The following is a 72,089-nucleotide window of genomic DNA, read 5'->3' on the forward strand; positions in this document are numbered from 1 at the left end:
ACTTTGCTACCTTCTTTGTTGCCATTTTAGGTGGTATCAAATAGAAGAAAGGTAAGTTTGGGCACTGATACATACACAAAATTTGAAAAGGAAGAAAAAAACAAAAGCATCTCAGAAGACATTAAAGAATATTTAGCTTTTAATAATAAAGCTATTAGTAGAGGGCACTTGCTAAGAAATAATCTCCTCAGAGGTTAATGGTCCAGGATGCAGCTGTGGTCCATTAACTCCACCCAACTGGTCATTAATTGGCAAAAGAACAATAATCCAGTTGTGATTAAGAGCTATTCATTTAGCTCTTTGGATAGTAAGCCAATTTCTTCACACACAAACATTAAAACACAAAGATTTTAACTTGTCTGCTTCTTCAATTAAAAACAGAGTAGAAAGAAAGGAGAATCACCATGTGCAAAGAATCACTATCGTTAAGTCATCAACAGTTGTATTTCACCAAAATAAATGTTCTGCTTTATCTAAGGCACAGATGCCCACCCACCCCCAAAAATCCAACAAGGATACCTTAACAATGAAAAAGGGAATTTAAGGGAAAAAAAAAATTCTAAAGGTAAAAATTGGATCATATACTAAAGAAAGATTAAAAAAAAAAAAAAAAAAAAATAGACTGCATAGAGACGACCTCCCATTGAATTGTGAAGGACCACAGCCCCTTTTACCACAACCACAATTTGTAACCTTGCAGATGTTACTTAGTGGTAGTATCATAGGATCATAGATTGGAAGGGACTTTTAGAAATCATCTAGTCAAACCTCCTGCTCAAAACAGGACTAACTTGAAAACTAGACCAAGTTTATTCAGTCCACGTCCAGTAAAGTTCTGAAAGTCTTCAAGGATTCACTGCCCTTATGGGCAATCTGTTTACAGTCATTTCCTACTTTCATTACAAAGATTTTTTTTTCCATATGATATATCCCCCCCTTATAGAAAAGCAACTAACTTTTTCCCTCTTCTATTCCTGTTTGATTAGGGGGAGGGGGGTTAAATGTAGATAAACAGATTAAATAAGATTAAACAATGTTAAATAGATGAGTAAGATGACATTTTGACACAGATCAGATAAGAGCAACTTCAGTCTACTGTCGTTAGAGCCAGCTTTAACTCCACCAACTACCATCAGGAGGAGATCACCCCTCCATGCTCCTTCCTCACTGCCCTTCCCAGCACCTTTTCCTGCCCTTGCACTGTCCGCTTCTTTTTGGCAGCATAGTCAGAGGATCAAATCAGAGAAATGGCCACTGAAAACTGATTTTTGGGAATAGGGTAACTTTCGGGCAACGTGGCAATGGCAGCTTCAAGTAACTGCAAAGCCACAACCTTGGACTATATGTCCTGCGGGGACTGGATTGAAGCTCTCTCCACACAGAAGGTGCTCTAACCTCATTCGGGGTCTCTGCTACACTGTAATGTGGGATTTCTGAAGGCCAGTGGTCATGCTGTGAGCAAGCCAGATCTAGGTGAAAGGGCAGAAGAGCGCCAGATCTAGGTGAAAGGGCAGAAGGACCACTGATTAAGGGATAAGGAATTCGGCCGAGAGTCAGATAAGGAGTCAAAGAGTTGAGACAAACAGGAAGAGGGGGACGGTCATTAAACGTAAAGACGCGTGGACACTGCTAGTTAGCCTATCACACTGTATAGTTAGATGCGTAGACGCGGGGTCTTAACCAATCATTGTAAAGAAGCGCTCGCGTGTTCGGGGAAGCCTTGCATATAAGCGCGCTTGGAACCCTGAATAAACTGGCGCTGCTTGATCACATTGATTGTGTCCGTGGTGTCTGAGACCCCCGCGTCGACACTGTAATAAATATAATATTGTATAACATTTTAAAAGTATCATGCAGATGTACCCTAAATTTAACAACCATCACCATCCTTCTAAATATGCTCATTACTTGCAAGCACTGCTTGGAAGAAGCTGCAGATCTACATACTCTGGGATTTGGTCTGTTCTCTACAACACAGAGAAAATTTCAGATTAATTTTGGACAGGGACAGACAGAACCAAAGATAGGATGAACTTTGAAGTTTTAGGTGTGAAAGAAGGTTCTTGCATACTGCCTCCAAACAAGTGTATTTTGTTTACAGTTCTGATAGAATGATTTTTAAAAAGACACCTTGTCATTTGCATGTATATTCTTTTCTGCTGAGATGCATCTGTTTACTTTAGTGTCCAAATCAAGTTTATGGTAATATATCCCATCAATGTTTTAGAGCCAAAATAACTGAGGAAAAGAAAGATGTTTAATTTGTGAAATGCATCAACAGGATTGCCAGTGAAATTCTGACTCCAGACTGTTTATATCAGTGAAGATGTAGGAAGTGGAATGAACACAGCTTGAACTTCAGGCTGAGCAGGCTGTGTGGGCTGCTAGAAAATCTTGCTTTGACTTATTAACTGAGCACATCCGATCTGGAGTCATCAATAGAAAAATAAATATGGGACTCCAAGATGCCATCTTCACGGAACTACTTTTCCAACCCTGCCATACGTGGTTGCTTTATAGAACTGTTGTTTCTTCTTTTGATGTTATATATACACATATACTTGCATTTTCTCCAAAAAGTAAAGATGGTATTCCCCATCCAAAAAATAAGGAAGAAAAAATAGGCTAATTTGCATATTCAGTCCTTCCTGTTCAGCATGTCCCTTTTGCATGGACCCATTCAATATTTGTAGCTCAGAGATCAGAGGGTCAAGATTGTAGACACATTAAATGCTCAGCATGAGCTGGCCACGCAGCCAGCATCTGAGCATGGTGCTGAGCCTGAACGACAAGGTCTTGTCTTCAGCACAACTTATTAGCTGCAGTTTAGCACAACATTAATTACAGTCATGTGTCTTTGGGTGAAAAGAGAACAGGAGCAGAACTAGCTCCCAGCTGCTTGCAAAACACCATGACAATACATTCATTAAAAACTTGGTTAGGACAATTAGGAGTAGGAGATGTGCATTTCAGCTCCAATTAGCACTGAAATATAATTAGTTCAAATACAATTAATTGGACATACCCAATACATCTTTAAGCATCTGGAGAACTCTGTTGGCTGTAACTGAGGTACTTTTAGACTTCATGCAGTTCTTGGGCCAGATAGCAACAAACTGTGTCTCTCAAGAAGCTAAAATTAGGACTTATGTCCTAAGCAACTTTCTTCCTGCAGGTCCGACCCCCAACTCAGTGGTCTCAGCCCTGCCCAGCATCACTGTGCTGGGCAACTATGCAATTGGAAGTCCAGGAAATACTGCCACATGAAGAGTGTGAAACAGCAGAGTGAGTTGTGTGGAAGGGATGGATTCCCAAATCAAAAAACACACTTCTCTAACCTTGTCTTGTGATATGGAAGCCCAATTATCTACCATAAAACATTGATACTAGGAATTGTTTTGCATTCAAAGCTCTAAACTTATATACTTACGACTGTGCTACAGTCATCTAATGCCTGACCCTCAGTACTAAACAGAAGAAAAAAATTACTAGATGTGGGTATTTTTTCATCTCAAAGCTAAGGCACTCAGTTGCCTTCAAGACATATGTAGCCTTAAATTCTTTAAAAATAAAGAAAAAGCTTTAAAATACCTATCAGCTTTTTTTTTTAATTAAAAAAATAAAAACATAGCCATTCACTGAGTTACAGCTTCAGTATTCAAAACTTCCAATATACTTCAGCTGAACAACTCAGGAGGCAAGAAAACAAGGAATCCTATTGTGCGGAAAATCTCGCTGTCAAGAACTGAATGTCCAAAAGGAGACAGAGGAGTCCTAAAACTTTATTCGAATAAAGGGAGAGTCCACCGGGCATATCCCTGTGGGGTCTCTCAAAATGCTGGGGGACGCAGCCCCGCTTTTATCCTAATTTCCCGACCGAGGGACGCCCTCTCCTTTTCCCCATTGGCCAAGGTACTCAGAAGTTACAGCCTTCCCGGCCCGCCTACACCGAACTCCGGCCTCCCGCCATCTGTTCTCACCTGAGCTCACCAACTCCTTTGTCCCCCTTGCTGAAGAATGTGGGGCAATTACCCTGTTTCCCTCCTTTGTAAAGGCCCCATCTCCTTGCAGATGGCTCTTTTTGTCCTTCTGGGCTCATGGCTCCACTCAGTCTCTCCCCTCCCTTTGTCCTGCTCTTCAGCCAAACTGTGGAGAAACCCCCTTATTGATGAATACAGAAACTTGAGCATTCCGCTCAATCCCTCCTCTTTTTCTTTTTTTTTTTTTCTTTTTTTTTTTTCCTTTGGACAATATTTGTTTTTACAAACTAGCTTATTAACTAACAACCTGCGTTCAGTATGTCTAGTACCCATCAGTAGTCTTCATATCCTCCTGAACTCCCACAGACCCAGCAACCCAGAGTTTATTTTCCAGACCCACTCCCCCTCAGCGGTACAGATCAACTGAGAAGTCCAGGCTTCTGGAGTCTTGGAAATCTTAACTCTGGTGTGATGAGTCCATCCATGCTCAGCTGTCTTGATTGATGTACCAAGACCCAATCCCCTGGTTGGATATCATGGACTGCAAAATCCAAGGGGAGGATCTGTGTGAGCTGGGCTTCCTGTCGGAGAGACTTCACAAGAAAAAGTATTCTGGCTACATATTGCTTTAAATATAATACAGTCATGGATTTCCTTTGGTTCTTCTCCCTCAGGACCAGTTAGACAAGAAGCTGGGTTAAACCCTCCCTCGCTTCAGAAGCCCCTTCAGATAGCAAGGCCCTGACAAGGTATGGGACCTTGACATCATGGGATCCCTCTGTGGTCAGTTTTCGGACCTCAGTTACTATTAGGACCGTACCTGCGCAATTCTGCAGACAATAAGGCCACCCCTTAGCCACTGGGTCTAACATATAAGCTATTGGTATTCGCATGCCTCCATGCTTTTGTACTAAAATTTCCTTGCCACGGCTCTGTTTGACATTCACATATAATTCAAATTCTTTCTCTGTGTCCAGAAGAGCTAAGGCTGGAGCCTGGGTCAATTTATCTTTTAATTTTCTAAAGCTCTGTTCTCCTTCTCATGTCCATACCACAACATTGGGGCTGTTTTGGGTTAAACCTCCAGCCAAAATACGCCCCAAATATATATATAATATACATATATATATATTTCCCCGACACCCTAAACCCTTTTTGGGCCAAGAAATTGAGTAACTTCACAGCAGTTTCCTTCACCACCCTTTCTTGTTCACCTGATAGGGGCAAGTCATACTGCAATAACCTGGCTCCTGGGGTTGGGATAAATTCCTTCAGTATTTTCTGCAAGGCTTGTCCAAATAGGACCGGTGCCTTGGTGTATCCTTGCAGGAGGACTGTCCATGTCAATTGGTGTTTTATCATTTTCTTGGAACTGCCCACACTTCTGAGTTCACTTCAGCCTAGCTTTATCAGACCCTTTGCACAAAGTTACAGTAGTGCTAACTTCTTTATCATCCCCCACAATATCAATTGACATTCCCAATCCAGCCATCAACTCCAACCCCTCAGCAGATTGCCTCTCTTTTTTTTTTGTTACATAGATTCCTCTAGATGTTGCCCTTAACCGTATTGACACACATTCTTTCTCGATGAGACCCTTCTCAGTATCACTGAGATACTGGCACAAAACCTGACAAAGACTAGGATCATCGTCCGACCCTACAGGGGGCCACCTAAATCCCCCTGGTAACTTATATTCTGGCCAAACAAAACAACAATATTTTATCATTAGTTCCTTAATTATTTCTGGGGGAATGCACAAGTTATCCCAAACCCTCAAAAGTCTCCCCAAGGGACTATATAGGTATAAGTCAAGGTGGTCATACCTTTTTCCCAGCACCCTCTTTTGGTTTCCCTTTGCTGCCTTCCCTGGCTGTCCATATCGGGGTCGTCACCCCTTTTGTTCCCCAGTCCCATAGTACTCACCAGTGAGATTTCAATGGTCCTTTCCGTCAAACCTGGTCCTTTCCGTCGGACTTAGCGCTACCCGGAGGTCCTTTCCGTCAGACCTAGCCCTTTCTGTCGGGCTTAGCGCTACCCGGAGGTCCTTTCCGTCAGACCTAGCCCTTTCCGTCGGGCTTAGCGCTACCGGGAGGTCCTTTCCGTCAGACCTAGCCCTTTCCGTCGGGCTTAGCGCTACCCGGAGGTCCTTTCCGTCAGACCTAGCCCTTTCCGTCGGGCTTAGCGCTACCGGGAGGTCCTTTCCGTCAGACCTAGCCCTTTCCGTCGGGCTTAGCGCTACCCGGAGGTCCTTTCCGTCAGACCTAACCCTTTCCGTCGGGCTTAGCGCTACCGGGAGGTCCTTTCCGTCAGACCTAGCCCTTTCCGTCGGGCTTAGCGCTACCGGGAGGTCCTTTCCGTCAGACCTAGTCCTGTCCCTTCCGTCAGACCTAGTCCCTTCTGTCAGACCTAGTCCGTTACGTCACACCCCTGGAGGACCCCCTCCTGGTCCTACCTGCGGATCCCCCGATCCGCTTCTCGTCTGTCTCCGGACAGTCTCGGGAACCCAATCAGTCGTCCGGTGCAGGCTGCCGTCGAAGGGAGTCGATCACCAAAAGCTATGGTGAGGCGCGCCGTCGACTCCAATCGCCGTCTGCCGTTCCCGGAAGGTGGAAGGATCCCGGACGAGCCCCCAGTTGTGCGGAAAATCTCGCTGTCAAGAACTGAATGTCCAAAAGGAGACAGAGGAGTCCTAAAACTTTATTCGAATAAAGGGAGAGTCCACCGGGCATATCCCTGTGGGGTCTCTCAAAATGCTGGGGGACGCAGCCCCGCTTTTATCCTAATTTCCCGACCGAGGGACGCCCTCTCCTTTTCCCCATTGGCCAAGGTACTCAGAAGTTACAGCCTTCCCGGCCCGCCTACACCGAACTCCGGCCTCCCGCCATCTGTTCTCACCTGAGCTCACCAACTCCTTTGTCCCCCTTGCTGAAGAATGTGGGGCAATTACCCTGTTTCCCTCCTTTGTAAAGGCCCCATCTCCTTGCAGATGGCTCTTTTTGTCCTTCTGGGCTCATGGCTCCACTCAGTCTCCCCTCCCTTTGTCCTGCTCTTCAGCCAAACTGTGGAGAAACCCCCTTATTGATGAATACAGAAACTTGAGCATTCCGCTCACTATTTGTAGCATAACAAGTTAGAGAGTCAAACTTCAAAGGGCTCAGGTATACTTTGCATAACAGCTCAAGTACTAGAGGAAACAAATGCCCCACCAGGTCTATCTGCAAGTCTTGCCAATCCAACAGATGCAGGCAGATAAATGAATTGCCACTTTCCATATTGGAGCCACGATTCTCCTTCACTGAAATGAAAGCTTCATTTTCAATTTCATCTCTTGCAGTAAGTCTCTCCAAAAGACTCACTTTTTTACTGAGAAGCTAAGTTTTTAACATGTAATTGTTTTTGTGATTCTTTTTTTAGTAGCTTCACCTTCCCTTTGGGTTCCATGCTTTTAAGGAGTGCAAGAGTTTGTCTTGACTATAATGGGAAAACCTCTCCACACACAGACCCACTGCCTTGACCCAACCGCTCACAGGATTGCTTTCCTCCCTTCCCTTCGGAATATTTACGCATCTGTTCAATTTGAGGTCTAGAGATACCTTTTAAGAACTGCCTACATGACTGAAGTGCAATATTTGCACGTAGATTTGATCTAGGTTTGCTCCAACAGCATAGTCAGACACTAGGCAAGACCTTTTCCACTGTACTGAATAGGTGCATGAAAGAGTTCTTCAATAGAAAGCTGTAAGAGTGGTTATTTCAAGCTCAAAACAGAGGACCTCTGTCATCCAATTCCTGGGAAACCCTTCTGAAAGAAAAACATTCTTATTTACAGGATTCCTAAAACTCTTTGTGGGGAAAAAAATAGCAGAGTAAGACAAGACCAGAAGGGTAAATCATCACCCATGAAGTAAACAACTATGTCCAGGTCAAAGGAAACCAGAGGGTTTTACAAGCAGGAACAAGCTGACCCACAAGCAGAGGATGGATTCAGCTGGGTTTCCAATGGACTTTTCCTACGCCCCGAGCATTGCTCCAGTCTTCCCTGTGCTTCCATCACCCTTGCCCCGCTGGGTCGGATCCACACACCATTGCCCAGCTGCCCCCTGGCTCTGATAAAGAGTTTTAGGGCTAAGACTTTCTTCAGTGAATGGCAGCCAGCTGTCAGTTTTGATGAAACTTCTGAGAATTTCACCTATTTGTGCTTTCTGCCTCCGCCAAACTTGGTCCTGATTCACTCTCAGCCATGAAAATCTTCAAGGAAGATGAGGTGAAATTCTTAAGAAGGAAGGAAACTGACAGAGCAAGTCATTTATCTTATTTTCTCAAGAAGAAAAAAAAAAAACAAAACCTAAAGAGATACTTGATTGCATTGTTATCTCAAATGATAAAATAGTCCAAAAAAAGCTGATCCACGCTCAAAAGAAAATCCTAAGCAAACAAGTCCTGCTGAGAGAAAAAGAGACAGCAGCACATTTTTGGTAAGTAAAAAAAAAACACCTATGAAAAATACAGCCTTATAAGAAGATAAATGACTTCTTATACATTTATACATCACCAAAAAATGAGTTCATACATTGTGTCTTGTTTCATCTTGTTATCCTACCATAGCTTGCAATATGCACACAGCATCAAATTTGCTTCCAGGGCTTTGGCGGTTATGCCTCTATGCAATCAACCACTATGTTCCCTTAGGTACCAATAACTGACTGTTAGCATTTCAAATGAAAGTTGTTCACTTTCACTAGAATGCAACACAATGACAATGTAATTTTCTTAATCTCCCGTACGAATTTCCTTCCATGTGTTACATTTTCATCCCTCATTCCTTTTGTCTCATTTCACAACTCCTATTATAGCTGTTTTAACATGCTTACTCGCCAATATCTCACTGGAACTGCCTCAATTCACTTACCGTAGGCAATTAGCTCGGTGTTTCGGAGCCTCCTTTATCTGTAGCTCAGCCTGCCCTGTTCGCTTCAGCATTTTTTTTCCCCCCACTTTTTCTTTCCCCCTCCTTCATCCCAAGTTTCGGAGAGCCAGCACAGAAGCTGCTACTGGCTCGCCATTTGGAGGTAGAGCAACAGATACCCTAGTAAAACAATAAGATGGAGAAATAACTTTGCATTTAATGGGAGGAGGGAAATATTGAAAGCCTCCAATAAGGGCTGTCATATAGAGAAAAAGTGCAATACTGTGTTGTTCACATCAGGAACACCCAGCTCATGTTCACACCCAACATCCACGGGCACAATGGCAAAGATGCAGCTCCTCCACTCGCACCCTAATAGCTCATTCATTGCTCTGTTTTGGCTTTCTGGAACTACAAGGCTCACAAAACAGTCATCACATGGTAGCATCTAACCTAAAATAAAGAACATAGAATCATAGAATGCTTAAGGTTGGAAGGGACCTCTAGAGGTCATCTAGTCCAACCCCCCTGCACACGCAGGGTCACCTAGAGCACGTGGCACAGGACTGCATCCAAGCGGGTTTTGAAGATCTCCAGACAAGGAGACTCCACAACCTCTCTGGGCAGCCTGTTCCAGTGCTCTGTCACCCTCACTGTCAAGAAATTTTTCCTTAAGTTCCTGTGGAACTTTTGGTGTTTCAGTTTGTGGCTTTTTCCTCTACTTCTGTCGGTGGCCACCAGTGAAAAGAGGCCAGCACCATCCTCCTCACTGCCTCCCTTGAGGTATTTGTATACACTGATCAGGTCTCCTCTCAGCCTTCTCTTCTCCAGGCTGAACAGGCCCAGCTCCCTCAGCCTCTCCTCATAGGGCAGATGTTCCAGGCCCCTGATCATCCTCGTAGCCCTGCGCTGGACTCTCTCCAGCAGCTCCACATCCATCTTGTACTGTGGGGCCCAGAACTGGACACAATACTCCAGATGTGGCCTCACCAGGGCTGAGTAGAGGGGCAGGATCACCTTCCTCGACCTGCTGGAGACGCTCTTAATGCACCTCAGGATCCCATTGGCCTTCTTGGCCATGAGGGCACACTGCTGCCTCATGGTCAACTTGTCGTCCACCACTCTAAACAAGAGTTCATAGAGCACATACAAATCTGCTGTCAACTGCTGTTTATAAAAATTTTATCAAGAGTATGCTGCTAGTGTGAAAAGAACAGCTACCACTCACAGTGAGACACAAGCACGGTATTAAGTTGCTAAACACAGTTTAATGGAAGATAACGGCTGAGATAAAAGCCCCAGGAAAGGACACCGCAAGAGCAGACAGGTCTTCCCTGGCAAAAATTCAGGTAGAAATTACACAACATAGAATAGAGATCACACTGAGCAGTATCTATTGCTTTAGAGAATTAAATTTAATTTTGCTAATCACCTGCTAAAATAAGGGCCTGCTTCCCCATAAACGGATAAACTAATTTAGGACACAGTTGTCAAGAACCAAGACAAAACTGTAAATATTTGTGGTCCTTCCTAATCATGCTGCTGATGCCCCTAGGTTAGCAAGTGTAATCTTTAACGAGTCACAGGACAAAGAAGTTGCAACAGCCTTCAGCATTAACTGCTATTTCACACCATGGCACCACTTCCTTCCCTCTCTGCCCTGGTAACTGCTCCAGCCAAGAGCCCAGCCGCTTCCCCAGAAGAGGAAGCTGCTCTCCCTCTGCCCCACAAGTTTTGCAATGCCCAGTCATGCTGCCCAGCCAAGCCTGTAACCTATGAGCTCAGACCAAGTTACACCAAGAAGAGAAAGTTGAGTTTCTGCCTAAATTGCAGTAAAGATGCAATTTGCTATACCTCGTGAGCGGAATGCTCAAGTTTCTGTATTCATCAATAAGGGGGTTTCTCCACAGTTTGGCTGAAGAGCAGGAAAAAGGGAGGGGAGACTGAGTGGAGCCATGAGCCGAGCGGGACAAAAAGAGCCATCTGCAAGGAGATGGGGGCCTTTACAAAGGAGGGAAATAGGGGAATTGCCCCACATTCTTCAGCAAGGGGGACAAAGGAGTTGGTGAGCTCAGGTGAGAACAGATGGCAGGAGGCCGGAGTTCGGTGTAGGCGGGCCGGGAAGGCTGTAACTTCTGAGTACCTTGGCCAATGGGGAAAAGGAGAGGGCGTCCCTCGGTCAGGAAATTAGGATAAAAGGGGGGCTGCGTCCTCCAGCAATTTGAGAGACCCCACAGGGATATGCCCGGTGGACTCTCCCTTTATTCGAATAAAGTTTTAGGACTCCTCTGTCTCCTTTTGGACATTCAGTTCTTGACAGCGAGATTTTCCGCACAACTGGGGGCTCGTCCGGGATCCTTCCACCTTCCGGGAACGGCAGACGGCGATTGGAGTCGACGGCGCGCCTCACCATAGCTTTTGGTGATCGACTCCCTTCGACGGCAGCCTGCACCGGACGACTGATTGGGTTCCCGAGACTGTCCGGAGACAGACGAGAAGCGGATCGGGGGGATCCGCAGGTAGGACCGGGAGGGGGTCCTCAAGGGGTGTGACGGAAGGGACTAGGTCTGACGGAAAGGACCTCCGGGTAGCGCTAAGCCCGACGGAAAGGGCTAGGTCTGAAGGAAAGGACCTCTGGGTAGCGCTCAAGTCCGACGGAAAGGACCAGGTTTGACGGAAAGGACCATTGAAATCTCACTGGTGAGTACTATGGGACAGTGGGGAACAAAGGGGGTGGCGACCCCGACATGGGAGTCTAGGGAGAGCAGCGAAGGGAAGGCAAAAGAGGGTGCTGGGGAAAGGAATGATGACCTCAACTTATCCCCATATAGTCCCTTGGGAAGACTTTTGGGGGTTTGGGATAACTTGTGCATTCCCCCAGAAATAACCAAGGAACTAATGATAAAATATTGTTGTTTTGTTTGGCCAGAATATAAGTTACCAGGGGGATTTAGGTGGCCCCCTCTAGGGTCGGACGACGATCCTGGTCTTTGTCAGGTTTTGTGCCAGTATCTCAGTGATACTGAGAAGGGTCTCATCGAGAAAGAATGTGCGTCAATATGGTTAAGGGCAACATCTAGAGGAATCTATGTAACAAGAGAGGTGGGGGGGAAAGGGAAGCGGGAATCTGAAGAAAGGAAAAAAAAAAACAGATAGGGAGGTGTGGGATGTCCTCCAGTACCTTCCCCCACCTTATCACCAAAATTCATCAGGAGCCACAGCTCTTGTCCCCTCTGCACCTCCTGTTTCTAGTGACAGTGAAGAGGAGGAGGAACAGGACATTTTATCCCCTTCAAAAACAAGAAAAGGAACCCAGTACGAGGTGCCAAAAACTTCTAAAGTTCCGACAAAAATTTGGCAAATGCCCCTACGACAGGTTCCATTGGGAGGTCGGGATGGGGGATTTGGATTTGTAATCGTGCCACTGACCACCCAAGATATAAGGGGATTAAAGAAAGAACTACCTCCTTATTTAGATGATCCCATAGGAGTAGGGGAAAAGATAGATGAATATCTAGGAAATGCAGATTACACTTGGAAGGATTGGGATTTTCTTTTAGGAATCTTATTTGGATTCCAGGAAAAGAAAATGATCTTGCAAAAAGCTCGTCAATTATGGGAGGACGAACACCCGCAGGCAGGCCAAAATGCGATAGATGCACCCACTGTGGATGATATGATCCCATTGGGAGACCCCCATTGGGATCCAAATGATCGAGTCAGTTTGGCCCATCTTCGAGATTATCGAGCATACATAATCAGAGCCATTAAAATGGCAGTCCCCAGAACTAATAATATGTCAAAGGCTATGACCTTGGAACAGGGAAAAGATGAGAGCCCCTCTCATTGGCTAGAAAGAATTAGAGATGCTTTGAGGAAACAGGGAGGACTGGACCCTGAGGGACCAGCCTTTGACACATTACTAAAAGTACAGTTTGTCACTAAATCTTGGCCTGATATAAGAAGGAGGATGCAGAAGGATGAAGAGTGGCAGGATAAACCATTAGAGGAATTGGTAAAGAGAGCACAACAGGTGTATGTGAGAAGGGATGAGGAAAAGGCAAAGACAAAGGCAATGATTATGGCTCAGTATATAAGACAATCACAAGGATCTGTGAGGCCCCCTGAGGGACCCCCAAGGGCCAGAGGAAGGGGTCGATCTCAAGGGCGTAATCAAAGGCAGAGAAGGGGGATGGTCTCTTCAACAGAAGATATCCAACTAAAACAAAAATTGGGAAGAAATCAGTGTGCATTGTGTAATGAGGAAGGACGTTGGAGAAGGGAATGCCCACAGAGGCTAAGAGATCCTCAGGAAGAGGAAATTCACCGACTAATGGAAATGGATTGCTAGGGGTGTCAGGGGCTCCCATTATACCAGGGATCCACCACACGGGAGCCCTTGATAACATGTAGGGTGGGTCCAGACCGAGAGGAAGTGTGTTTCTTGATAGATACAGGAGCCTCTCGATCCACCTTGAATTTTATGCCAAAAGGAGGGCGATTGTCAAAAGGCTCCTTGGTTATCCAAGGGGTAAGTGGGAAAGACAAACGAGTGCGTATTATCCAGCCGCTGGTAGTGGATGTGGGAAATAAATTTGAGATGCATGATTTTCTCTTTGTCCCAAATTGCGATTGCAATCTGCTGGGGAGGGATTTGATGGCTAAATTGGGAATGCAAATCAGTATTGTAAGAGATGATAAAGAAGCTTGCACTACTGTAACTTTGTGCAAAATGTCTGACAAAGCTTATGCTGAAGTGAACCCAGAAGTGTGGGCAGTTCCAGGAAAATATGGAAAACTAGACATGGAACCTCTCCAAATTACTTTAAAGCAACCAGGGCAGATAGTCTCTAAAAAGCAGTATCCTATTTCACGAGAGGGAAGGAAAGGCTTACAACCTACTATTGAGTCCTTGCTGGAAGCAGGACTTTTGGAGCCATGTATGTCTCCATACAATACTCCCATCCTGCCAGTCAAGAAGCCAGATGGAACCTATAGAATGGTACAGGACTTAAGAGCAATAAATGAAATTATCAAACCAAGACATCCCACAGTTCCAGATCCATACACTATTCTAAACCAGATCCCCTCTTCACATCAGTACTATTCAGTACTTGATTTGAAAGATGCATTTTGGGGATGTCCTCTCACAGAGGATAGTAAGCAATATTTTGCCTTTGAATGGGAACAAGAGGAGGGAGGAAAAACAATAAAACAACAATTGACATGGACAGTTCTCCCGCAAGGATACACTGAGGCAACGGTCTTGTTTGGACAAGCCTTGCAGAAAATACTGAAGGAATTTACCCCACCTCCTGGAGTTAGGTTATTGCAGTATGTGGATGACTTGCTCCTATCAGGGGAAGAAGAGGGGGTAGTAGAGGAAGCCACTGTGAAATTACTTAATTTCTTGGCCCAAAAAGGGCTTAAGGTGTCCAAAAAGAAGGCACAAATGGTGGAAAGAAGGGTCAAATATTTGGGGCATATTTTGACCGGAGGTTTACGATGCCTTGACCCAGAAAGAATTCGGGGAATTTTAGAAGTACCATTACCCAGGACTAAGAGAGCGCTACGGCAGTTCCTAGGGCTAGTAGGATACTGCAGAGCCTGGGTTGAAGACTTTTCTGCATTAGCTAGACCACTGTATGACTTTTTAACCCAAAACAGCCCCAATGTTGTGGTATGGACACAAGAAGGAGAACAGAGCTTTAGAAAATTAAAAGATAAATTGAGCAAGGCTCCGGCCTTAGCTCTTCCGGATGCAGAGAAAGAATTTGAATTATATGTGGATGTCAAACAGGGCCACGCCAAGGGAATTTTAGTGCAAGAATACGGAGGCATGCCAAGACCAGTAGCTTATTTTTCTAAAATATTAGACCCAGTAGCTAAGGGGTGGCCTTACTGTCTGCAGAATTGTGCAGCTACGGCCCTAATGGTAACTGAGGCCCGAAAGCTGACCACAGGAGGATCCCTTGTTGTCAAGGTCCCACACCAAGTCAAGGCATTACTAACTGAAAGGGCTTCCAAATGGATGACCGGTGCCCGATTATTGCAGTATGAAACCTGTTTAATGGAGCAGGAAGATTTAAAATTAAGAAGTGGGGGAGGGTTTAACCCAGCTTCTTGTCTAACTGGTCCTGAGGGAGAAGAATCAAAGGAAATCCATGACTGTATTCAAGTACTAGATCTCCAAACTCGACCTAGGGAAGATTTGAGAGATATTCCTTGGCCAGATGGGGACAATGTGTTTATTGATGGATCTTCAAGAGTAATAGAAGGGAAATGGGCTACAGGATATGCTATCATTAAGGGAAGGGAGCTGCTAGAAAGAGGAAAGCTGCCATCTACCTGGTCAGCCCAAACCACAGAATTGTACTCTCTAATAAGACCCTGTGAATTAGATCAAGGCAAGCTAGTGAATATCTTTACAGATTCTAAATATGCATATGGGGTGGCACATATGTTTGGAAAACTGTGGGAAGAAAGAGGTTTAGTAACTTGCCGAGGAAAGGCATTGGTGCATAAGGATCTGATTGCTCGCCTGCTGGAGGTGGTGAACCTCCCCAAAAAGGTCTCAATAATTCATATCAGGGGACATCAGACAGGACACTCAGAGCAGGAGGTAGGCAATCGATTGGCTGATGAGGAAGCTCAAAAAGCAGCACTCCTACCAGAAGTATCTAAGATCCTCCCTCTCCTCCCGGTAGTCCAGCCATTACCAGAAAAGATGTCTTTTCCACCAGAAGAATTAGAAATAATTAAAAATAGTGGAGCAAAAGAAAAAGAACATGACTGGTTTACAAAGGAGGGCAAACAATGGGTGCCCAAAGCCCTAGCCCTACAAATACTGAAAGAGCTTCACGAAGGAAGCCGTTGGGGCTCTAGAGGGCTGGCGGAAGCCTTCCTTAAAACCTATGCTGCCCTTGGTCTTTTTGTTCTGGCAAAACGGGCCATTGAGGGCTGTCTGATTTGTGCTAAGGCCAACGGCCGAGCCGCAAGAGAAGTTGCAAGGGGAGGACGACCCTGGGCTGTACGCCCATTCCAACGATGCCAAGCAGACTTTACTGAGATGCCCCGTTTAGGGAGACTTAAGTATCTTCTGGTAATAGCATGTCAGTTGACAGGATGGCCCGAGGCATTTCCAACTGCCTCAGCAACAACTGGATCTGTAATTAAGGTGCTCTTAGAACAAATAATTCCAAGATATGGGTTGGTAGAGGCAATAGATTCAGACAGAGGCACTCATTTTACAGGAAAGGTCCTTCAAGGTGTCATGACTGCCCTAGGGATTCGATGGGACTTGCATACCCCTTGGCATCCTCAGAGTTCTGGTAGAGTGGAAGGGATGAACGGGAACATTAAAAAGCATCTTTTAAAATTGGTGTTAGAAACTAAGATGCCGTGGACACGACTTCTCCCATTAGCTTTAGCAAGAATAAGAGCAAAACCAAGGGGAGACATTCAGCTGTCCCCCTTTGAAATAATGTTTGGGATTCCCTATCCTGCTAACACCCAACCTGGCAAGGAGGTGGAGATAAGCGATATATATTTAAAGCAATATGTGGCCAGAATACATTCTCTTGTGAAGTCTCTCCGACAGGAAGCCCAGCTCGCACAGACCCTCCCCTTGGATTTTGCAGTCCATGATATCCAACCAGGGGATTGGGTCTTGGTCAAAGAATGGAAAGAAGCACCACTGCTAGCAAAGTGGCGTGGACCTTATCAGGTATTACTAACCACAGAAACATCAATCAAGACAGCTGAGCATAGATGGACTCATCATACCAGAGTTAAGATTTCCAAGACTCCAGAAGTCTGGACTTCTCAGTTGAATGAAGAGGATGGAAAGCCCCGGCTAACTCTCCGTAGATCTGTACCGCTGGCGGGGAGTGAGTCTGTAAAATAAACTCTGGGTTGCTGGGTCTGTGGGAGTCCAGGAGAATATGAAGACTACTCATAGAATCATAGAATCATAGAATGCTTAGGGTTGGAAGGGACCTCTAGAGATCATCTAGTCCAATCCCCCTGCATACGCAGGGACACCTAGAGCACGTGGCACAGGACTGCATCCAAGCGGGTTTTGAAGATCTCCAGAGAAGGGGACTCCACAACCTCTCTGGGCAGCCTGTTCCAGTGCTCTGTCACCCTCACTGTCAAGAAATTTTTCCTTAAGTTCCTATGGAATTTTTGGTGTTTCAGTTTCCGGCCATTTCCTCTAGTCCTATCAGTGGCCACCACTGAAAAGAGGCCAGAACCATCCTCCTCACTGCCTCCCTTGAGGTATTTATATACACTGATTAGATCCCCTCTCAGCCTTCTCTTCTCCAGGCTGAACAGGCCCAGCTCCCTCAGCCTCTCCTCATAGGGCAGATGTTCCAGGCCCCTGATCATCCTTGTGGCCCTGCGCTGGACTCTCTCCAGAAGCTCCACATCCCTCTTGTACTGTGGAGCCCAGAACTGGACACAATACTCCAGATGCGGCCTCACCAGGGCTCAGTAGAGGGGCAGGATCACCTCCCTCGACCTGCTGGAGATGCTCTTCTTAATGCAGCCCAGGATTCCATTGGCCTTCTTGGCCACGAGGGCACACTGCTGCCTCATGGTCAACTTGTCGTCCACCATGACACCCAGGTCTTTCTCCGCAGAGCTGCTCTCCAGAAGGTCGGTCCCCAGCCTGTACTGGTGTCTGGGGTTATTCCTCCCCAGGTGCAGGACCTTGCACTTGGCCTTGTTGAATTGCATGAGGTTTTTCACCGCCCAGTTGTCCAGTCTGTCCAGGTCCCTCTGAATGGCAGCGCAGCCCTCTGGGGTATCGGATACTCCTCCCAGTTTCGTGTCATCAGCAAACTTGCTGAGGGAGCACTCTGTGCCTTCATCCAGGTCATTGATGAATAAATTGAACAGGACTGGACCAAGGACTGACCCCTGGGGGACCCCGCTAGCTACAGGCCTCCAACTAGACTCTGCACCACTGATCACCACTCTCTGGGCCCTGCCATCCAGCCAGTTCCTAATCCACCTCACTGTCCACTCATCTATCCCACACTTCCGGAGCTTGCCCAGGAGGATGTTGTGAGGGACGGTGTCAAAAGCCTTGGTGAAGTCGAGATAGACGACATCCACCGCTCTCCCCTCGTCTATCCAGCCAGTCATTTCATCATAGAAGGCTATCAGGTTAGTCAGGCAAGATTTCCCCTTGGTGAATCCATGCTGACTACTCTTGAGCACCTTCTTGTCCTCCATGTGCTTGGAGACAACGGCCAGCATGAGCCGTTCCATCACTTTTCCGGGGACGGAGGTGTGGCTGACTGGCCTGTAGTTGCCTGGGTCCTCCTTCTTGCCTTTTTTGAAGACTGGCGTGACATTGGCCTTCTTCCAGTCTTCCGGCACCTCCCCCGTTCTCCAGGATCTTTCAAAGATGATGGAGAGCGGCTTAGCTATGGCATCTGCCAGCTCACGCAGCACTCTGGGGTGCATCCCATCAGGGCCCATGGATCTGTGGGTATCGAGGTTCCTTAGGTGCTCTCTGACCCAATCTTCCTCTACCCAGGGCAAGTCTTCCTCTCCACCCGCTTCTTCTCTTGTCTCTAGGGCCTGGGGCTCTAAAGGGCTGCCCTTGGTAAACACCAAAGCAAAGAAGGCATTCAGCAACTCTGCTTTTTCTGTGTTATTTGTAACCAGGGTGCCCATCCCGTCCGCCAGCGGACCCACGTTTTCCCTGATCTTCCTTTTGCTGTTAATGTATTTGAAGATTTTTTTTTTGTTATTTTTAACGTCCCTTGCCAGCTTGCCTTACAGACGTGCCTTAGCTTTCCTTCTCGCATCTCTGCATTCCCTGACTACGTTCCTGTATTTCTCCCATGGGACCTGTCCTTTTTTCCACATTCTGTATACCGCTGCCTTCTGCTTGAGCATTGCCACAAGCTCCCGGCTCATGCACGCAGGCCGCCTGACCCCTCTGCCTACCTTCCTACACAGAGCGATGCACTGCTGCTGGGCGTGGAGGAAGTGCTGCTTGAAAACTAACCAGCTCTCTTGGGCCCCCCTGCCTTCTAGAGCACTAGCCCATGGGATTCGACCGAGGAGGTCTCTGAAGAGGCTAAAGTTGGCCCTCCTGAAGTCCATCGTCGCAAGGCTACTTACAGCCCTGCCTCCTCCTCGTTGAATCCTGAACTCCACCAACTCATGGTCACTGCAGCCGAGGCTACCCCCCACCTTAACATCTCCTACTAGGCCCTCCCTATTTGATAGCACGAGGTCCAGTAGCCCACCTCTCCTCATCGGCTTCTCTACAACCTGCGTCAAAAAGTTATCGTTGACGCTCTGCAGGAACCTCCAGGACTGCTTATGCCTGGCTGTGTTGTCCTCCCAGTTGATGTCGGGGTAGTTGAAGTCCCCCATGAGAACCAGGGCCTGTGACTGTGAGGCAATATCCAGCTGCCTATAGAAGGCCTCATCAACCTCCTCGTCTTGGTCAGGTGGCCTGTAGCAGACACCCACCACAGTGTCTCCCACATTAGCCTGCCCTCTAATCCTTACCCACAAGCTCTCAACTCGCTCATCCTCCACTCCCAGGTTGACCTCCATGCATTCCAGTTGCTCTCTCACATAAAGAGCAACTCCACCACCTCGCCTTCCCAGCCTGTCCTTCCTAAAGAGCACATAGCCTTCCATGGCAGCGCTCCAGTCGTGCGAGCTATCCCACCACGTCTCTGTGATTCCAATGAGATCGTGACACTGGGACCGCACACAGATCTCCAGTTCATCCTGCTTATTCCCCATGCTTCGCGCATTGCTATACAGGCATTTCAGGGAAGCAACAGAGGCCACAGGTTTCCCAGGAGGGGTGAAAGCGGACCCTCCGTGATCATTTCCTATCCTCACTTCCCCACTAGCATACTCCCACTGGACGCCATCTGACCTGGGCTGTGCGGTACTGCTTGCCGTGTCAGTGTGCCACTCCCCTTCCCCCTTCTTGCCTAGTTTAAAGCCCTCCTAACCAGGTTGGCCAGCCTTTTGGCAAAGAGACGTGTGCCCCTCTTGCTAAGATGGGTCCCATCATTCCCCACTAGCTGGTGGTCATAAAACAGAGTCCCATGGTCATAGAAGCCAAAACCCTGTTGCCAAGCCCAGCGGCGCAGCCAGTTGTTAAGCTGCCATATCCGCCTTCTCCTCCTTGAGTCCATTCCCCTCATTGGCAGAATAGAGTAGAGGAGAAACTGTCATGGGTACTGTCATGGGTACTAGACATACTGAACGCAGGTTGTTAGTTAATAAGCTAGTTTGTAAAAACAAATATTGTCCAAAGGAGGGAGAAAAAAAAAAAAAAAAAAAAAAGGAAAGAAAAGAAAAAGAGGAGGGATTGAGCGGAATTCTCAAGTTTCTGTATTCATCAATAAGGGGGTTTCTCCACAGTTTGGCTGAAGAGCAGGACAAAGGGAGGGGAGACTGAGTGGAGCCATGAGCCGAGCGGGACAAAAAGAGCCATCTGCAAGGAGATGGGGGCCTTTACAAAGGAGGGAAATAGGGCAATTGCCCCACATTCTTCAGCAAGGGGGACAAAGGAGTTGGTGAGCTCAGGTGAGAACAGATGGCGGGAGGCCGGAGTTCGGTGTAGGCGGGCCGGGAAGGCTGTAACTTCTGAGTACCTTGGCCAATGGGGAAAAGGAGAGGGCGTCCCTCGGTCAGGAAATTAGGATAAAAGGGGGGCTGCGTCCCCCAGCAATTTGAGAGACCCCACAGGGATATGTCCTGTGGACTCTCCCTTTATTCGAATAAAGTTTTAGGACTCCTCTGTCTCCTTTTGGACATTCAGTTCTTGACAGCGAGATTTTCCGCACACTCGCAAACTGTTAGAGCCAGGAACTGAGCTCAGTTTTAAGCTCCATTCCCAGGTTTGATGGGAGGTCAGTATTTATTTTTTGTAGGGCAAGTTACCCATCTTGCCCTGGGCACATCTATCAGGAAATTGTTATCTTTAGACTTTGATCTAAACACAGAAAGCCAAAGCTGTTACAGCCCTTCCCCTCCTCTGCCTCAGCAGGCAAGAAGCTGCACACAGTGAGGACGTGTGGTTGGTTCTGCTTCTCGCCTGTTCGGAAGGTCCAACAAAAACTAAGTTGGCCTGTTGCTGGTGATTGCACACCTATTCCTTGCTTTTCCAGCATTTTGTTTGAGTGAAGAAGGCTGGAAGCTCAGCCACAACCTAGAAATAACCTAGCCTGCACAGAAGTTGTAAGAAAATAGCTTTTATTTTCAAATCTCATAGAAAAATGTTAACAATGCCTGAAGAAAAAAGCTTGACAGCAACTTGCTCTATACATCCCAGATAGAAAATAAGGTACTTTAATTAACAAGCATTTTATTGTTATAAGTCTGGCTGGTCTGTAATAACTATTTACATTTTTCTACAAATACTAAAAAGTGAACAGTTTGTGCCATTAAGATGGCATGTAAAAATATTTAACACATATCCATATTTGCACAGTCCCAAGTGTATCTACAGTCAAAATTTGCATCTCTGGTACTAGTCCAGATAATGTGCACATTAAAATCCTCACTGACAGTTCCCTTGGATGGATCCAGTTACACATTTTCTGCTACTAGTCTCACATATTACTTATAAGCAGCAGAAGCTTGCCTTGCAGTCAGTTCGGTTCAGCTCATCTTTCTTCCTTTCTAATCAGACTATTCCATCTTGTTTCACTTAAATTAGGTGTTTAAATTTGCAGTCAGCCACCCGGAAAATGCACCAGTTCTTTGAAAAGAACTAGTAGAACACCTAAAATCATGCTCGGAAATTAGTGAACACTACAAATTCACAAATATTTTAAATTGCTCAAGATTTATATATTGCTCTTTTATATGTGGGTAATATTGTACAGTAATTTTGGTGCAAATGTTTTAACAGAATTTATTCCTATGGGCTTTTTTTGAAAGTCCCACTTTGCTCAGGATTATGTGCACACAGCAGATAGCATTTCTGAATCCTGTGACAGGGCTGAACTTGCTGGTGGAGGCTTATACAAGCTGACTGTCATGATAACAAAGACGATCGTGATGATTTTACAAATAGCACCTGGAAGCAAAAGAAACAACAGGACAGCTCTTGCTGAAAATCACCTTCAACAGCAAAGAGTATTTGTTACTTGTAAAACTTCACATAGCAGGCTACACTGAAAGACTTTAATTGGATGTGATCAACTTCAGGGAACTTTGGATAAACTACAGAGAGTAGGTTTAAAAAAGTCTTACAGTTGCCTGCTGGTTCTTGCTTGCAGCAGCTATTTCCATTCCTTCAGCCTCTATTTCTGTCCCCCATGGCAGCCTGAAGTAAACAGCTCCCTTACTTCTTGTTTCATTACTATTATTTGCCTTTTCAACATTCTTGCCCCACACACTGCAGCTCCCCAAGTACAAACCTGTTAAGTATTCAGCCCTCAGCTACCTTAAAAAAAAGCCCTTTAGCACTTCACTGATACCAGGTGGTGTTTGTGCAAAGACAGATTAGGAGGGGTTGTCTTCAGTCACTGAAATATGCCTGAAAGATACTGAAACCTCAAGTTGTTTGCTCTGCTTTTTCGAGTTTGAATATTAGCTATTAGCAGTTCAGTTTAGGCAGTTTGAGTGCGATGACTATCACAAAACAGGACAACTGCAACTATCACACATGCAAACTTACTCCCAAAATACTCATGCACACACTACCCATGCACACACACCTAAAGGAAATTGCTACACAAGCTGAGAAGATTTTGACCAGCGTTTAGAGATATCTTCAAACCTTTATATTAAGATTAAAAAAAAAAAAAAGATGCGTGACAAGAGTGAGAAAAGGCCTCAGACCCTAAGTTGCTGACAAGCCAAGAGAAATTAGACTGAGATGTCTGCCAATTCTGTACAGTTCAGAGAATAATGTGAGGAGACTGAAGAGCAAAACTACTTCAAAATCTTATGTCACACAATAATCTTCCATTATCCATTTTTAATAACATCTTGGTGGGGTCTTTCTCCTTTTCCGATGTTTTGCTTTTTGATATTTTAAGACATCCCCATTGATATTTTTTTTTATTTTTACTTTAACACTGCTGTTAAGAAAGCTTATAAAAGTTTAAAGGTGCCATTCTAAAATAGCCTTGTTCCCATCTAACAGTCAAGAACATTATAATCTATTATCTTGCACACATAATTCATATGTAGAAGAGTCACTTACTTATACCCATCAGCAGATAGGCCATTCTTTCATTATCATAAACCCAACAGGCTCCTTTAGTTTTACATTCATTAATATCCCATAGAGAACAACTGTTGTCTATTGCCACACCAAACAATATTGGTCCAGGAATAGTACCTAAAAAAGAGAAAAAAAGAAAAAAAAAGTGACATGATAGAACATTTGAAGTCCCTGGAATTAGTCTTATTTATTTGATGTGAATGGAGACAGTGAAACTCCAAAGTGGTGGGGAATATGAGATCCATACCCTGTAAACATTTTAGCCAAAGTCATATGGTTCACATTGCATAGCAACTATGCCTCTTCCATTGATCTCAACTAATAGGTAGCATGCATACAGTAATTGACTTTTTTTTTTCTTTTTTTTAAGTAAAAGCTTTCTTCAGAAGGCTGAGCTTCTCGCAACTTCCTAAGCTTTCACAGGAAGATAAAAGTATGAGTAAAACCTTTGTTGGGTAGAGGCAGAAATAATCAAGGAAGTAGAATTCTAACCAAAGAAAAAGGCCCTTTCTTCAGATAAAATATACCAAACAGTTGCAAATGAAAAGGAAGATACTATATTCAGTTTTATATTATTTTTCCATCAAACATATACAAGCTTGGGGGGGGGGAGAATGTGGAACAAGTATTGAAGTTATTCCTTTTTAGAATTCAGTGGATTTACATGATCTCTCGCAATTCTTTAGATGCAAAACATCTGTGCTTTGCAAGTATAGCCCATGTTACTGCAAACACCCTAGGTACACACAGCATGTTTACCCACCCTACTTAAGGCTTAAGTTGATCTTACACTAACAAGCAGCTATATCTTCACTGCAGCTCTTCTACCTAGGATCCTGTGTGCTATCTAGATTCTGTGGAGAGGGAAGAAGTCAGGCTGGGCGTTGATAAAGCTTATCTGACTTGTTGGCAGCAATGCTGCTAGGCACTGCCTTCTTCAGGTGCAGTCACTGGGCACCAAGGCCTGCCCTCTGCTCCACAGTGGAGTCCAAGTACTAAACCAGAGATGGCACCTGCCTTTTAACGAGTCTTAAAGCATCACTTTTAAAGTTGGAAAAAACATCAGGAAAGTAGGTAAGAGACAGGTATTTCAAAAGGAAGTCATACCCAGCAGGCATAGAAATACTGACTGGACTCCAAGGGCAAATGAGCACTGTTTATCTGGCACATACCTGGAAAAGAGATTCAGAGTCTAAGGCCTTATTTACCAAGTTTGGGCTTGAGGAACTTGGAGGAGTTTTGATCCTAAATAAATATGCTTTCTCTTAATATATGCTTTTAACTTGTTGATTGAAGATCTTAGAAATCCAGAAATTAATCTTAGAAATTAAAATGGCATAAAATAGAAGCTTACTAAAAAGATATTAGAATGTGATACTTTCTTCACATTTAGCCATTTAAATGAGTTCTTGAATATTCAAACTGTGCTATTACCTTCCCCATAGAAACTGTTTCACCATTTTAGTTGAAGTGCAGGAAGCTTCCAAAACTCCAAGTGCTATTACTTAAAATTCACTACAACTGCCAGCTCTGTGTTTGGAGCACATGGCAACACTTCACATTATCCTGCCCCCAGACTAGCATGGCAAGCTGTTAAATGCCTATTTACACCAACCCTGAACTGGAGGGTACTACAACTAACAAGGTTACAGTATCTCTCCACCTTGCCAGCCTAAAAGGCTGGAAAAATAGGATCTTAAAAAAAAAAACATTCTTAAAACATAAATGCACAGTATTTCTAAGTCTGTACATCATAACCACTTTATTCTTCTACTTAACAGGTATCAGAGGTGCAAGTCAGGTCTTGATTTAAAGTGAAAGCAAATTTTCAAACAGACCAATTAATACCAAAATGTATCCAGCTTTGGTGTAAAAACCACTTTTGGTGTAAAACCTCTCAAATCACTCCTTAACAGGCACATATATGTCACCACATTTTATATTAAGAGCTACCGCAGAATTCCAGTTTTACAGCCTTAGTATCATATGTAAGGCAATAGAGATTGTGACAGTCTTCAATTTCTAAATTCAGGACTCAATCTGAGTTTGAGACAGGAATCCAAGGACAAGATGATCAATTGCAGATAATTCTTCCTCTAAGTACAGAGAGGACCATTTTTATTTTAATTTGTGCAATTTCAAGTCTTGACCCAATACCATAAACAGTATAACAAAGTTTTATTCAACCAAACACATGGTACATTTATTCTTTTCTCTCTTTTCACTAGAGAAGAGCAAATGAATATGAAGAACATCTACTGTTGCACCTTGCGAAAGAACGGACTCAGTCTGGGATGCAGAGTGAGACAACTTTATTCTCAAACCAACTCCTTTTATACTCTTTTAACCAAGTGTTGCTAAAATTACAATCAATCAGCATCCTGCCAGCCGTGCAGTTGTGGTTATCTTCTTCTCCTTGCTTTGTTCCTCATCTGCTGACAAGACATTCCACATGTGGTTGTAGTCCTCCTCCTTTTCCTGCTTTGTTCTTTGCTGATAAGACATTAGTCCTTGCGGGTCAGCCCATCAACCGTGCACTGCTAAGGCATTCTTGCGATTAACTATCTACTAACAAGGCATCTATTATCTACTGACAAGGTACTATGCCTCCACAATCTACTAATCAAAAATAAGGATAGAGAGACAGTTCTCTTTGTCAAGCACTGACAGCTTACTACATAAAGTACTAAAACACAAAATTCATTGCACACTGATTTGAGTCTATACTCTATAGGAAAAAGAATGAAGATTTTACCAATAGGAGTTTTCTTAGAAATTCATGTTACCTACTTTTCAGTCTAAAAGACATACCTGAGAATGGCCACAGTTGTTGGAGTAACAGCCATAAAGGTAAATACAACAGCAAAGAAGAAGAATGTCAGAAATAAAGGCAAAAGTTTGCATTGTACTGGAGATTTCCCAGGGATAGCTTCATACAGAAAGTCCTCTGAATTATTTTCTTTTTCTAGTTTCCCAATATAGGAACAGTTGTAGAAAGTCTGTAAATCAGAAAGCAAATGTCAGCTCTCTATGACACTGACTAAAACTAAGGCAATAGATGTTGAGGAGTCCTGTATCCCACTGGGCACAAGAACAAATAACAATAGTATGGAAAATGCATCACATTTGGATCACATGACACTGCAACCCTTATATATTTTGTAAGTGGTTCAGGAGAACTAGGCTAATCCAGTTTATTTGAGCAATAATTATGTTCGTAACTTAAAAAGAAAGATGGTGTATGCCTGCCATTTTGTGGGCAACAAGTTTTGAGGTACAAGCATGAGAAATCTGAAAAGGAATCCTTCACAAACAAAGTTTTACCTTCTTTATTTAAATCCATCTGTGTTTATTACAAAAGAAGAAATCAATGAAATTAAGATATCCACAGAAGGGAGTAGCTAGCTTCTCACATGTTACTCTGAATAATACCTGTTATCTTGCTTATATCTTATCAATGTTCATTAATATCTGATGGAAGGCTGTGAGGAGGATGGGGCCAGACCCTTCTCAGACTTTCTCTCTTCTCTCGTCCTGGCCACTGACAGGACAAGAGACAGTGGGCCCAGACTGAAACACAGTAAATCTCACTTCACTACCCACAGTTCAATCTTTTCTTCCCTGCACTCCTTCCATACCCTTGGTCAGGGGCTTCTTGTGCTAGTAGAGATAAGCACATTTGCAACAAGAAACTGAACACCTAAAAAACATATCAACACTCATTCTATTGACAGATGTCTGCTTCAAAGTTGACATTAAGTTTTCCTGCAGTAGCAACCACACAGATTAAGAAATATTGTGGTTTGCTGTCTAGGGAAACAGCATTTTCCATTTATTTGCATTTATACTGCATGAATCTCAAACAGTATCATCTACCTTCAGTGAAACATATATGATAAGATACCTTTTTGTTGCTGTTGGAAAAGTGTGCAGTACATCCTGCAAAACAGGGAGAAAAATACTGGACCTCATCTCTGCCACAGACTGGGTAATACATGGAGTGCAAGCATCTGCAGTCAGCATTGCAGGGTGCTGTTAGGTTATGTAACATGCCTGTCCTGAAAGATAAAGGTTAACAGTAGTTTAAAAACAGTAGGCATGCAAATAAGTAATGCAGAATTTATAGGTTCACAAATCTCGAGGTATTTAGTTCATGTGATTAATTCACTTTCGTGTTTAAAAATAAAGCTATGATCCTAGTAGCTACAAATCTAGAGGGGGAATTCCATCTATTTTGGGCCTTGTTATCTTTACTCTATCGTGACTCCCATAGATATCTCCAATTTCCATTCCAATTAAGAGAGGAAGGAAATTCCACATTCCATCCCATCCCAGTTCTCTTGTATCTCTCCTCCATCCCACACACATACACACTTTAATTATTACAACTCTCATTTTTACCTAAAAAATAACAAGATTTAAAATAGTGCGCATCTGGTAATGTCTACTTTGATCATAAAGTCATTTTTTGTTTTAGATTCAAGTCCAACTGTAAATTCATTGTGTTTCTACTTCTTTAAAATCCTGCTAGGCAGACACCTGGACTGTTCCAACACCAAGAAGGCTGTGCCCACTAACTGCAGGGTGCTGTGAGAAAGTCTTATCTCAGCCAAAAAAAGCCTTAAAGATTTGTCTCATCTGATGAGAACACTAATCAAGATAAGAGTTTAACTTTTAGATACTACGACTGAGGTTGGTATTTTAGTTCCAGTATAAGACATAATAGTGCCAGATGGATCACCTAGGTTTCTTCCAAGGAATTTAAGGTGGTCACCAGTACTGACAGTGGAAATCATTTAGCTAGGAATTGAACAAAGGATTCATCAAAAAGACTTATTTGAAGTGATTAACAGATTATCATAAACCCTATCCATAGCATCCTATGTTTAGAGCATTAACACGCTAAGCACAGTTAAGATATACTTTACTTTTTACCTATGTAATCTCCAAAGTCTCAGAGGGACTATGAGATACAAAGAGCTTTATACCCTCCCTACCATTTTTCATCTTTTAGAAAAAGAACGCTTGCCATGAAGGCTCTCTTCAGTCTTCAAAGAGAGTCTGCATTGACTTGCAAATCAACTATCAAAGCATCCTTGTAATTTATTTTTTTCAGAACCTAGTGCTTCATTTGTTCAGTAATATAAGCAAGAGCCAGTCTCGGCTATTCTCTCATTCGCTTATGAATTTTACTGCATATTTTAATTGCCTATTCCTTCAGGCAAAGCAATTTCAGAAGTGGCACTGCATCAAATCTTCTGATGCATGTCTGGCATCAGGTCAGCTACATGTCAACAAATAACAGTGAACTAGAACAATTCCTCATAATTGATACGGAGTGTAAAATGCCTTGTTTATTTCCCCCAGGACTGATTAATTCCATATTGCTCTGGATAAGAAATCAGCAACACTGGAACAGTTACAGCTATATAACTCAAGTTATACAGAGTTCTTAACTTAAAAGTTCACTTAAGGGGGGAGGGAAAAAAAAAAAAAAGCTGTTCATCTGTACTTTTTGCACCTTTAGCTTCTTATCACCAGAGCACCTGGTACAGAATTAAGGCTAGTTTCATATTCATCTTTCTATATAACCTCTTTGGTATTGTTACATGCAGATTTTCTTGCTCAATAAGTATCTATAAACTTAAAACCAATGTTTGTATCAATTTTCACAGCTGTAGGGAAAGTGTCCAATACGGCCTTACAGTAAACAATGTCACACACAGCGAAAACATCACATCATTAAATTTCTATTCTACTGCTAAAGCTTTACCTGACCTTCCTGGCATCACTGAAACTATTCTTTTTACCCTGGTAAGGTATCACATCTCAGATGCTTCTGGCATGCATGTTCGCAGCAGAGCTTACTAGGCAATGCAATGAATGGCTTCGATACAAGCAGTGAGTGGCATATGGCACACCATAATGTATTCACATGTGTTGGACCAATTTAAATTGAATATATCTTCTTAAAATACAACAGCTAATGGTGCTAAGAGTTGGAAATCTGATAACTAAGCACTATCACCTTCAAGTCCTCTGAATTGCTGTCCTGTTAACTTGACATTATCGGTTTCAATGTTTTCGCATTTACCTAATGAGACTCCCAAAACGGATATAAGTCTTTCAGGTCACACTTTTCCCCCCGCTCTATTGCTAGATGTTCTTCTCATTAAGTCAGTAAATGATAAATGATTAAGTGATGATTAAGTCATGATAAATATCAAGAGAAGAAGCCATAGCTGTTAAGTGGATAAATATTTTTCCTAGAAGCATTCCCACTTCACATTTTCTTTGTAGCAGAAGCTAGAAAACTGTTTCTTTTATCTCCACCCCCAAATCTTAATTTTCAAGGTACACTTCATGCTATTTCATCTATGATATATACAAAGTACAGAAATCTCCCCCATACCAATTAGGTACAAATGCCTTTCTACTCACTAGAGCAGAATTTACAGATTATACTTTTGGACAAGTATTACTGTGACCGAATGAAATATTGACAAGTTATTTGCCCAGCTGCACAGTGCATTGCTCATACTCAGTTTAATTTATTTATTTTTTTAAAAGGGGCAGCTATGAGTCCCTGTGTGCCAGTCCACTGGAGTTACTTTGCACAACAGCATCTGGCTCTTTGGCCAACCCTCAAACCATTGGAGCTGCCTCTGGCTCTCTCAGTTCATGACAGAGTAACTGACCACTTGAGACTTCTCAGTTCTAGCAGAGTTAGCATCCCTTCTTCCTCCTTCTAAGTATCACAAATAGACACCTTTTAAAACTGTTTGAGAAATTAAACATGATAATCTTGCAGTTTATTCCTTCAGACATGACCGTGTATTTTATACATCCCCATTCCTATGTTGGTGCCTTGGAATCATAGAATGCTTAAGGTTGGAAGGGACCTCTAGAGGTCATCTAGTCCAACCCCCCTGCACACGCAGGGTCACCTAGAGCACGTGGCACAGGACTGCGTCCAAGCGGGTTTTGAAGATCTCCAGAGAAGGAGACTCCACAACCTCTCTGGGCAGCCTGTTCCAGTGTTCTGTCACCCTCACTGTCAAGAAATTTTTCCTTAAGTTCCTGTGGAACTTTTGGTATTTCAGTTTGTGGCTGTTTCCTCTAGTTCTGTCAGTGGCCACCACTGAAAAGAGGCCAGAACCATCCTCCTCACTGCCTCCCTTGAGGTATTTGTATACACTGATTAGATCCCCTCTCAGCCTTCTCTTCTCCAGGCTGAACAGGCCCAGCTCCCTCAGCCTCTCCTCATAGGGCAGATGTTCCAGGCCCCTGATCATCCTTGTAGCCCTGCGCTGGACTCTCTCCAGCAGCTCCACATCCCTCTTGTACTGTGGAGCCCAGAACTGGACACAATACTCCAGATGCGGCCTCACTAGGGCTGAGTAGAGGGGCAGGATCACCTCCCTCGACCTGCTGGAGATGCTCTTCTTAATGCACCCCAGGATCCCATTGGCCTTCCTGGCCACAAGAGCACACTGCTGCCTCATGGTCAACTTGTCGTCCACCACGATGCCCAGGTCCTTCTCTGCAGAGCTGCTCTCCAGAAAATCGGTCCCCAGACTGTACTGGTGTCTGGGGTTATTCTTCCCCAGGTGCAGGACCTTGCACTTGGCCTTGTTAAATTTCATGAGGTTTTTCACCGCCCAGTTGTCCAGTCTGTCCAGGTCCCTCTGGATGGCAGTGGAGCCCTCTGGGGTATCAGCTACTCCTCCCAGTTTGGTATCATCAGCAAACTTACTGAGGGAGGACTCTGTGCCTTCATTCAGGTCATTGTTGAATAAATTGAACAGGACTGGACCGAGGACTGACCCCTGGGGGACCCCGCTAACTACAGGCCTCCAACTAGACTCTGCACCGCTGATCACCACCCTCTGAGCTCTGCCATCCAGCCAGTTCCTAATCCACCTCACTATGCACTCATCTATCCCATACTTCTGGAGCTTGCCCAGGAGGATGTTGTGAGGGACGGTGTCAAAAGCCTTGGTGAAGTCGAGATAGACGACATCCACTGCTCTCCCCTCATCTATCCAGCCGGTCATTCCATCATAGAAGGCTATTAGGTTAGTCAAGCAAGATTTCCCCTTGGTGAATGAATGCTGACTACTCTTGAGCACCTTCTTGTCCTCCATGTGCCTGGAGACAACAGCCAGTATGAGCTGTTCCATCACTTTTCCGGGGACGGAGGTGAGGCTGACTGGCCTGTAGTTGCCTGGGTCCTCCTTCTTCCGACTGATCTTCTGGAGAGCAGCTCTGCAGAGAAGGACCTGGGTGTCATGGTGGATGATAAGATGACCATGAGGCAGCAGTGTGCCCTCGTAGCCAAGAAGGCCAATGGGATCCTGGGGTGCATTAAGAAGAGCGTCTCCAGCAGGTCGAGGGAGGTGATCCTGCCCCTCTACTCAGCCCTGGTGAGGCCACATCTGGAGTATTGTGTCCAGTTCTGGGCTCCACAGTACAAGAGGGGTGTGGAGCTGCTGGAGAGAGTCCAGCGCAGGGCTATGAGGATGATCAGGGGCCTGGAACATCTGCCCTATGACGAGAGGCTGAGGGAGCTGGGCCTGTTCAGCCTAGAGAAGAGAAGGCTAAGAGGGGATCTAATCAGTGTATATAAATACCTCAAGGGAGGGAGTGCAGAGGACGGTGATGGTCTCTTTTCAGTGGTGGCCACTGATAGGACTAGAGGAAATGGCCGGAAACTGAAACACCAAAAATTCCATAGGAACTTAAGGAAAAATTTCTTGACAGTGAGGGTGACAGAACACTGGAACAGGCTGCCCAGAGAGGTTGTGGAGTCTCCTTCTCTGGAGATCTTCAAAACCCGCTTGGATGCAGTCCTGTGCCACGTGCTCTAGGTGTCCCTGCGTATGCAGGGGGGTTGGACTAGATGATCTCTAGAGGTCCCTTCCAACCCTAAGCATTCTATGATTCTATGATTCTATGATTCTTGCCTTTTTTAAAGACTGGCGTGACATTGGCTTTCTTCCAGTCCTCTGGCACCTCCCCCGTTCTCCAGGATCTTTCAAAGCTGATGGAGAGCGGCTTAGCTATGACATCTGCCAGCTCCCGCAGAACTCTGGGGTGCATCCCATCAGGGCCCATGGATTTGTGGGTATCGAGTTTCCTTTAGGTGTTCTCTGACCCAATCTTCCTCTACTCAGGGCAAGTCTTCCTCTCTCCAGGCTTCTTCTCTTGTCTCTAGGGCCTGGGGCTCTAAAGGGCTGCCCTTGGTAAACACCAAAGCAAAGAAGGCATTTAGCAACTCTGCTTTTTCTGTGTTCTTCATAACCAGGGTACTCACTCCATTCACCAGCGGACCCACGTTTTCCCTGATCTTCCTTTTGCTGTTAATATATTTGAAGAAATTTTCCTTGTTATTTTTAACGTCCCTTGCCAGATTGCGTTCCAAAAATGCCTTCACTTTCCTTGTCGCATCTCTGCATTCCCTGACTACGTTCCTGTATTTCTCCCAGGGGGCCTGTCCTTTTTTCCACATTCTATATACCGCCTCCTTCTGCTTGAGCATTGCCACAAGCTCCCTGCTCATCCACGCAGGTCTCCTGCCCCCTCTGCCTGACTTCTTACACACAGGGATGCACTGTTGCTAGGCGTGGAGGAAGTGCCGCTTGAAAACTAACCAGCTCTCTTGGGCCCCCCTTCCTTCTAGGGCTCTAGCCCATGGGATTCTTCCCAGGAGGTCTCTGAAGAGGCTAAAGTTGGCCCTCCTGACGTCCATGGTTGCAAGGCTACTTACAGCCCTGCCTCCTCCTCGTTTAATCCTGAACTCCACCAACTCATGGGTCACTGCAGCCGAGGCTCCTCCACAACCTGCATCAAAACGTTATCATCAACACACCACAGGAACCTCCAGGATTGTTTGTGCCCGGCTGTGTTGTCCTTCCAGTTGATGTCGGGGTAGTTGAAGTCCCCCATGAGAACCAGGGCCTGTGACTGTAAGGCAATATTCAGCTCACTATGGAAGGCCTCATCAACTTCCTCATCCTGGTCAGGTGGCCTGTAGCAGACACCCACCACAGTGTCTCCCACATTAGCCTGCCCTCTAATCCTTACCCACAAGCTCTCAACTCCGTCATCATCCACCCCCAGGTTGAGCTCCATGCATTCCAGTTGCTCTCTCACATAAAGAGCAACTCCACCACCTCGCCTTCCCAGCCTGTCCTTCCTAAAGAACACATAGCCTTCCATGGCAGCGCTCCAGTCATGCGAGCCATCCTACCACATCTCTGTGATTCCAATGAGATCATGACGCTGGGACCGCACACAGATCTCCAGTTCGTCCTGCTTATTCCCCATGCTTCGTGCATTGGTGTACAGGCATTTCAGGGAAGTAACTGAGCCTGCAGGTTTCCCAGGAGGGGTGAAAGAGGACCCTCCGTGATCATTTCCTATCCTCACTTCCCCACTACCATACTCCCGCTGGAAGCCATCTGACCTTGGCTGTGTGGTACTGTTCGCTGTGTCTGTGTGACACTCCCCTTTCCCCCTTCTCGTCTAGTTTAAAGCCCTCCTAACCAGGTTGGCCAGCCTTTTGGCAGAGACATGTGCCCCTCTTGCTGAGATGGTTCCTTGATCACACACATTTCATGTTAAGTTTGAAAACTGGTCCTAGGACTCCACTCAAACTTATTCTTGCAGAAACATGTTAAATGTTCCTTTATGCTTACTATCACTTTTCTGAAAGTTCTTCCCTTGTTATACTGATTTCCAGGATAAGTTTTGTTCACAGCAACAGGAAGACCATTCATTCTAAAACTCTGCTATTGCAGTTAGTACAGAGACCCACATATGATTCATAGATTACATTCTCATTAGGAATGCAAACCATGCTCTTTTGGGTTATCAAGGAAAAAAAAATTGTTTATAGAAGCCTTTCCTATACACAGCAGCCAAAAATATTTTGAATCATGGTATTGCTAAGCTAGGTTTACTTCACATACTTCATTCTTCACCTTGGGTCCCTGAGCTACACTCTTTGCATTCATCTTCTGCATCTTGCTTTAAAATATTAGACATTTTACCCAGATAAAATAAGGTTCCCTTCTGTAAGTTGATACTAGACGCAGTAGAATCTGATACTATAACACCTTGACTTTTCTAGGGATAAGCCTGCAATCACTTTGGAGGCAGTTTCCATTACAGCTCATCTAATGATTCTCTCATGAAACCACTGTGGATGGCAGATCCCTCCCCATGAACGATCTGCCCAGGTTGTCCACCACTGGGTAATTTAACAAGACATAAGAGACCCCACTCTTGCACATATACAGAATTAGCCCTAGTCAGATCACAGTTGTCATAGCAAGAGGGTTACAGAAGTTGTTGTTGAGCAGGCTGATCCTGCTCGGGACATTTTACAGGCTACACATGGTGACATTCTCCTATTACTATGTTATATGAAGAATCAAAGAACGAGGCTGAGTTCCATAAAACAGTCAAGTTTTCATACATCAAGGTAAAGCGATATAAGTTTTTAAAGAGTTTGTATTGTGTGAAATAGCTTATGTATTTTAAACATTAACACCAATCCCAAGGGTGCAGTAAAATATATTTACCCATTATATGTTTCAGAGACACCTGCGAATGGTTCATTCCCACATTTAGCAAATAAAAACACTGTGTTTAATAGCAGTGCCACTGAACAAGTGCCTATCACAAACTTGATTATGCTTTTGCAATCCATTTTGCACTTGGAAACCAAGAAGTCACTTATGATTTGGCCTAGTGATGCTGCTGGAATTAATACAAGTCCTAGAGAAAAACAAGACACCAGCAATTACACACAAATGCAAGACAATTAGTGAAGCAATTTTGAGTGCAATTTTAAGAAAATCATAGCAGTTACCTGTATCTTTAGATGCACTACGTGTGATATCATTTTAAAACCATCCTACCTGAATCTGTCAGCATGAGTAATTTAGGCATTTCACTAAGAAGTGATTTGTTTGACCCTTACATTATCTCTGGTCTCTTCAGAAGTACAACTTAAGGGCGCAACTTAGGTGTCCAAAGCCAGAGTTCAAAGCAACAAACAAGGTACTTTTTAAATTTGCAAACTGTACACTGCTATACTTAGCAAGAATCTCCAAACACCAGTAGGCTGTTATATAAAGCTTCAAAATGTTACCTCAATTCTTCTCAATATTTTCATGTGCTTACCTGGTGCCTGTATTATACACTTAAGCTGCAATCTTCCTATAAAACATAATTCCTGTTAGAATCATAGAATCATAGAATGCTTAGGGTTGGAAGGGACCTCTAGAGATCATCTAGTCCAATCCCCCTGCACACGCAGGGTCACCTAGATCACGTGGCACAGGACTGCGTCCAAGCGGGTTTTGAAGATCTCCAGAGAAGGAGACTCCACAACCTCTCTGGGCAGCCTGTTCCAGCGCTCTGTCACCCTCACTGTTAAGAAATTTTTCCTTAAGTTCCTGTGGAACTTTTAATGCTTCAGTTTCCGGCCATTTCCTCTAGTTCTGTCGGTGGCCACCACTGAAAAGAGACCATCACCGTCCTCTGCACTCCCTCCCTTGAGGTATTTATATACACTGATTAGATCCCCTCTCAGCCTTCTCTTCTCTAGGCTGAACAGGCCCAGCTCCCTCAGCCTCTCCTCATAGGGCAGATGTTCCAGGCCCCTGATCATCCTTGTGGCCCTGTTGTACAATATATAGCACAAAATACATTTAAGCAGCTCCGGAAAGATAGTTCAAGTTGCTGAGACGGACGAACCTTTTTTCCTCCCCTCATTGATACTGTTCATAATAATGCAAAGACAATAAATTAAGATACTAGGTGGATAAATGAATATTTTTCTACGTTTAGCATATAAAACAGCCCAGAAGTGATTAGTGCAACTTACACTATCCTGAAACAATTCATTTTAGAGACAGTTCAGGTACAGCAACAGAATTGTCAGATACCTGCAGTCAACACTGGTTGAAATAGCTAACAAGGCTACTGAAAATACTTAGTTTAGCTAACTCAATATTAGACTACAACTAGCCAGCTTTCAACATTATTGCAGGCATTTCCTTCAAGTTGCAAATTTGATTAACACTACCAATATTTCCAATTCCAATTAAAACAACTGAAGACAATCTGAGAGGCAGGGCAGAAAATTTTCTACTTTATTGCAAATTACCATTTAAAAATTGACCATGGATTTCAACGCACTTCAGTGTAAAACTTGCAGGGTACTTTTTGTTTTGTTTTGTTTGTGGCAATGTTATTTGAATAGCAATAGTACTAGTTTTCTACTATTAGCCAGGGGAATAAGTGATTCAGAATGTTCCAAGCACGTCATGTCTGTTGGAATAAGAGCACTTCAATTAGTGCTGCCATGCAGGCAGATATTAGAGCTGAGAAGTAACTTAGCAAGACATGCTTCAGAAGTACCAGGTCTGTCATACTGTAAGCCTCTGTTGGCATAACTACCTTGATCTGGTTGCTGTTCTTCAAAAAAAGTTATTGGATTAATTGTGTATTCCCATCTAGTATAGCATCTCCATCAGATTTTCAGATTTGTTTTTCCAATACTCAGCTTCTCACAACCTCTCCTTGTTCCACCTATTTCTTATCTGATATGCACATATGATAAGTGACAGGGAGCCAACTGCAGATGCACAGCCATTTCAGACTATATCCCAGCTAGGCAGTTAAGTTATTAAATGTTCACCTACTGAAGCATTACAGTGGGATTGAAGCAAAAGGCCAGTTCAATCTCTTTCTTGGGAGAGGCAGTGCTTTTTCTTCAGCTGCCCTTCAAGACTAATGCTTAGCATGCCTTCAGCTGACTTTAATTATGAAAAATTAAATGCTACTCAAAAATAAAAAGGGTAAAAACAATTACTTCAGATTCTCACAGAAGTTCTGAATTTTTGTACCAAGTCCACTGAACTGACAGACAACTAGTAGATTTGCACCCTTGGTGCACCAGTTTTCTTAGGATGGGTAAAAACAGCTTTAAAAGCTGCGTTTTTATAGTTCTCATATAAATACCTCCACAGAAGTGTCTTGGACAGGAAGTACAAGATAGCCAATTAATCACTCAGCTATAATAAGGTGGTCCGTACAATGTAAAATTAAAAAAAAAATAAAATAAATAAAAAAAAAAACACCACACACACTACCTCCTAGAGTTGCTGAAAAACTTGATGTCTGTCCAAACTGATTTTCTATGAACTTGGGTGTGGCAAACCTGTGGCAATTAAAGCTTCTGAAGAGCTTGCTATTATTAGACTCATGAGCACAGGATTCTTCAAGAGTATCTGCGGTGAAAAAGTAGCATAGCACTCAGGAAATTATCTCACTGTAAAACCAGATAAACTGAAGCAACTATATTTGAAAGCAGACTGACCCTTTTATGTTGAAGGTCATTAGCATGCTTTTCCTGCTTTAACCATCTTAAGCATCAACTAAACAAAGCAGCACGCATTAAAGATTTTCAGCAGCACTGTAAACTTCTTGGTCGCAGCATGATAAAAAGAAAAACTTATCTTCCTAGATACTCATGTAAAACCTAAAAAAATCCATAATAGTAAAAATATAATTTTTAATTAAAAATTCCAGATTATTTTACCATGAGAGCCACAGGAAAGTCTTTAAAGCTTTTTCCAATGTTCTTGATTTTAACAAGTGCTTCGCTTCCATCATTATGGGTCTCAGAGATTTTTTCAGCTTATATTTTTGCTGTGCCTACAGAAGGGAATATTTTTGGACAATGGATACATTGAACAGCGTTCTTAAACTTAAATTGAGTAATATCACAATAAAGACTTCTTCAGAAAACAAGCTCAAATTGTAAATTTTGATTATTTTATTGATATAGATCAATATAAAGATCAGTAACTTCTTCTTCTTGAGAGGAGTTAGGCTGAATACCATGCATCCTTTTGAAGCTGTGAGATGTTATCAGAAATATCTTAAGAATTTCTGACAAGTCTGAAGCCTGTTCCATGTTTTTATAACCGTCCCATTCTTCCCAGTTTTTTGTTTCACTGCTCCCTGTATTCTATTTCTCTTCCAAACAAGCAGGATAGGTTCCTTAAAATGCTCCTCTGAGGATATTCCTAGATAGTAGCTACCTGAACAAAAAAGCAAAAAGTACATTGAAAGCATTCTTAAATACAGCCCTAGGAGCTTAGCTGTAGGCATTTTCCAAAATTCAGTCAAAGACATAGCAAAATGAGAAACAGAACCAGAGAGGAATCAATCATTCTCAGTCCAGCACTGCATAACCCACACAAGCAAATAAACAGATAAACAAATCTCCCTCCCTTCCAAAGTATTTCATTATTGTTAAATATTTACCTGGCAGGTGCTTTGGAAAGTATTAAAATGGTATTATCAGAAGCCAAATTGCAAAAAAGCATGCAAGAAATGCTATCCACCATGCCCCAAGCCAACGTGGGTCATTGTGATCCAGCTTTATACTAAAAAGATAATTTGGAAAATTAGGTTTAACAGTTCTGAACTCAAAAGCAGCAATTTTGAGACATTGGCAAGCTTCATTACACTAGTTGCTCCTAAAAGCCTTCGGATACTGCTATTTATTTTCCCTTATTTTCTGCATGCATTCTATTTATTTAATTCTATTATTTATTAAATTCAATCTGATTTGAAGGCTACTCTGATCTTAATTTTAGGCAGCTGTAGCACTGTAATACTTAAAGCTGCTTTTAAAAATCTTCATAATCAATGAGTTTCAGGAAAGCCCATAGTACTTCAGGGGAATGCTACTGCATTGATCAAGTCATTAAAACACAGAAAATGCAAGAACAGTATACACAAAGTTGTAGGTTTAAGATATAGTTACAATTCATAATACTACCTTTTGAAGGGTGAACTGTCACTCAGCTGATTGATAGATTTTCTAGCAAACTCTCCTCAGGCAAGAAAGAAGCTGGGTCCTACTGCTTATATCCCACCTCAGGAAAACATTTCCCACACTGTATCAATAGACAAACTCTAGCAACTAAAGGAGTGATTAATCAGAAGCCCCTTTTGTTAATCAGCTTTAAAATAACTAATATCTTCAAAAGCTAGAACTATTCACACAAAAGAAAACCTTGCAGGGGAGAGATTATTCACTATATGAAGCATCTTACTTGCGAGAAGTTCATGCAATGCAATTTGTTACCAAATTAAACAAGTTTAGAAAAAGTTATTTCCCAAGGAAATGCTAGATCCCCTCCTCCCAAGGGGAGGAGTTGAAGGCTTTAAAGATTATAGAGAAAAAAAAAAAAGGCTAAATGTTTTGCCTTTCTGGAATCTGGATATCAATATAAATATTAAGTAGCTGCCCTCCTAAGACATAACCAACAGCAGGGCCCAGCAGTGACATGGCATAGCCAATTCCTAGAAGGAAAAATACTTATGTCAAGCTTTGCCATACAAATTCTTTAAAATAAAGCTTTGAAAGTATAAGTAAACTTAATACAAAATGGCTTCTGTAATTCAGCCTGTTCCTTCAGTGTCATTATTTAGCCTACAGTGTGCAGAAGAAAGAAGTCTGTACTTGTGCTAATTTACTTGTAAACTTGCAGCTCATTAAACCTGCCTTTTCTCAGAGGTTTAACACACTAAAAGACACCTCTCTGACAGCATCTTTCTGCATTATTTGCAGGCCTTTAGCACGTCTTGTGCCTACACTCATAAGCTACTTTGTGAAAAGCTCCTGAAGAGCATCAGCAGTTAACAGTACATGGAAGCAATGTGCAAGAAGCTAAATATTTAATTTTAGTTGGAGCTTAAATCAGTCAAGATCAGAAGCCAGAATTTTCTTTAAGTTGAAAGGAGTAGTATCTGACACTTGAAGTTCTGTGGAAGGCTAAATCACATACACACCAGGGCTCTTAGCAGCTGTTGACAAAATTTTGAAGAAACAAAGTGGAAGATGTAGCCAAGTCCTATGAAAAAGCCCTCTTTGCTCCACTCACTACTTCTGCCTGAGTACAAGATTCACTCCATCCCCCAACAGTTGTTCTGCCCTACCAGACAGGTGTTTATGGCTGGCTAAGAGCAGTGTCTCTGCAGATAAAGGTTTGCAACTCACAGTAACTACAGCTAAGTAACCCATGAGACAGGTACATTCTATACATTTCTGGGTTGAAGAATCAAGATGCCTGAATTATTTTCAGGGTACCTGCTTCCTAAATATTCAATCTCTTTAAATAGCAAAAAAAGAAAACAGGAAGGAATACCTAAGTACCAGGAAATGAAAATAAACAGAGTTGATGTACTAGCTGTAGTAGCATCAGTTCTTTGAATTGGTCTGTTATGTTTTAAGTTAACGCTACTTTCCTAAGTTTGTATGTTGTTTCTTGATCCCCTTAATTAGGCAGGTAGCCCTTCTCCATTTCACTAGCCTCAGAAAAAGCTTAAGAACCTCTGCAGATAAGCAGCAGAAATAAAAGCAGTCATTGTTAAAGATGTAGTATGAGAAACTGGTTTCTGTTAGTATCAAGGGGCTTGCCTGGATCTATTAAGCAAAAACTGTATGCAACAGGGACAGAACCAAAGCCTTAAATTAAAACATTGACTCCAAAACTGAGAAGTAAGCCAAGAATCTATAATACTCAAGTTGCCTACTGCAAGTTATCAATACAAACACCACACTTCTATCAGGACAGACCAAAAATGGGTAAGTGCTGAAAAATTTCACCACCACAGAAAACACAGACTGCATTAAATTAGGCAGCAGAAGTGCACACAGACCACAGAACACCAACTGAAGAGATTAAAGACCACAACTAAGAACTAATACTCTATAGCTTTTACTAGCCCACAATGAAATACAACCCCATTCTCCAACTTTCTAGGTAATTCTCCTATCTTCAGTTAAGGAAATATTTTCAATGTTTCTTCCTTAAGCGCCAAATTTATCTATGACTAGAGAGCTACATAGATAATATGATGCACTGCACAGGAATGTCCCTACACTGAAGAGACAACATGGCACGAGAGGTGAACTACATAAAATATTTGGAGGATACAGTAAGATGTGGCTGCAGAGCTGACACGCAGTCATTTCACAATACCTATGACAGCAGAAAGCACATTTTGCTAGAACAGCTTATTCGGTCATGTGCTCACAGGCTACGCTAACCAATTAGTTTCTCCTGCTCGGTTACTGCCACAAAGAAACAGCAGGTTGTCAGGTGCACAAACTGTCCACACTGTGCTCAGTTAAATAGCTATTAAAAAGACTGGACACATACAGCAGGCTGTCAGGTTCTGTGCCAGTTTGGTATTACTGAACTACTTAATGCACACAAGCAAGCAATGAAGAAAGATTAAATCTCAAGGTCACTCCATAAAAACATTTTAAGATGCTGTAGTTCATGATCTATACAGGCAATGCATTATAACCAGATCAAAAAAAACTCACTTATGTAAAGGGAAGATTTGTGTTTTGGGACACTGTCATCAATAAAAGCTGTACCCAAAGTATAGAACGGCATTCCTCCAACCCCCAGCAACAGCTGGTCCAGGATGAACACATAGAGGTAGTTGGAGAGGGAAGACTTTGTGCTGGCACTGCAGGTAGAGTTAGTGGAGGTTGTTCCTGGAATTTGACATGTATCTGAGACAGAAACAGCAAGACTTTGGAATTCAGTTATCCAGCTTATCACATTCCCACCAAGGAAAAATATGTGCCAAAAGCTAAAGCTCCACACACTGCATGGATGCTGCCAGGCTCCCATTCAGCCCTACTATTCAGATAGGGACAGGATCCTGACCTTCTACAAGATAATTTCCTCTTACAAAAATGACCTGATTTTTGTTTCTTTACTAAGCACAGAAAAAATCGAAGAAACAGCCATATTAAAATCCTTTGGACCCTTGAAAGCATTATTGATCAAATGTATTCAAAAAACTATCAAATAGTTATACAACCGTATTTAATGAAAACTTAGCAGATTACTTAGCTACTTAGCAATAGCAGATGCTTCATCTTGTTCCTGTACCATTTGATGATTGAGGAACATTAAATCTCCATTTTTAAACAAAGGAAGAATATTAGTAGCCTGAAGCACGAGAGGGAAGTTGGACTGTTGGAGAAAGCGCAGCTGTCAGAGGCCAAGGCAAAAATAACTCCTTCTCTCTTGTATCCTGTTTAGAAAAAAGTGTTTCCCTATTAAAAGCAACCACAAGAAACTAGCTCACAGAGCATGCTGTTACATCTCTAGAACAAAGAGCTGATGCATTTGTCTATAAATAAAAGTCAGAAGGTGGAACAGGTTAAGCTTGTGCCTACTCCTGTTGTGTTTGGCACTAGGAAAAGGGAAGGGAAAGGAGGAAATGAAGACAGAATCTGCTTTCCCTTCTCCTTCCTCTGGGTATCACTGCACTTTTGCTGCAGTCCCAAGAGATAGGGCCAAAAAGAAAAATAAGCGTAGCTCTTCCCAAACTTTGCCAGAAGAGCACACAACCCCAAGAAAGAGAGTAAAGCCATCAGTTGGGCGGGAACAGTGCATATTGACCTATTGCATGAAAGCCACCTTCAGTATCAGATCCAGTAGATCCACTTTGCCACAAAACTACTACTTTCTTCTCTCAGCTCCTTTTGCTCAAGTAAAAGGTGATCTCAAATGCAGAGGACAAGCTCACCCATGCTGGAGGCTCCCAGGACACAAGGACAAGCTTGCCATACAGCAGGCATTTAAACAGAAGCGTACACCCAAATTCCCAGAAGCATATCCATAGGTATTGTTATTATTTCCTTCCCTGTAAGGGATGGCACAGCACCAGAGAGGAAAGATCACTTGGTGCACAACAGGGAGACACAGGAATTCCTCACTTCAAGAGAACATTTCCCTTCCTTTCCACTTATGGACAGCCTGCACTTTGATGCTGCACTGTGATCACACTGGGGACAGTTTATTATGAAACACTACTCTAAAATTAAAGTTATTAGAGAGTACTTTCCATATAATGTTAAAACCATTTTCTTCATCAATATTCCTTTCTTCTGCAGGAAGCATTTTTAAATCTTACATTAGGTGAACTTCATATTATTTATATGCAGGGCATCTAAATTCTTTGACTGTAGAAAGACACCATGTCTTATGACACCAATTATTCATCCAACTGATTTTATAGAATATATAGATTGTATAGAATATATCTGCTGTTATGTTATCATCTAACAGTTATACAGATCTAATTCTGCATTTAGCTTATTATTTTAGTGTAATAAAAAGAACATTACCGTTCTCATGAAAATATCCACATCAGAAAACCAGTAGCAGAGCAAGCAAATACCCCAAATGTTAAAAGAGTTTATAGCCTATTTTGAGAGCTACATATTATAATGGTGAGCAAATTCTAGAGAGTTCTAAAGCCCTACCCCCAATGTTTCTGTTCATATCAATTGAATTTTAAGAACTTGTGTCATTGGTTATCTAATTGATTATTGTCTCTCTCCCATTAGTCTTCCAGCCCTTCAATTTAGATACCCTAGAATAATTACCCTGACATTTTGAGAGGAAAAATTCGTCACGTTAGTCTGTTTTCAGAACCACGTAACCAGGTCACCAGCTACAAAGAACCACCAACGTGCACATCAAGGTTTTAACATAATTATAAATCCTGTTATTCGCAGCACCTAACAGACTTCCTTCAGCAAACTTAATCAACACAGATGCATTTGCAGAGTAGAATCACACACCATATAGTCCAATTCAAGAAATATTTTAGAAGCAAAACAAAGAAGGGTAGCAATGAAACTGAAATTAGTTTAAGCCAATATCTGCCAGCCAAAACTGCTATCAAATGATGCCACCTCCTTGCTCCAGCTCAAGATTTTGAGCAGATTGGGAAAGCGACACAGTTAAATGGAACCCAGATCAAATCCACAAGCCTGTTTGCTGCAGTCATAAGAAGTGGGGAGAGGGGGCATTGGCTTTCACATGATCACAAAAACTCAAACGCAGATAAACCAAGCTATAGGAAGAGGTTTTAGCTTGCTTATCTACAGTTTTTAGCTTGTTATCTTTTTACTGCCTTCCCCCCGCCATAAACTTGCTTTCCTTTCTTAAAACTAGATTTATATTTTGAAGAGCAGAAAACTACTCATACTGCAACACCAGCCAATGGAATAATCACTGCAAATCTTCCATATGTTTTAATCTTGACATACCCACCTGAATCTGTGGGATTCCTGAAGGCCAGTGGTCATGCTGTGAGCAAGCCAGATAAGGGCAGAAGGGCGCCAGACCTAGATGAAAGGGCAGAAGGGCGCCAGGCCTAGCTGAAAGGGTGGAAGGACTGCTGACTAAGAGATAAGGAGATCTTGCAGAGAGTCAGATAAGGAGGCAAAGAGTTGAGACAAACAAGTAGAGGGGGACGGTCGTTAAATGTGAGGACACGTGGGCACTGTTAGTTAGCCTCTGTTAGTTAGCCTATCACACTGTATAGTTAGACGCATGGACGCGGGGTCTTGACCAATCATTGTAAAGAAGCGCTCGCGTGTACGGGGAAATCTTGCATAGAATTTCGTTGACGCAAATAAGAGCTAACCTATCCTGAGCTCAAGCTTTGCAATATGCATGAACCTAATTAAGTTGTGTATAAGAGTGCACACTGAATGTTCAATAAACGAGTCTTGTCGATGACCATATGGTGTCGCAGTCTCCCTTTCTCCTACAAATGGTGACCCCGACGTGATGCAACGAAGGGCAATCCTCTCTCGGACAGAAAAGAAATCGGGAGAAGGACGCACCACGGTGGAGAAAGTAGGAGTTGGGTCCTCTGCAGCCAGGACGGTGCAAATCCGCCGAGCAAACGCTGGAAGGACGGCACCCCCGAAGATCATATAGATGGTTTCGGGCCATACGCGCCACCGGAGCCTGGAGAGCTGCAACAGCGCGCTGACGTCAGGAATGGATAGGCAAGTGGCGTATGAATTATTTACCCGTACCTTACAACAATGTAACGTACAGGGAATTGACTTAAAGAAAGAATTACCGGGATTGTTAGCATGGAGGTACGCGAAGAGTTGCTTTATTGTCCCACATACAGTGCATGAATTATCGGAGTGGCGAAAACTGGGTGATAAGCTATGGGATGCAATGTTAGATGATGATAAGACCATGGTGAAGCAGGGATTGTGGAAGTCCTACGGAAATTTGGTGAATAGGCTTGTGCAATCCCTGGAGCAAGCTACTGATGAACAGGCCCTCTGCAAGCTTTTGATCTGGTGCAGAGAGAATGGGTTCAAAGCCGAGCCCCACCTAGTATTCAAATCCGATGTGAAAGCAAAAAGCAAAGTGGCCGCCGGAGTCACGGCAGCCTTTGCAAGCACTTCAGGACCGGGACCGCCACGCCACCGACAACCGCTGGTGTTTGGAGATCCATCGCCAAAACCCCCCGACCTGCACCTGCAGCACCTGCACCATCTGCGCCCCCACTTCCGGACCCCCTGTCGAGCCTGAGGAACAGCCCGGCTGGGTCCAGGACTTGTTGAATCGCCTTGAAAAATTAGAGAAGGGGGCCGGGGAAGAGAAGGCGAATGAGATCAAGGAGACTGACGTTGCTGAGGGCTTGACAACAGCCAGGGGGGAGGTGCAGGGGAATTTGATCTGTCTTTTAAAGTGGGGGTTGAAGAATTGTAATGCTTTAAGTGAGGACAGAAACTGTTATTAGGGCTATTATTTCTGTTTGCTATGTTCGTCTGTATTGTGTGTTGTATCCTTTGTATATTGATGCTGAAACGAGGTATGGTTGAAAGGAGGAAATTTGTATGATCTGTAGAGTCATAATGGGATCTTGAGAAAGAAGATGTTTGCCTGCCCGGGAACTGCAAACATCCTCTAAACTAGTTTGAAGGTCAAACACCTGAGAGGGAGGAAGATGAGGAAGGCAGGACCCTCAGACTGACGGCTGGGACCGCTTTCTGATATGCGCATTTGCGCACCCAGGAGGGAAGGTTATGTGACTGAAGGCGGGGTTTGTCCGCCCCCTGGTCTGCCTGCTGGCACGTACTGGCCCTACGTGGCAGGATGCACCGGGCTTAAACAGACAGTGCAGAGAGAGGGGGGGTGAGACTCCTAATACTGAGATCCACGTTGTCTCCGCGGGGACGCCCGCCGAGTTAGGAGCCTGTCAGCAACCCTCTAATCTGCCAACTCGAGAAGATGTTCAGTCTCAGTATCCTGCCGACAAGTATTACCTCAAGAGTAGTTATTCATACATTGCTTATTAAAGGTGCTTTCACCTGAATAGAGGCTCGCAGTAGCCACATTGTTTTGGGTGATTATTGCCAAATCCCAAGCCCATTCGCACCTAATTGGCGACAAGGATGGGCTTTGGCAATTGAGACAGTGGAACTCACTAGTGAAGTGCACAGCTACGTGAGGTCGTGCCACTAGATAGAAACTATGTTTTTGCTGTTTGTATGTGTAGTCTTTAGATCTTTATTGTATAATATATATCAGCAGAGAGGACTGACTAAGTCCTATTATTAGCACACGGTCATGGTTGCGAGGAACTAGAGGGAATGTGCTGTATGAACCTTTCTGATCATTCAAATTCCATACATAAGCAATTGGAACAATTGCATGAATTGACTACACATTTACAGCACAATACAGGATTCGGCCTTGACAACTGGATAAAAGGTCTCGGTTTGGGCCCATGGCTAACATCAATTGTGCAACACTTAATTACCATAGGGATTGTGTTTATTGCAATTTTGCTTCTTGTACCATGTATCTTTAAATGCTTGCAAAAACATGCTTACGCGAATAGTTAATCAAGAGTGGAATACAAGCTTAGTAGCCCAAAAAGAAAACGGGGGAAGTGTAGAGAGCATTGTTCAAACCTGGTTAATGGAAAAAGGACATAGCCAGGCAGAGCTGATACGGAGGGCTTAAGTAAGACAAAGGACAGAGTTTCCTTGAGATAAAGAAGTTGATGCAGCTGCACAAAACAAAGGCAAACAGGAACCGGTTTGATACCGGAAGAATGAAGAACCAAAAGCTGAAATACTGGCTACAAAACAAAACAAAAACAAAAACAAAAAACAAAAAACAAAAAAAAAAAGAGGGGGAGAATTGGGAATTTTTTAAATTTTTTGATTTATAGATATTGGAACCAGATGGGTGCCAGCGAAATGGGTGAGACCTTGGCTGGAAGCAAACTCGCCTAGATCAGATGTAGCAGGCAAGCAACCAGTACCCTAGCTGTGGAAAGTGTGAGCCTGCAGAAGGAAAACATGGGAGGAAGAAGTGTTACTGTTGTTATTAGCTGTATGTTGTAGCTTTTAGGAGGTAGTATTGCTTTTAACGCTATTATAGGGGTTAATGCTGCTTTTAGCGCTAATGGATATGTTATGCTTTTTAGGCAGATTGTTAATTATAACCAAATCAAGAGTTGTTGGCTTTGTGGAACAGCAGATCAACTCGATGCACCGGTGTTAGGTATTAAGTGTTGGGATGGTGTTGTTGATCCTATGTTGCATTCTACTAGTTGTGCCTTGCTTATTGAAATGTGTATCAAATATGATTGAGAATGCTGTAAAGAAGGTTTGGCTGGCTACAATCACTGAGCAAAACGGGTTTGATGATTCCACTAATCTTGTGCATTTTGGTGGTCGTTCCCTGCCTGATTAAGTGTCTGAGACAGACGGTAGACAAGGCGATCAAAGACATATTTTGGGTGAACCATCAAGAATCCTGGCTTGCTCAAAAACAAGAAGGGGGAATTGTGGGATTCCTGAAGGCCAGTGGTCATGCTGTGAGCAAGCCAGATAAGGGCAGAAGGGCGCCAGACCTAGATGAAAGGGCAGAAGGGCGCCAGGCCTAGCTGAAAGGGTGGAAGGACTGCTGACTAAGAGATAAGGAGATCTTGCGGAGAGTCAGATAAGGAGGCAAAGAGTTGAGACAAACAAGTAGAGGGGGACGGTCGTTAAATGTGAGGACACGTGGGCACCGTTAGTTAGCCTCTGTTAGTTAGCCTATCACACTGTATAGTTAGACGCATGGACGCGGGGTCTTGACCAATCATTGTAAAGAAGCGCTCGCGTGTACGGGGAAATCTTGCATAGAATTTCGTTGACGCAAATAAGAGCTAACCTATCCTGAGCTCAAGCTTTGCAATATGCATGAACCTAATTAAGTTGTGTATAAGAGTGCACACTGAATGTTCAATAAACGAGTCTTGTCGATGACCATATGGTGTCGCAGTCTCCCTTTCTCCTACATGAATCCAAATTACATAAAGGCTAAAGTGTTTCCAAAGATCTAATGCAACATCCAAGCCAAGGTGTAACCAACTGTGAGATGCTTTAGCAATAGCATTAGTTATAAGTAAGGCAGATCAAGGGTAGCTTTAAATGCATTTAAACTACAGCCAGTGGGATTTGGGGGAAGGAAAGCATGGATTTTTAGCATGGATTCACCAAGGGAAAGTCGTGTCTGATGAACCTGAGAGCCTTCTCCAATGAGATGACTGGCTGGATGGACGATGAGAGAGACGTGGATGGTGTCTACCTTGACTTCAGCAAGACTTTCGACACAGTCTCCCATAACATCTTCATAGGGAAGCTCAGGAAGTGTGGACTGGATGAGTGGACACTGAAGGGGATTTGGGACTGGCTGGATGGCAGAGCCCAGAGGGTGGTGATAAATGAGGCCGTCTGGTGTCCCGCTGTAGCCAGTGGTGTCCTGCAGGGGTCAGTTCTGGGCCCAGTACTCTTCAACTTGTTCATCAATGACTTGGACGAGGGCACAGAGTGCACCCTCAGCAAGTTTGCAGATGACACCAAACTGGGAGGAGTGGCCGACACTCCCGAGGGCTGTGCTGCCCTTCAGAGGGACCTGGACAGGATGGAGAGTTGGGCAGAGAGGAACCTCATGAGGTTCGACAAGGACAAGTACAGGGTCTTGCACCTGGGGAGGAATAACCCCAGACACCAGGACAGATTAGGGGTCGACCTGCTGGAAAGCAGCTCCATAGACAGGGATTTGGGAGTCCTGGTTGACAAGAAATTAACCATGAATCAGCATTGTGCCCTCATGGCCAAGAAGGCCAATGGGATCCTGGCCTGCATCAGGAGGAGTGTTGCCAGCAGTTCGAGGGAGGGGATCCTCCCCCTCTACTCAGCTCTGATGAGGCCACACCTGAAGTACTGTGTGCAGTTCTGGGCTCCCCAGTACAAGAGGGACATTGAGCTTCTAGAGAGGGTCCAGCGGAGAGCCACAAAGATGATTAAGGGACTGGAGCATTTATCGTATGAGGAAAGACTAAGCGAGCTGGGCCTGTTTAGTCTGGAGAAGAGAAGGCTGAGAGGAGATTTGATCAACATGTTCAAGTACCTGAGGGGTGAATGTAGGGAGGATGGGGCCAGGCTCTTCTCTGTGGTGGCTGGTGACAGGATGAGGGGTAACAGGTGTAAGTTGAAACATAGGAAGTTTAATCTCCATATGAGGAAGAACTTTTTTACTGTGAGGGTGACAGAGCCCTGGAACAGGCTGCCCAGAGAGGTTATAGAGTCTCCTTCTCTGGAGATCTTCAAAACCTGCCTGGATGCCACCCTGTGCCACATGCTCTAGGTGTCCCTGCGTGTGCAGGGGGGTTGGACTAGATGATCTCTAGAGGTCCCTTCCAACCCTAAGCATCCCGTGATTCTATGCAAGAGTTGTGAAGAACAATAAAGAACAGCTTGGTTTACCATTTTAGGCATAAAGATCTAAGTCTTGAATGGGAAAGTATATTTGAAGACTTCATTGAGCATGCTGAATAAATACCAAGATTTCTTAGTTTCTAAAGGTGGATGTTCTGTAGTAGTGGAACATCTACATGGAGCAGAGAAATTAATCAAGTGGAGTAGATGGCAGAAGCACTGCAAGTTACCTGATTACTCAAGTAGTCTGTTTAGGGAGCAAAACCAACCAAAAGCAGATAGGCTGCTGTTACAAGACAGAAAACTACCTACTTAGAGGCCTAAATCATATCCACTCCCCTCACTTTTAAAGAAAGGCTCACATATCACTATTAGTGCCCAAATGTCACAGTTAGGTACCTATCCCTTCCCAAAAGTCATCTACTTGAGCTGTACAGCTGCCTTTCCTGCACCTTTCTTCGATATTCAAAAGGATAAAGGGAACATGATCTCATGTGCGGGTGGTGGAGGAATACGCTGAGTTAAGACATCTCAATATGAGTGATAGGCAGTATTCACTTTATTGCCCGAGACAGCGCACATTTATACAGTTACAGCTAGAGCATGCCAACGTGTCAGTCGGTGATTGGTTGCTAGCGGTATTTGATTGTTTATTAGAAAGATTACTTCAGTATGGCCAGCCCAGATTACGGTCGATAAGCAATGCAGCTTCTTCATTCTTCCTGCCTTATCCCCTCAAAGTTGTTTACGAAACTAGCCAAGGACAGAGTGTCCTTGCCTTACCAGCACGTCCTCAGCACTTTTCTCCTGAGGCCTAATCTCCCAGAAGGCCCTGCTTGCTCAGTTGCAGGCCTGAACCAAAGTCAGTGGATCCATACTCATGCCCACGCTTTCGTAGCCAATCCCCAACACTCATGCACCACATACCTGGTGGGAAGCATCATATTGAAAGCAGTCTTGCAGAGTAACAGGACTCCAGTGGAGCCAGGAGCAAGCAAGTTTTTGCTTCTCTGTTGTGGGTTAACAAATAAGCATTTGCTCACAGCCTCCAAACACTAACTATATTTTCTGGCCTTGCTTAGTTAAAAGTTCAATTGACTTCCGCCTCAAATCCTCATTTATTGGATGGGGAGCCTAGTGTGAGCCAGCAGTATTTGCCCTGCATCTCCTTATAGGATTAAGACAAACAGTTTTTAGGAGGGCTTAGCAGAGAGTTTAAGTAGCTATCACCTTGTGCATAACCGTTCATAGTAAACATGATTTATCGCTTTCAGTCAGGAATTAAGTAGGTAGCAGCAGGTAGTTACTATACATAATGGTAATGTCTAAACATTGCTTTTTAATTGTAGTCTCTGCAGAAACTTAAACACTTCATATATTTTGCTGGTTATATATGAAGTCAGAATTGCTTTGCCACATTGAATATTCTCAGTAATGAATATTTAATGTAATGCAGAGGTTAGGCTGCTAGGAGTGGACAAGATAGCTTTAAAAGCTGTGTTTGTGGCCTTTGCTGTTACAAGTATATTCTTGTTTACCATCTTGCATCAATCAGAGTTGGATTTCTCTTTAGGGGGGGTAAGAAATGGGTTTAAAAATTGGGGGTGAAAGAGGGGGAGCATATCATGTATTCCAGCATTTTAGTCACAATCAAATACCGCAGATAGTGTGTACCAATTCATATGGACAGTTATGCCTTGATGATTGTCTATGCTTTTAGTTAGGTTATGCTATTTCATAGAGTCAGAGATTTGTGTGTGTTTGTTTCATTGTTTTAATAGGAGAAAACTTAGGTTTGTCTCAATTGTTGCCGTGTTGATTTGGTGCTTCAGAAGTCATAACCTCAGCAAGGAGATTTGACATCCAAGAGTAGAACCCTTACATAGAGCTGGGAGAATGGGAACAAGGGTGGAAACTAGTTCTAAAAGGGCGAGGGTATGCCGCTGTCAGGAAAGATGGCAGAGTCAAGTGGTGCCCGCTTAAGTCTATTAAACCAGACCTTCAAAATAAAACTAATGAAAATTGTGAGTTTCTGTTCACAGGACCGGATCATCGGACGCCCCCGTGACAGGCGTCCCGCCCGAGCCTGTGAGTTCCACGCCGACCGAATCCAGAAAACAACAAAACAGCCTCTGCAAGAGGGGGCCGCGATGCCTTTGCGTGATCTTAATTTTGCAGCTTGTCACTATAGGACAGGTAGAGTCACACCAGCCCTTTAAATGGGGTACTTGAACAGATCGAACAATCTCGAGTAATTAGTACAAAAGTAACTACAGGGTCACCAATTTTCAGTGCCATGCTTTGCCAACCAGCACCCATTGAAACCTGTTCCAAATGCAGCTGGTACGAAAATTGATTCACTGGTTCGCTGTGGTTAACCACCCTAATATCCACCTTGATAGGGCCGATAGCAATGATCATGATGACACTGATCTTTGGACCCTGTATATTGAATAAGCTCATGCCGTTTGTCAAGAGTCGGCTAGAGAAGGTTAACATCATGTTAGTAGAACGCCGACAACGGCTTTAAGAATATATCGACTCAGTATTATCCCCAAGTTATCCCAAGGTACATCCTATTCCTATACCGCGGTATTACCTGTCATCCCCTACCTTCTACACTTTGTGCCTTATGTTTTTATGTCAAGTTTATGATACATAATTTTAAGATTGTTATAAACTATAAGAATAGAATAATATAATAATAAGAATAAGTAAGAGTAAGATAATAATAAGAATAAGTGGTCACAATAAGATAATAATAAAATAGTAATAAGAATAAGATAATAATGAGAATAAGTAATTAGAATAAGATAAGAATAAGTAAGAATAAGATAGTTGTATTTTAGCTAGTTTTGTTATGCATAGGGAGGGGGGAAATGTTGTAGATAGTTAGGGTCCGGCGGCCGGAAGATATCGTGTTGTACGGAAAGGTAGGGCCCCTAATAGCCAATAGTGTTAGTTTATGAGGTAAGCAGACGGATGTGACGTTGTAAACCTTCGCTATATAACACCTTGTTACCCATCAATAAACGCCATTTGCTGTCCACCACATTGGTGTTAGTGTGCTGATGGCTCGAGCGGCCTGGGGGTGGTCGCCGTGCCGTTCCTGAACCAGGTCGCCACGCCGCTTGAACGGCAACAATATGGACAGTTATGCCTTGATGATTGTCTATGCTTTTAGTTAGGTTATGCTATTTCATAGAGTCAGAGATTTGTGTGTGTTTGTTTCATTGTTTTAATAGGAGAAAACTTAGGTTTGTCTCAATTGTTGCCGTGTTGATTTGGTGCTTCAGAAGTCATAACCTCAGCAAGGAGATTTGACATCCAAGAATAGAACCCTTACATAATGGCACAAAAGTATAATAAGGTTTACTTAACAAGAAAAAGGACTAGAATTATTCTGCAAAACTCAAGTCTGAGCTATGTGTGTTGTCCATCAGTGGATCCTATTAACCCTAGCTTTGTGTTCCAATATTTCTGTGTAGCTCTTTCGACAGCAAATTTGTGTATCGACAACAAGGAGTTGGACCAATTGAACAGGACACCATTCTGGTGCTGAATCCGAGTAGTGCTCAACTGCTTCATTCCACGGGCAAAAATCTGTAAGTCATTTTGCTGTTATTAGTAGAACTAATTATATATATATATATATTTAGACACATACACATATATATGTTTATTTATTTATTTATTTTTGCTCTGGAGAGTCCCCAGACCTTTCTTGTTTGTAAGCTACATTCAATGGTTGTAGCCTCTGAGTTTACTCAGTCCAAAAAACATCCCCCCCCCCCAAAAAAAAACCCACAATATCTACCTCACTCATTTTGCATCCTCACCACTTTAGCTTTCTAGCAGTTCATATCATTTCATCTACTAGCCAGATTAACAGAAACAGATTAACAAAAAATAGGAGTGGCCAGTGTATATTGTCCTTAAAGATAATATTAGTCCCAGTGATGTACCTGAGACGGTGGGAATTCCAAAACTGAAACTCCTGTTGAGAAACTTCTATCTTATAACACTGTTTTCTTCATTAAATGCTATATGTTGTTAGTAAGTAAGTAGAGCATTTGGTGACCTGTAGATTAAAAAGTGAAATCTTGAAAACCCTGTTTTAAATTGTTCTTCCTGAAAAATGTTTTTAACTCAATCCCTCGATATTTGTGATTGCAGATTTCATTTACCACATGGCTTGAGTATAGACCAGAATGGTAACTACTGGGTCACTGATGTAGCGCTCCATCAGGTACATTTCTGAAGCCTCAATGCCAAGACCTTAAAGCATATGCCAAAGATAATTTCTGTATTTTCTTACAGATTTGATACCAGTTATTTAGCTAGGACCGTTTGCAGTCCATTAAGAAAACACCTGAAAAAATTGAACCTCAGGACCATAGTGGCATATAGTTGTGTGGAGTAATTTGTTACATGGACATGCAGAAATAAAAGTTGCTCTTTTAAAACAGTGTCTCCTCTGTAAAAGAACAGATTATTCTGCTAAAGCTCTGCTTCGCAATTCCTGTGTTCCCATACCTTGAATGTAAAGCTAAACCATGTATGGAAATCACAGGAAATTTTTATTTTGTGCAGAGTTGACACTACTGTAAAGCTGATAGTAGATTTCATAGTCAATATGCAAAGGTCATGTTTGGTAATACATTTATTTTATACAAAATAATAGATGTGTTTTTCCATAAGCAGTCATCCCTCTGGTGTGTCATCTTCCACAATTAAGACTTCTTATCTTTTCCCATTGACTTAAAACAAAGGTTTTCAAATTGGGAGCGGATGATAAAGAGCCATTATTGAGCTTAGGAATAGTGCTGCAACTGGGCAGTGGAAAAAATCACTTCTGTCAACCAACCGATGTGGCTGTGGATCCAGTCACCAGCAGCATCTACGTCTCTGATGGCTACTGCAACAGCCGAATCATTCAGTTCTGTGCCAGCAGGTTGTTCCTCAAGCAGTGGGGTGAAGGTACAGTTAGGGCTCATGGTGCTGAACTGCTATCACCGCTGTTGGGAACGCGTGTCATCACGAGCCACGAGCTTGTCAATATTATTACTCGTATTTGCATCTATTACAGTAATATCTTCAAAGGCACAAACGAGTTTTGGCCTTCCCGTTCTCTCGCTTCTGGTTATACAGCTAGCCAAAGTGGGTATTTATAAATTCCCTAATATTAGGGGATTTTCCAAAGCAGATAGTTGGCATGTTCTTGAGCACGTTTCAGACTTATGTGTCAAGCCTTCTGCTACTCCAAGTTTTTATAGAAGAATAACTAATGCATAAATTCAGATTTTGCAAAGACAGCAGGGTAGAGCAGCGCAGCTTACCTAAATGAACGAACCTGTTAAGGGGGAGGGGGAAAGCAAACCGAGTGAGTTTATTCTTTTCCTATGCATTAGGTGGAATATGGTGGTTTCTAGTCAGAGATGAAGGTTTCAGTGTGTACCTTCACACAGATCTATGTGTCTCGCATTACAGGCACTTCTTCAGATGGAGCCAGACCTGGGCAGTTCCGTATCCCTCACAGCTTAGCCCTGATCCCTGAATTCAGTCAGCTCTGCATTGCAGACAGGGAGAACGGTCGCATCCAGTGCTTCGGGTTAGAGAGTGGGCAGTTCATAAGGGAGATCAAGCACAAATCATTTGCAAGAGAATTGTTTGCCGTTTCCTATGTGCCAGGTAATGGTTTCTCATGTTTTTTGGATTTCAAGTGCTTGTTTAATGACAGTATATCACAATATACAGTGTTATTCCATTAAGAGTGCTATTGTGTATCTTAGGCACGATATTATTCTCTTTCAAAGGTGTGCTGATGCAATGGAAAAATGTAGAACTGTATTATTTTGGGAAGGAGGGGAAAAAAAAAAAAGCTTAGCATATAACGTCTGCTCCTGAGAAATGATTAATTAGATTCCCTAAATATGATGTCACAAGTAGATGAGACTTTGTTTCTCAGTGATTGCACAGTCAAATAATTAGTTAATGACAATGTTTTAAAATATTCATTTCAAGCTCCATTAAAGAGAGCAAAATAAAAGGCTTCCAAATAGTCAAAGAAATTACTGAGTTTCTGAAAAGAAAAAAAAATGAAAGCAAACAATTCTTAAAAGTTGTAGATTTTTTGTTTTGCTTATCCATGTACTCAGGAACCTTATTCTTCGTTATGGACTCTACCATCTTCCTGGGGATGGAAGCCAGAATCATTGCTCTCTACTTCCCAGGTACCCCTTTTAGTCTTTTTTGTAGATAGCAGCAGAGTGCCAAAGTAATTCCTGCTTTGGAATTTGGCTCTAATTTCACATTTGTGTTCCTAGAGGACTCAGGTGAATACCATCTAGTCCTAGTGAAATATTAACCTCTAACTTGTGTAATACCTTCAGTATTCAAACTGAGATGGCTCCTCTGACCTCTCTACTACTACAAAAAAAAATGTATATATCGAGTGGGGAAGTCTCCCCAACACCTTCAGCAATAAAGTCAACACAAAGATTGAGCTTCATCATGTTGTTTTGGCAAGCTTTCCATATCTTAAAAGCCAGTTACACCTCTGACTCTCCTGCAGTGCTTGGGTTTTCTGTTGAGTTACCTCTGATACGCTCACTGTCTTGCCTGGAGACAGCTGCTTTCATCTGTGCTGTTACACTTGCTCCCAGCTGTAGTGAGCAATGTATGGATTGCAAAAGTAAGTGTGGATGCTGTTGCAGGTGGTCTCCTCTTCACAGTTAATGGATTGCCTTATCCTGGAGAGACGAAACCAGTGCAAGGATTTGTGATGAACTTCTCTACTGGAGAAATAATTGATACTTTCAGTCCTGTTAGAAAGGTAGAGTATTGTATAGACTGCCTTGTGCATCCAATTGATGCTGCTAACATCTTCTCCACTTGTAAGAGACTTAGGGAAATGAGATGTTTCACAGTGTATAGAATAGTATGCAAAAGGAATTCTTTATGGTATGAACTTGATAAAGACCCTTGAACTATGGGCTTTATATTCTAGCTGTGCCACATGTTTGAAGCCTCAAGATGACCCTTCACCCAGATTTTTTTTTTTTTTTATGGCAAGCAATCCTTAAAAGCTAATTTAAGTGAAGAATGAAGGTCTGGAAATATTCTTATATTTAGATACTAGTAGGATGACAAAAAAGAAAGAGTATATTCCTGAGCAGAGATAACACTGAATAGTATGGCCACATCCCTTCTTGGCAGAATTTTAGTGCAGAAGTTCAGGCTAAACTTAATTGACACAGTATTTCATAAAAGTAAATACAAACTATATGTATAGTTTAAAAAATAATAATTTAAGGTCCCATAAATTGTGTTAGAGTGAAGAATAAATGCTAGGCATCCTGTTCTAGGCAGCATGCATACTGTGTTGTTTGCAATCCAGTTTTAAGCCAGTGATAGGAAAATTGGTTTGGGGAAGAATCTGTTAATTCCTACATCTAGACTAGATGATTCAGGAAAGGTATCCAGGCCAGAGATTCTATACACCTGCTTCTAAACAGGCGTCACTTTCATGGGTGGTTTCTTATTCCAGGTTCCTCGGGTTCTCCATTCTAGGAAAGTGGAACTCTCCTCACTCTTGAACCTTTTTACTCTGGGGAGCAGTAGTAGTTGGGAAGAGACATTTCTTCAGAATAAAGGCGGATATTTTTGAATTCTTCAATAAACTAGTTTTAAATTGCCTACCAAATCAGAGTTACTTTGGAATTTACTCAGCAAACAGCAGTTTATTGCTTCTCATAGAAGCTCCTCATGTAATTAGTTGTGGATACCAAGGTTCAGAGCAAGAAATGAATTTGAAGGATAAAGCCAAACAGAAGAGCCTAGTCTGCAAAAACCGAAGACTAGATGGCCAAATCTTCAACCCATGTCACAAACTTGTCTGTAGCGTTTGTGGTTATGACTAAGAGACTGTTAATAATATAATTTCTGATATTTCTCATGATCCGTTGTCTATAACATGCCTTAAAGAGTCTAATACATTGTTTCTAGTAAGTTACGGGATTTCATCCGTTAAAATCCTAGCTTGTGAAATAGGATCCTGTATTCACCTACACTATTTGGAACATTTATAAGCAATTATGTGTTTCCACTGAATATCAGCATGCTGCTTTGGGAAAAGGAACAGCTCAGACTTAGACTGAGTTGATAGGAAATTAGTGATATAGTATAGTAGCAACGTATCAATATTTAGAGCTGCTGTTCTGATGGCATGTTTGTATGCTGCCTCTTTTAGGGTTGCTTCCTTTGCTTAAAAGTTTTAAAAATGTCATTTTATAGTGGAGGTAGAGCCATATGATTACAAAAAATAACCCCCCATTGATAGGCTACATTTAGCTTGGAAGTCTGTTCACCGCTATAGCTGATATTTGTGTGTGAAGTATGCATCTCTGCTAGCAAGTTTAGCTTTCAAATGGATTATTTCAGAGGATAAAATTGATTGCAAGAATATAAATATAAATTGTTTAGCATGAATATATCTAGTAATCTCCATGTTGATGTTCCTAGAGAAAGCAAACATGCACAATAGGTAGGAAACTCCTCCCCTTTGCTCATATTAGGCCTTGGCACCAGGATCTCCTATGATTTCAAGTCTAAGGAGTCAAGTCAAGTTCAGCGTTAAACCAGCCTTTTTATTTTCTATCAGACTGTGAGTGTGTAGACTTTTAGGTAAACTGTGACTGTTTATCCTTACAGAGCTTGGAGATGCCACGCGATGTTGTTGCTTCAGAAGATAAAACAGTATTTGTTGGAGATGTTCATGCCAGAACAGTGTGGAAGTTCACATCCACAGAAAGTGTGTTCTTGTTCTCAAGTGTCCCAACTTCACACTTTATAGCCTCGGATAAGTGAACACTGTCAAAAACTTGGAGGCCTAATGATAATTTTAGTATACTGGGAGTTCTGCCATAAGTTGCATGTTGCAGTTCAGATTTTTTTAAAAGACCACTTTGCTGTGTATGCTGTTAAGAAGAGTCCTAGGTACATAAATTGATTTGTCACAGAAGGAGGAATCAAAAGACACTTGCCTCACAGTATCCCTTATCATGTTGCTAGTACACGCTTAAACAAAAGCATGGCTCTTCAGCTTCTTAGTGTGGATTTGATTTATTTCTTTTAATGTATTTTTGCTGTCAAGCCCCACTGCTTCCTTAGGCGTTGTCACATAGGAAATTCTTGGAGGCTGAAATAAAGCCACCAGTCACCATAAATAGATCTTCATCTTATTGGGATTATTTACCATTAGAAAAGGAATCCAGTGTAATTTGAAGTCCTATTCCCATTAATTGGAAATACTTCCCAGTTTAATCTAGTAACCTCCAAACCAAGCATCTTGACTTCAAGGAGAGGAACCTGATTAGTCAGACATCAACGTGGCAGGATTCAGAGAGGGATTAGACCTTTCATAGCAATAACAATATAATCTACTGTCAAGTTATACAGGATGGAAAAAATGTATGAGAGAGAAAGCCTCAGGCTTCAGAGTGTTAGTCAACCAGCTGAACAGTCTGCTGTTATAAATAAACTTCTGGCTAAGCTGATTATTCCATATTTATCTGTTTATAATTCATGGATTTTGCTTTGAGGCATCTGGCACCAGCTGCTGTTGATAAAAGGAAACTGGACCAGATAAGATGTAAATCTGCCTGGATGTGGCTCTTTCTGCAAATAGCAATGTGAACAAGAATACTCCAAGCTTTTATTCAAAGACATACGAGGACACAAAAAATACTGTATTCACTTACCACTTTCAGGTCAGACAGAGTCCTGTGTATTAATTTCTTCTGTAGCATATATTGCAGTATAAAACTGTAGTAGCTAAGCAGTCCTTATCAACTAGCTTATCGCTTCTGATTACAATTAAGCATATGATTTTTAAGGGGCTTTACACATAACCATAAAAGCTCTCTCTAGCATGAGAAATATTTATTTATTTGTAATGGGGTTGTGAGCTATTGAATGCTTTATATTGATTCTCCTCAGTGACATTCAGATGCTAATGTAAGTATTTCCTGTGGGGTTGTGCGATACATTGGAGGAAGCTAGCAGGGAAATGTCACTGAGCGTTGTTTTAAAATGTCAGTTGTCCTGAAGAGCAATTGTGTCTTACAGAAATGGAATATCGGTCAGTTAAAAAGGCTGGCATTGAGGTGCAGGAAGTGAAAGGTTAGTATGATACACAATGCACATGAAGGGACCCTCTGTTTTATCCTGTGACTGTGTATGACTGCGCTATGAGAATATGTAATATGATTTTACTCTGACTGCTCGTGCTAAGAACTGTTGGAGGGGAAAATGCTGCCTAGCTGTTCCGGATGGGCTCGGGATTCAGCAATAATCACGCCAGAACGAGGTGACTACATCGAGCATTTATTCAGCTGAAAGCACATAAAAGCAGCAAAGTATGGATAACTACTCACGAAGTGATACCTGCCGATCTGGACCTGAACATCCTCTCGAGCTGGCAGATCAGAGAGAGAGAGTTGCTGACCGGTTCCCACGGAGACAGCGTAGGCCTCAGAGTTAGGAGTTTCTCCTTCCCCCTCTGCTCTCTCCGCACTGTCCTCTCTATGCCCGGTGCATCCTGGCACGTAGGGTCAGTCCAACCAAGGAGGCAGCCCGGGGGCGGACAAACTCCGCCTCGAGTTGCACAACTCTTCCTCCCCCCCCCTGCCCCCCCCCGCCCAGGTGCACAGGCACGCATACTAGTCAGGGGTCCCAGCCCTCAATTCGAGGGTCCTGCCTTCCTCCTCTTCTTCCTCATTTCTGGGTGTTTGGTCTCTAAAGCTAGTTTGGAGGACGTCTGCGTTTAAGCTGGCTACAAGCCCAGCCAAGCGGACACCTTCAACAGGTTTCCGAGGGGGCTGCCTGTGTACCGGGCTGAGCAGCTGCCTTATCGCTCAGCCTAGGCAGGCAAACATCCTTTTTTCTCAAGGTCTGGCCTCTGCTTCCCATGGGAGATTGTTATGACTCTACAGATCACAGAAATTTTCATCTCCAATACACTAGCTTGTTCGGTTTGTCACCATCATTTTATACAGTGACTAGAGATAAAAAGAGCGTAGGAGGCAAGAGAAGGCATCTTTTCACAGTGTTACCTGATAGTAGATGCTTATTTTACAGCCAATCCAAACATTTCATTTTCATCGGTGACAAGCGCTTCCCAGACCCCAAACCGCAAGTTTGGCCAGTACATCGTTTCTATATCACCATCTGGTGTGTCCAGATTGGTATCTGTGTCAGCTCCCTTAGATGCAGAAATAACTCTGAAATGTGACCATGATAGTTACTCCTCAGGGCTGCTTCCCTCCTTCCCTCCTCGCAAGTTTACTCAAAACAGCAATTGGTTCATCTCTCTACATGGTCTTTCAGGCTTACCAGGTACATTGTTTAACAAAAAATAGCACTCTGTATATTCAGAATAGCATTCTGTATATTTCCTGAGATTTACTTTTTTTTTTTTTTTCAATTTATCTGCATGAAAAATGAAAAAAGAACAAAAAACGTGTTGGGACTTAATCAAAGGAGATAAGCGTGTATAGATGAGTTTGAAAGGGGTAAGATAATAAGTCAGGGAGATGAAAAGTAATTATTTTAAACCATTAATCTTCTGTCTCATAAGTCTCTTGGGTGGAAGAAGGAAATGTTCATTTCCCTTTCAGAGCAGTGGTACTTGACTATGGAGAGGCCTTCGTAAAATGTTAAATTGTTCTTAACTGTTTTCCTTTGATTGAATTCAGAGCTTCTGTGGGTTGAATTAGACCTTTGGACACAGAGAGATGTATGAAAAGATCCAAACTGACAAATGCAAGCACAGAGTAGAATAGGTTGACAGTATAAACAGTGAAATTCTCATTGCCCAAACTATTAGCCATCTATTTCATCTCTATTGGTGCATCAGTCTTCCCAAAGCACTCGGAAGAGAAGTGTTACAGCATCAATGGTATAATGAATCTGGGCATAGGTGAATGCATTTGAGCTTTCCTTAGGAAGCCACTGTGCTACCTGCCACTTCTGCTGTTATATAGAATAATGCAGTGGTACCACATGGGTATTTGCAAATCGTTTCTTATCCATCTCTGAAACTGCCTAGGGTACCGAAGTTAAAACAGGCAGGAATCGCTGGATGCAGTTTGTGAAAACTCTCGGGACTTCAAGAGCCAAAGGTCTTTCATGGGATGTAGCAGTTCTGAAAGTTTAGCCCTTTGTCACAAATTTATTTGAAAGAACAATAAATGCTTTCTATTTTGTAATACTGAAACATGCTGGATTTTTTTGTTTAATTTCTTATGGCAGTATTATTATCAAAAGGAGATATTTAATAGATAATAAATCATATGCCTATTTGCAAGAATGAGTTTTTTTTTTTAAAAGGATTTGCCCATATTTAAAATGATAGCTCCTCATTAGAGGAAAGGAGAGGGCATCCTTTCTAGAAAGTAACGTGATTCAGACTCTGTCTTTGGGGATATCATCAGGAAGAATTAAAATTGTCTCGTAAATGTTTGTGTTTTGTTTCCTTATTATTCGAGACTTCAGGTATCCTGGCATATTCTTTAAGGCCTTGCTTTATGTTGCTTGATACATATGATTGCTTATTGATTTATTTTTTAAAATTATTATTATTTTAATCAGAAACAATTATAGAAACCAAACTGAAAAACAACCCACAATCAACAGAGCCTCTCAAGAAGGAGGAAAAACAGCATTTGGTGCACCAGGCCGGCGCTAGGGTTTCTTTAGCTCTCATTACAACTCTGCTAATTATCCCTGTCGTCATCCTGCTGGCCATTCTCGCCTTCATTCGGTGGAGGAAGGCAACAATCTATGGAGGTAACCCCGAGTAACTCGAGAGAATAGTTATCTAGAGCATGATAAAAATCATCCCAGGTCAACACTTCTTCCCCTTGGGATCTTTAAACCATGAAGGACAAAGACCCTACTGTATGGGTATTACACTATGTAAGCAAAAGGCAAACTGTAAACGTGTCTGAGGTAATTACTGTTCACTACCATCTTGAGGATTTTGTTAGTCAAACATGTTTCTATTAGGTGCCTCCATCCATTGCTGTGACAGCTTTAGTTAAGAGTAACAATTCTAAGTATTTAAAGTTGTCCTTAATTCATATCATGCAATAGCCTTTTGGAGAAACTGATAGGCTGTAGTAGCACTTTGATCATTGCACTTGTTATTTTGTGTGACGTAAATCACTTTTTATCAAGTTATCCTCAAGAAGGGAAGAAAGTGGATATGGAATGCACTGATAACTTAGTTCTGCCAATATCATAGGCTGGGACATAATATAAAAGAGGAGGTAATTCAACATTGCAATATTATTAAGTAATTGAGCTTGATGCATTTTATTTGAATATTTTGGTGTGTAGCTTCCTGCTACATCATGTTCAAATAAATACATTTAGCATCAAAAGTGCTAATGCTCTAAACTATTGCAGAAGTGTAATTCATAGCTATGGCCCAAAATAACATCTTGTATTCCAGTTGAATCCACGTCTGAACCTGAAGGCCCCTGAAGGTTCAGTGCCAGAACCTCCTGTGTGAAGGAGCATAATATAGTTACACTGGGAAAAGTAAACTTGCACAGACCTACAGATACTGAGTAATATATTTAAAAAAAAACAAACAAACAAAAAAACAACTTGGTGGTGCAGTTTATTTTCTTAAAAGAATTACCAGGATGTGAGAGTTTTTTGGTTTGGTTTTGTTTAGGGGTCCTTTTTTTCATCGGTTCTCGTTCTCCCCATAAAATCTGCAGAGTAACAAATGTGAACTGTTGAAAAAGTGACATTCTCAAAATTACACATCTGTGAATCTTCTTAATGGCTGAGGCAGCATAAACCGAACATTCATAGTATGACTTCTGTTTTTTTTTTTTTTTTTTTTTTTTGTTAGGAATCATAATTACACCGTAGCAGGGAAACTGAAAAGTGTTAATTTTGTTTCTTAGAACTGCTGATCAATTTATTGAGTGTCTATGCTTTTTATCAGTAAACACAGTTAATGATTTAAACGTATATTATGATTTAAAACTTGTTTCTGAATTCTCCTTTATTTTTCAGCCGATGCGGAACACAAAATTGATTCAAGTTCAGGCAGAATTTTAGGCAGACTTCGAGGTAAGTGACACTCTAGGGCCTTTAACAACCCAGCAACTGGAGTTTGTTTCTGTATTTGCTTCTAGTTGAATGAGAGATTTGAGATCTGGGAATAAAACTTTTTCCCAGCGAGGAGAGAGGGGGAAAAACTCAGATGCTTTACGAGGAAGTGTCTTTGACACCACCTTTCATCCGTCAACATCTGCCCCCGAAGAGGATGTGGCCCTGCTAGCAGGAGACCAATAGCTGAGGCATTGAGTTATCTGAGTGTCTGGGGAATGAAACGATGAATTTGGGCCTTAGGGGCAAAATGAAGACAGGCAAACTGGTGGGAACACAGGCAGCCTGAGCAAAGGCTTTTAATCCAACCGTGGATGTTGAAAAAAAAATAAAAAAACCTTTGAAACTTTAACTTCAGTGGTTTTCAGGACACTTAGAATAATCTCCATTCTTGTGTTAATACATTTTTTTTGCACCTTGTACAATAAAGCGAAGCTTATGGCACATGTTTGCATTCCACAGGAAAAGGTGGCGGTGGCCTTAACCTTGGTAATTTCTTTGCAAGTCACAAAGGCTACAGCAGAAAAGGGTTTGACCATCTCAGCACTGAAGGAAGCGACCAGGAGAAAGATGAAGATGATGGCACAGACTCAGAGGAAGAGTATTCAGCACCTCCACCTCCAGCAGCACCATCGTCATCCTGAAACCAGCCTTTGAGTTCTCCATTATATGATTCAATCCAGAATGTCAGATTCCTTTTCCCTTAAGCACGTTTGAGATTTTGTGTATTTAATTGTAAACTGTACTAGTCTGTGTGGGGCCGTACACTGGTTCCTTGGGGTTCCTTTTTTTTTTTTTTTTGGTTGGTTGTAGTTTTTTTTTTTAAGTGGAGGAATGTCTGGAAGTTTCATATCAGTGCCGTTGTTTTTATGTGAACATCTTAATAAAGCAAAGTATCTTCTTTTAATTGCAGCACTGATTTAAAGCAATAGTATTTTCTTATCTCAATTTTGGGACCTCTTCTGTATTTGTAAATAACTCTCATTATCTGCTTTATCCAAATATTTTTCCCATAACTCTTCAGCTGCCAATTTCTTTTTTGTGCCTTTCCTCTTCAATCTCTTTAACCTGTTGCAGTACAGAGAAAATACAGTGCCACAAGATAATGAAGCTGCTAAATCTTCTTCTATTTTTCTTTTAAATCACTAACATTATATTGTAATGAAGGAAAGAAAAAAAGTATCTATTTTTTTTTCTTCTTCCTGACTTGATGTGTTTCCAGGATGTCTTATTTTTAGATGGTATCACTGTTAGAACGCTGTTTTCAGAAGCCGAATGTAATTCGTGTAATAAAGTGTTCGCAGAGCATTAGCTGTCTGTTGGGGCCTTAGTAATGGGATTCACCTAGAAGAGAAGAAGGTGTTCGTGGGGAACTGGACCGACGCCTAGCAACCAAGCACCTGGAGGAGAACCAATCAGCTGGGAGCCTGTAGCCAATGAGTGCTGCTCCTCAGCGCATGCCCACCTGCACCGGTATAAAGCCCTGCTACAGACAACAGCAGGGTGGAGTTGACTTCACTTTGTGTGGAGGTGTTGTTTGCTCTGGCTTGTGGGGAGGGCCCTGGCATTTGGTGCGAGAGTGACCCTTGACAGCTGTCAGAGTGTACTTTGCAATCTTTGCATACTTTAAGGGTTTTTTTTTTTTTGTATACGACTTTTACAAAAGTTACACAGACCACTTAATACAGTGAACATTTTAATGTCTTCTTCCAGCAGAGAAAAAGTGCTATTTTGTATGGAAGCTGGACAATATTTTCCTATGTCACATTTTTTTTCCTTTTAAGCAAGACTAATTTCCATACATGTACAAAATCAAGCTTAAACATTAAAAAAAAATGCTTCTATATAAAAACTGCAGGGTATTTACTTTAATAAAACATGGTCACAGCTAAGAGGAAACCTGTGTCTCAAATTACATACGCAAAGCAGTCAGGGTAGGTATCTAACAGTACGTGCTTTGTGGCGCTGGTTTTCCCATTTCTCCACGTTTCTTCCTTCCTTGTTCATCCAGGAACTTTTGTTTTGGTTGGGCGCTGCCTCCTGGAAGAGATGGGCAGAAGACCTACTGGATGGGACCAGGGCCGTGTGACTTGCTGCAGGGTGAAGCGTGGTGGGGCAGCGGGGGTGGCTGCAGCTGCTGCCATAGGGTTTTATGAAGTGACTTCCACTGGTGTTGAAGGGGCCGCTGCCAACGTGGAAAAGAGCTGGGAAAATAAGTTGGGGGGTTTCTTTGGGGAGTGGGGCAGTGATTTTTTGCAGGTGCTTTGGGGAGAAGAAGGCCAGGGACACTGGAGCAGAAGGGATAAGATTCTTCCCTGTGGGGTTTCTGAAGGCCAGTGGTCATGCTGTGAGCAAGCCAGATAAGGGCAGAAGGGCGCCAGACCTAGATGAAAGGGCAGAGGGGCGCCAGGCCTAGCTGAAAGGGTGGAAGGACTGCTGACTAAGAGATAAGGAGATCTTGCAGAGAGTCAGATAAGGAGGCAAAGAGTTGAGACAAACAAGTAGAGGGGGACGGTCGTTAAATGTGAGGACACGTGGGCACTGTTAGTTAGCCTCTGTTAGTTAGCCTATCACACTGTATAGTTAGACGCATGGACGCGGGGTCTTGACCAATCATTGTAAAGAAGCGCTCGCGTGTACAGGGAAATCTTGCATAGAATTTCGTTGACGCAAATAAGAGCTAACCTATCCTGAGCTCAAGCTTTGCAATATGCATGAACCTAATTAAGTTGTGTATAAGAGTGCACACTGAATGTTCAATAAACGAGTCTTGTCGATGACCATATGGTGTCGCAGTCTCCCTTTCTCCTACAAATGGTGACCCCGACGTGATGCAACGAAGGGCAATCCTCTCTCGGGCAGAAAAGAAATCGGGAGAAGGACGCACCACGGTGGAGAAAGTAGGAGTTGGGTCCTCTGCAGCCAGGACGGTGCAAATCCGCCGAGCAAACGCTGGAAGGACGGCACCCCCGAAGATCATATAGGTGGTTTCGGGCCATACGCGCCACCGGAGCCTGGAGAGCTGCAACAGCGCTGACGTCAGGAATGGATAGGCAAGTGGCGTATGAATTATTTACCCGTACCTTACAACAATGTAACGTACAGGGAATTGACTTAAAGAAAGAATTACCGGGATTATTAGCCTGGGGGTATGCGCAAGGTTGCTTTATTGTCCCACATACAGTGCATGAATTATCGGAGTGGCGAAAGCTGGGTGATAAGCTATGGGATGCAATGTTAGATGATGATAAGACTGCTAAAAAGCTAGGAAAACTGTGGAGGGTGGTACACAATACTCTACTATAACAGGTGGCAGAGAAAAAGGCCGCAGATCAGGCGATTGAAGCTCATAAGAAAAATTTGCAGTACCCGGAGGGGGGCTATCAGCCACGAGCTCCTTCCGTGACTAGAGTAATGCTACCTACGGCACCACCGCCACCTGAAACTAGCGCTGCCCCTCCAGAAGAGCCGCAGCAAAAGGAGCAATCGGGGGACCCCCAGTCTTCAGCCTCAATAACGGACCCTTGGGAGGGCAGTGACGGGGATTTGATCAAAGAAAGAGTAAGGGAGAGAAAGGACGCGTGGCAAAATGTCGCGCAGCAGGCGCTGTTTTTAGTGCTGTCAGAACGAAAGGCCCCATCATTTACCATGGTGAAGCAGGGATTGTGGAAGTCCTACGGAAATTTGGTGAATAGGCTTGTGCAATCCCTGGAGCAAGCTACTGATGAACAGGCCCTCTGCAAGCTTTTGATCTGGTGCAGAGAGAATGGGTTCAAAGCCGAGCCCCACCTAGTATTCAAATCCGATGTGAAAGCAAAAAGCAAAGTGGCCGCCGGAGTCACGGCAGCCTTTGCAAGCACTTCAGGACCGGGACCGCCACGCCACCGACAACCGCTGGTGTTTGGAGATCCATCGCCAAAACCCCCCGACCTGCACCTGCAGCACCTGCACCATCTGCGCCCCCACTTCCGGACCCCCTGTCGAGCCTGAGGAACAGCCCGGCTGGGTCCAGGACTTGTTGAATCGCCTTGAAAAATTAGAGAAGGGGGCCGGGGAAGAGAAGGCGAATGAGATCAAGGAGACTGACGTTGCTGAGGGCTTGACAACAGCCAGGGGGGAGGTGCAGGGGAATTTGATCTGTCTTTTAAAGTGGGGGTTGAAGAATTGTAATGCTTTAAGTGAGGACAGAAACCGTTATTAGGGCTATTATTTCTGTTTGCTATGTTCGTCTGTATTATGTGTTGTGTCCTTTGTATAATGATGCTGACACGAGGTATGGTTGAAAGGAGGAAATTTGTATGATCTGTAGAGTCATAATGGGATCTTGAGAAAGAAGATGTTTGCCTGCCCGGGAACTGCAAACATCCTCTAAACTAGTTTGAAGGTCAAACACCTGAGAGGGAGGAAGATGAGGAAGGCAGGAGCCTCAGACTGACAGCTGGGACCGCTTTCTGATATGCGCACTTGCGCACCCAGGAGGGAAGGTTATGTGACTGAAGGTGGAGTTTGTCCGCCCCCCGGACTGCCTGCTGGCACGTACTGGCCCTACGTGGCAGGATGCACCGGGCTTAAACAGACAGTGCAGAGAGAGGGGGGGGTGAGACTCCTAATACTGAGACCCACGTTGTCTCTGCGGGGACGCCCGCCGAGTTAGGAGCCTGTCAGCAACCCTCTAATCTGCCAACTCGAGAAGATGTTCAGTCTCAGTATCCTGCCGACAAGTATTACCTCAAGAGTAGTTATTCATACATTGCTTATTAAAGGTGCTTTCACCTGAATAGAGGCTCGCAGTAGCCACATTGTTTTGGGTGATTATTGCCAAATCCCAAGCCCATTCGCACCTAATTGGCGACAAGGATGGGCTTTGGCAATTGAGACAGTGGAACTCACTAGTGAAGTGCACAGCTACGTGAGGTCGTGCCACTAGATAGAAACTATGTTTTTGCTGTTTGTATGTGTAGTCTTTAGATCTTTATTGTATAATATATATCAGCAGAGAGGACTGACTAAGTCCTATTATTAGCACACGGTCATGGTTGCGAGGAACTAGAGGGAATGTGCTGTATGAACCTTTCTGATCATTCAAATTCCATACATAAGCAATTGGAACAATTGCATGAATTGACTACACATTTACAGCACGATACAGGATTCGGCCTTGACAACTGGATAAAAGGTCTCGGTTTGGGCCCATGGCTAACATCAATTGTGCAACACTTAATTACCATAGGGATTGTGTTTATTGCAATTTTGCTTCTTGTACCATGTATCTTTAAATGCTTGCAAAACATGCTTACGCGAATAGTTAATCAAGAGTGGAATACAAGCTTAGTAGCCCAAAAAGAAAACGGGGGAAGTGTAGAGAGCATTGTTCAAACCTGGTTAATGGAAAAAGGACATAGCCAGGCAGAGCTGATACGGAGGGCTTAAGTAAGACAAAGGACAGAGTTTCCTTGAGATAAAGAAGTTGATGCAGCTGCACAAAACAAAGGCAAACAGGAACCGGTTTGATACCGGAAGAATGAAGAACCAAAAGCTGAAATACTGGCTACAAAACAAAACAAAAACAAAAACAAACAAAAAAACAAAAAAAAGAGGGGGAGAATTGGGAATTTTTTAAATTTTTTGATTTATAGATATTGGAACCAGATGGGTGCCAGCGAAATGGGTGAGACCTTGGCTGGAAGCAAACTCGCCTAGATCAGATGTAGCAGGCAAGCAACCAGTACCCTAGCTGTGGAAAGTGTGAGCCTGCAGAAGGAAAACATGGGAGGAAGAAGTGTTACTGTTGTTATTAGCTGCATGTTGTAGCTTTTAGGAGGTAGTATTGCTTTTAACGCTATTATAGGGGTTAATGCTGCTTTTAGCGCTAATGGATATGTTATGCTTTTTAGGCAGATTGTTAATTATAACCAAATCAAGAGTTGTTGGCTTTGTGGAACAGCAGATCAACTCGATGCACCGGTGTTAGGTATTAAGTGTTGGGATGGTGTTGTTGATCCTATGTTGCATTCTACTAGTTGTGCCTTGCTTATTGAAATGTGTATCAAATATGATTGAGAATGCTGTAAAGAAGGTTTGGCTGGCTACAATCACTGAGCAAAACGGGTTTGATGATTCTACTAATCTTGTGCATTTTGGTGGTCGTTCCCTGCCTGATTAAGTGTCTGAGACAGACGGTAGACAAGGCGATCAAAGACATATTTTGGGTGAACCATCAAGAATTCTGGCTTGCTCAAAAACAAGAAAGGGGAATTGTGGGGTTTCTGAAGGCCAGTGGTCATGCTGTGAGCAAGCCAGATAAGGGCAGAAGGGCGCCAGACCTAGATGAAAGGGCAGAAGGGCGCCAGGCCTAGCTGAAAGGGTGGAAGGACTGCTGACTAAGAGATAAGGAGATCTTGCAGAGAGTCAGATAAGGAGGCAAAGAGTTGAGACAAACAAGTAGAGGGGGACGGTCGTTAAATGTGAGGACACGTGGGCACTGTTAGTTAGCCTCTGTTAGTTAGCCTATCACACTGTATAGTTAGACGCATGGACGCGGGGTCTTGACCAATCATTGTAAAGAAGCGCTCGCGTGTACAGGGAAATCTTGCATAGAATTTCGTTGACGCAAATAAGAGCTAACCTATCCTGAGCTCAAGCTTTGCAATATGCATGAACCTAATTAAGTTGTGTATAAGAGTGCACACTGAATGTTCAATAAACGAGTCTTGTCGATGACCTTATGGTGTCGCAGTCTCCCTTTCTCCTACACTTCCCTCAACCAGCAAGATTCTTATAACTCTCTCCTTCTCGGAGCAAAACTTAAAATCCTCAGCAGGTTGTTATTTCTCAAGAAGAGCAAAATTTCCAGGATAGCTTTCTAAAATGCCAGAGCATAGATGCTGTTTCATGATTTTTATCATTAGCTCATATTCTAACTTTTTTTTTTCTTTTCCAGCTAATTTAAATTTTCCTAGTGTTGCAAGGAGAAAGCATCCGGTTTCTCTCTCATTGGTGTAAGAAAGGCAGTGCTATTTTTATCTGTGGACTTGATTGGCTTGTATATGAATAAAAAGGAATAAGGCAATTAGGAAGGATCTTCTAAAACTTTCTTTAAAGAAGAAAGTCAGTCTACAGGAAATTTTCTGAGAGCAGTTGACTTGCAATAAAGCAAGCTGTAGTGACACAGCTATCAGAAGTGGTGGCATCAGCTCTGCAGGATCAAAGGTTTTGTCAGATGCCATCAGTGAGGGTGAATGTTTCTGGCATTTGAGCAGCTCATGGTCCGTCCATTTGATGTTGGATGTTCTCTGTTTCAGGGTACCAGGTCAGTGAAGATCATAGGCAGCTGCCTCCTTCCTTTCCTTGATCTTCATCTGCACTAAGGAAAAACTCTGTTTTGCTGATGGTTGGAGGAGGTGAGCACAGCTTAATTGCAAATACAAGCCAAGACAGACTAATTCAGCATTAATCAGGCTCCTGACTCCTGGTCTGGGCAAGAAACAGTGGGGAGCCAACCAGGTTGAGTGGCCCCCAGCAGCAAGCAGTGCTCTGTGGTAGCTCCAAAGGAAGGTTGGACGTTCTGATTTCACGTGGGTCAGATGGCAGAACACCCGGATATGCTTGGAGGCATTGACTGCTACCTCCTACTCCTAGCAAAGCTATATTTTGAGAATATAAGCTACCAGTTAATTCATCAAGAATTCATAATGAATTTGCCTAAAAAGAGAAGCACGGGCTTTCTCTTCTCACAGGTCTAACTTTAATAAGGTAGTAGATCATCCTCTATCCCAGCAGGCTACATACACTAACAATGCTATTTATGTTCTAAATGTTGAATACTAGGTATTTGATCTGAGATAGTGGATTCGGAACAAACAGATTTATTTGAGTTACAGCAATTTGCCCAAAGAAAAGTCCATTTTATTAACGGGCAACATTTAATTGCCCATTCTAAGATTTCAACATCACAACACAAACTTTCAAGAATTTTTCAATTTTTTTTTTCTCAAGCTTCTATAAACTGAAAAAAAAAAGTTAATCTGTACTGCATGTGCTGAATATTTTCAGCAGCCTCTTGTCACGAGCGCTGGGCTCGTGAGTTCAGGAGCTCACTGGAAAGCAGGCTGA

The 72,089-nt window shown here is 43.0% G+C and overlaps 2 protein-coding genes across 2 annotated transcripts; one reads left to right on the forward strand and one right to left on the reverse strand.

Moving 5' to 3' along the window:
• Window positions 1-21,710: 21,710 nt before the first annotated feature.
• LOC104568554 (solute carrier organic anion transporter family member 4C1) lies at window positions 21,711-38,117 on the reverse strand. Its single transcript, XM_088531754.1, is given in 10 exon segments — window positions 21,711-21,967; window positions 23,102-23,239; window positions 24,230-24,294; window positions 25,934-26,121; window positions 27,027-27,180; window positions 34,711-34,906; window positions 37,291-37,353; window positions 37,356-37,428; window positions 37,740-37,837; window positions 38,042-38,117. Coding segments are annotated over 10 exon segments (1,173 nt in total). The 3' UTR covers window positions 21,711-21,845.
• A 13,607-nt stretch (window positions 38,118-51,724) lies between these two features.
• Window positions 51,725-64,757, forward strand: LOC104567363 (peptidyl-glycine alpha-amidating monooxygenase-like). Its single transcript, XM_010214175.2, has 11 exons — window positions 51,725-51,732; window positions 53,276-53,392; window positions 53,964-54,036; window positions 54,560-54,767; window positions 55,278-55,478; window positions 56,504-56,622; window positions 58,500-58,599; window positions 59,916-59,969; window positions 62,439-62,636; window positions 63,882-63,938; window positions 64,440-64,757. Exons 1-11 carry the CDS (start codon window positions 51,725-51,727, stop codon window positions 64,619-64,621), a joined length of 1,317 nt encoding a protein of 438 aa, XP_010212477.2. The 3' UTR covers window positions 64,622-64,757.
• Window positions 64,758-72,089: the final 7,332 nt, after the last annotated feature.

The sequence above is a fragment of the Tinamus guttatus genome, unplaced genomic scaffold, assembly GCF_059628265.1.
Source record: "Tinamus guttatus ecotype Peru unplaced genomic scaffold, ASM5962826v1 Tinamus_guttatus_pri_ptg000432l, whole genome shotgun sequence".
NCBI classification, from domain to species: domain Eukaryota; kingdom Metazoa; phylum Chordata; class Aves; order Tinamiformes; family Tinamidae; genus Tinamus; species Tinamus guttatus.

Coding starts and splice junctions, on each gene's coding strand:
- LOC104567363 (XM_010214175.2), top strand. Junction 56,623..58,499: donor CTTTCAGTCCTGTTAGAAAG/GTAGAGTATTGT, acceptor TTATCCTTACAG/AGCTTGGAGATGCCACGCGA. Junction 62,637..63,881: donor GAAGGCAACAATCTATGGAG/GTAACCCCGAGT, acceptor TTTATTTTTCAG/CCGATGCGGAACACAAAATT.